The 72,089-nt window shown below is 39.1% G+C and overlaps 1 protein-coding gene across 1 annotated transcript; it reads left to right on the plus strand.

Moving 5' to 3' along the window:
• Positions 1–24,474: 24,474 nt before the first annotated feature.
• On the plus strand, positions 24,475–34,575 carry LOC136750604 (carbohydrate sulfotransferase 1). Its single transcript, XM_066705732.1, has 3 exons — positions 24,475–24,538; positions 28,130–28,313; positions 33,137–34,575. The coding sequence occupies exons 2-3, from the start codon at positions 28,175–28,177 to the stop codon at positions 34,255–34,257; spliced, it is 1,260 nt and encodes a 419-aa protein (XP_066561829.1). The 5' UTR covers positions 24,475–24,538; positions 28,130–28,174; the 3' UTR covers positions 34,258–34,575.
• Positions 34,576–72,089: the final 37,514 nt, after the last annotated feature.

Consider the following 72,089-nt stretch of genomic DNA (forward strand, 5'->3'; position numbering starts at 1 on the left):
AGAGCTTCTGTGTTTGTGAATAAAAAACAGAAATTGCATTTTTCGGCTGGCTGGTAGTACAAATAGTACCATCCACCCACTGATTCGCTACAGTTGTGTGCTGTTATGCTATTTTAATTTTATTTTAATTAGCCATGCTCTTTTGTTCCGTCCACGCCACAGAAGTCCGTCAGCACCTCGGTTCATCTCGGCTTTCACACAACTACTAGTTGTTTAATATTATTATTATTCCGGCTAGTGTGCTGTGTTGGTTTTTTGTCCACAGGACTTTTTCCTCCACAGCGAGAGTGCACGCAGCGGCAGTAATAGCTGAGGCTGGCCCCCCAGCCTAAGCCTCGGTCTGTTGTAACAGACCTCGCCCATGAGATGAGCTCCTCCACCGGCTTGCACCTGCACTACAGCCCGCACCTGCGGCTGTAGGAGGTCTCGTTCTTCCAGTTTACTGGATTGAGCTCTGCTGTGCTCACTCATCCATGCAGTGGTTCTGGTGTGTTAAGCCCCGCTTCGGCTGGTGGCTTTTCTAACGTTAGCCCTCCAGATTCCCCCTCCCGGCACACGTGGTGCGACTAGGCTTGTACAGCCCATGCGACGCTTGCAGTGTGCAGTGCTTTGTTAGGCGCACTTCAACGGTGCTTGGTGTTACACCTCGGGACCTCCCGTGTTGTTGCCACAAAAGAAAAGGCACAACATGGTAGAAGTGTTACCTGGTTTTCCGACCCAGTGCCCCAGTGCAGTAACTTGTGTGTAGTGCCCCTCCCCCACTGTGTTGTGTTGCGTTGCCGCTGGAGACGCGCTTACAGTGGCAAGTCCCGCTAGGCGCTCCTCTGTTGCAAGTGCACCTCGGCTGCTGGTGTACCTTCGGTACCCGCGCTGACCAGAGCACTCGCTGCGCGCTCACATCACTGACCGGATGGAGAGACCCCGTTCCTCCTCCTCCTGCTCCAGCCGCTGTGCCACATGTGGCCACCACACGTTACCTGTTTGAGGTGGTGACGTGATCTGCCCCCTCTGTTCGGGACTGGACCAGGGGGGCGGAGCAACTGTGCCCTTCCCCCGCTCAGGCGCGTGTGTGCAGGGTCCCAGTTATGTCCTGGAAGCCAGCGTCGCTGCCGCATCGTCAGGCTGTCCTCTCCATGTGAGGGCGGGTCTTCAGTGAATCCTGCTTTCCACCTAGCCCCTAGCCCATCTGTCTCCTCTGTCAGGCCAGTGATTGCTGGGGTGTCCCCGGGCCCCCTCCCCCTCCTCTTCCTCACCGTCAGTCTCATCTCCACTGAGACGCCAGTGCAGGGGCTGGAGCTCTGCAAACAGGGGGCGAGATGCTGCCATCCTGGCTCTCAACACCAGGATGGACCAGTTCTGCGCCCTGCTTGCTGCGCAGGTGACCCGAGCGTCCCCCCTCCTTCCACCCCTACCCCACCTCCTCAACCTGCCATTCCAGCGGCAGTGTCTATGAAGTCTGAGGTGAGCCTGTCTGTCCACTCTGCGGAGGAGGACAGTCAGCAGGCAACCTGGGGAGATGACATCATCTCCCTCAGCCCTCATGGGGGGTCTGATTTGGAGGCGGATCTGGGGGAGGATGTGGCTTCCCCCAATCCTCCCCCCACAGGTGAGGATCTTGTCCCTGCTTCGGCAGGCTGTCAGGCTACGTTCTGGGCAGTCGCCCAACGGGCTGTGGAGTCCCTCCAGATTCTCTGGCCAGCGGACCCCGCCCCCCCACCCTCCAGGTTTGATTGAGGGGAGCGGCCCCCGCCCAATCTCGGGCAGGCGAGGTCTACGCCAGTACCCAGGGTGCGCGGGAAGCGGGGCTGGTGGATTTCCCCAAGGTGGATTCCATAATCTCAGCATTGGTGTCCTTGCCCCCCTCTCTGAGATGCCAAGGGACCTGTCCTGTCCTAACAGGGTGACAGAGGCAATGCTCCACCGAGAATATGAGACTGGAGCCCAGGCAGCCTGCCTCCACAATACGGACTCCCTGCTGGCCCTCTACATTGCCCAGCTGGTGGAGGCCCCGGATACGGGGTCTCCTCCCTTGTGACGGTTTGGTTATACTGTAACCCCTCCGTCCGTCTGTCCCTCTTATGGGAGGAGCAGTGATTTTGGGTTTGGTTTGTGTTTCATTTTAAAAACAAAGATAGAGAACAACACTACGAGCGACACAGCCTAGAAAGGAATGTGGAAAGGACTTTTGTGCTAAAGCTGTATAGATGACTTTTATATACGCTACCATGAGAAAATGTTTCCAAGTGCAACAATAAAATAAATATTTGCTATCTATTATTATTATTGTTATTATTGTAATCATCATCAAGATATGTGCTAGTAGATGTATTTTAAATGGCACAACTTGACTCCCTTAACTTATTACTCTTACTACAATAATAATAACTACAGATTTGTAGCTGCAATCTACACTTTTTGCTGTATTATTTTTAATGTACTTAGCAGACGTCCTTAACCAGGGCAAGTTACAGTTGAAACTAAATACACACGTTTCACGATTAATCATCCAGTAACAGCAGCTACAATATAGCAGGTTATAATTGAACTAAAGTGTGCACATCTCAGTCATGGTGTTTATGGACGCATTTATTAAACAGTGCTTAAGCTTTGAGAGGGAAACCCAGATCTGCTGTATTTATTTATGCATTAATTTAACTTGTAAATGGGCACACGTTAACTGAATCGTGTTCGCCTTCATACTGATGGTCTCTGCGGGGCTGTTATACAACAGACTGCACACCATTCACAGGTCAACAGCCTGAAACACCGTCCAGTTGTTCGTACAATATGAATAATATCGGCTGGTACCGATCCGTTCATAAAATATTAATAACATCGGCTGCTACGATCCGATTATTATCCTTCAGTTTATTTTTGAACTAGTCACGGCACTGCACCGCGTCCTGTGAAATCCGTGTTCGCCAAGTTTTTAATACACTCAGATATTAACTGTAAGCAGTTATTATTTCTGTATGTGGATTTCACTCCATGCTGCTAATGTAACAGGGCTCATTCGGTCTATAATGAGCACGTTGCAATCCCCTCAGTAAAAGCAGTACAGTGTTAGGCCTCCCGCTGTGGGAGACCCGGTCTTTTGGCGTAGAGGGCTTAACACTGTACTGCGCTGGACCCGCTGCGGTGCGGAGCTCGAATTCCGGGCGGGCAGCTCTGACCTGCATCGGCTACACTAATACAACTAATTTTTCGTGATCCCACACAATGTATCTGATCTCTTCCCTGTCTGTCTGCAAGTCCAGTTCACATCTCTCTTCTGAAAGAGAAGTATTTCCTCAGTGGGTGACGGACGCTTACGGCTTTCTGAAGCTTCCACAGCTCATATACACTCACCTAAAGGATTATTAGGAGCACCATACTAATACTGTGTTTGACCCCCTTTCGCCTTCAGAACTGCCTTAATTCTACGTAGCATTGATTCAACAAGGTGCTGAAAGCATTCTTTAGAAATGTTGGCCCATATTGATAGGATAGCATCTTGCAGTTGATGGAGATTTGTGGGATGCACATCCAGGGCACGAAGCTCCCGTTCCACCACATCCCAAAGATGCTCTATTGGGTTGAGATCTGGTGACTGTGGGGGCCAGTTTAGTACAGTGAACTCATTGTCATGTTCAAGAAACCAATTTGAAATGATTCGACCTTTGTGACATGGTGCATTATCCTGCTGGAAGTAGCCATCAGAGGATGGGTACATGGTGGTCATAAAGGGATGGACATGGTCAGAAACAATGCTCAGGTAGGCCGTGGCATTTAAACGATGCCCAGTTGGCACTAAGGGGCCTAAAGTGTGCCAAGAAAACATCCCCCACACCATTACACCACCACCACCAGCCTGCACAGTGGTAACAAGGCATGATGGATCCATGTTCTCATTCTGTTTACGCCAAATTCTGACTCTACCATCTGAATGTCTCAACAGAAATCGAGACTCATCAGACCAGGCAACATTTTTCCAGTCTTCAACTGTCCAATTTTGGTGAGCTTGTGCAAATTGTAGCCTCTTTTTCCTATTTGTAGTGGAGATGAGTGGTACCCGGTGGGGTCTTCTGCTGTTGTAGCCCATCCGCCTCAAGGTTGTACGTGTTGTGGCTTCACAAATGCTTTTCTGCATACCTCGGTTGTAACGAGTGGTTATTTCAGTCAAAGTTGCTCTTCTATCAGCTTGAATCAGTCGGCCCATTCTCCTCTGACCTCTAGCATCAACAAGTCATTTTCGCCCACAGGACTGCCGCATACTGGATGTTTTTCCCTTTTCACACCATTCTTTGTAAACCCTAGAAATGGTTGTGCATGAAAATCCCAGTAACTGAGCAGATTGTGAAATACTCAGACCGGCCCGTCTGGCACCAACAACCATGCCACGCTCAAAATTGCTTAAATCACCTTTCTTTCCCATTCAGACATTCAGTTTGGAGTTCAGGAGATTGTCTTGACCAGGACCACACCCCTAAATGCATTGAAGCAACATTTTTGTGATTGGTTGGTTAGATAATTGCATTAATGAGAAATTGAACAGGTGTTCCTAATAATCCTTTAGGTGAGTGTATATTCAGTAAGTGGGTTTGGCTTTAGCTCCTCTGATATGTACTGTATATAGCAAAAGCCTGAATTCTCTTATGGACCCATAGATGGGACTAGTTGAGGGGAGTGTCCTATATAAGAAGAGTTTTGAGTCGGTAAAACTCCATTGTATTAAATTAATTGTGAACTGCAAAGACAGAAGTTGATATAAGCAGCAGTAATACTTGGGCAAGCAGAGAAATTGAATATTGATAGCCAATATTGTTAATATTGTAATTTTGGGTGACCAAGAGAGTTTTATATTTTGTTTATTATTTATGTATTTATTTAATTTGTGAATAATAATTGCCTCTTGCTTAGTCTTAATTTCACAGAACTGAGTTTATAGTTTCTACTAAACAAATAAGAACACACACACACACACACACACACACACACACACACACACACACACACACACACACACACTCACACTATAAACCGTGTTGCCATAGTAAACATGACTGGTTTTCAGTTTATTAATACATTTTGAGAAACACATTAAAATGATTTAACACTGTGTAATGTAAACAGCATTCCCACTGTTCAGCCCTGAAGCATTTGCTTTTGCAGAGTTACAGCCTCACTGTCCTTGAATATTTTAGTTCTATCATACTAGCCAGGAGCGATATTTCCTAATGGGGAATGGTACCCCACCGAGTCCTGTGAAATTCTAGCCCTCAGAACCACTCTTTGTACACAGTGATATTTATTGGTTATTTATCAGCTGCAGGAAAGCTGTAAATGGGTTTATTGCACTTCCCAGACTGCCCTCACTTTTGAACATCTTTTTGTTTCTGCCCATTTTACTTCAGAAAAATCAGAATCTTCTTGAACCCAACTTGAAGGTGACCCATATTTGAGGACCTTTTATCTCTTACATCATCACACTTCAATGTGACAATAACCATAATAATAACTTATCTGATCATTTATAGCGCAATTTAAATGTGACCTGAATATGGTACAGTGGGCATATTCAATAGCCAGCAACCTGATTCGGAATGGAATCATCTGGTTGAGTTATGCCCTGGACTACACTCTGTAATAGCTATGTGGGTTGTTTTTATTTGATGGTTTTGCTTCAAGTGGTGAGTAAATATATCAGTCCCGTTTACTCTTAAAGGTGTTCCCATACTTATTCTTTGGGGCTTATGTTGAGGCTCCTAGGAAAGCATGGAAAACCATAATTGTTCCTTCCTTGCATCCAGGCAGTTGTTTTTGAGGCATCTTGCAGTGTATCTATACCTGTTGACCTTAATAAGTTTAAGGTACAATTGTTGTGAACAACAAATGTTCAGAGTAATCATTTCCCCAGTTTTTGATAGACTAAGAATATATAATTCTACAATTACTATGGTTCAGAAATGTTTAATTAATTCTGGCAGGCCAGTGTGCCAAAACTAAAAATATAATTAAATTAAGCAACATCATGCAGGTACATCATATAGTTTTCTTATCCTCTGATTGTCCAGAAGGTGGCGATACTACTTTTACTATGGCTTTTCTATACTGGATTCTCAAAGTAAAATTCAGGTCTGTGTATGAACAAGCTAAGAAGACTGCTTTTCTAAAGAAACAGTGAATGTGAATAGATATGCTGTATTTGAGAGTGATAAATAGATAAATAAATTACCATTGGAAGTCACTCTATGATAGACAAAGACAAACATTTAAAAAATAAGAAGCATTTTTTTTTCTTTCTGTATTAAAAACGCCATTAAATATTAATACAGAACTGTTTATATAATACAGTCTCTTCATTCATAAATATTTAGCTATTCTTTCTGGAAAAAAAACACTTCAAAACAATTTCATATGCAAATTCAATTGACATGATTTATTTCCATAAGTACATTTACATTATAAAATAAACAAAAACAAGGAACAAAACAAGCCAACTCCTAGGAAACAACCTCTGTGTGTGAATAGTTCATGATCCCATTTCTAAAAGCCGTGTTGATTGTAAGTAGCTTTGTGACAAAATGTTTTCTTCAAGAAAAAAAAAATTCTGAATACAGTTGGAATTCAACTATCATTCTAAAAATAAAATAAAAACATTAAGAAATTACAAATGTAAAATTTGCATAATTTACTGACACCAGGATAAATCATTAGTTTCAAAGCAGTATATTAAAACATTTAGCTATCAGAATTGTAATGTGCACATATGTTTGAATTATGATCATATAACTGCAAAATTATCAAACCCAGTACAGCAAGGGAAGCTCACATAAATTACACAAGAATGTGTACAAATACAGCAATTAACTAAAATGCAGAAGTAAATTAGTTGCATGTAATAACAACAGGTTTGTTTTCAAAATGTTTCTGCAGTTTTGTTCAGTTTTGTTTCCCTACAAATGACAAAGGCAGTTTGAGAAAAAGTATGTATATCAATCGGGAGTATCTCAGACTAACCTCTGTATGCTAGTATTTCCATCTTCACATGCGTTATGCTGATTTAGTATGCTGATGCAACAAATGTTGGAATGTTAATGTGAGAAGGTGATTAAGGTGAAGTTGGTAAGGTTGGTTTAGTGTGTGTGGCTTAATGTCGAGGAAGTGAAAATATGCAAAACAGTGTCTATAAAATATATCATGTTGGTTAATTTTAAGGGACCTCAGGCACTAGTTGAATTAATTAAGAATGATAATAAAACTATATATATATATATATATATATATATATATATATATAGTATAATATAGTTTTATTATCATTCTTAAGTATAAATATATACACACACACACACACACACACACACATAGTACTTAAGCTTAAAGCCATTAAAATCCTTTAGAAGGTTGTCTACCCCCAAGTTGAATTACTGTTATGGATCTTTCAAGTATAAAGTCATGGGTTCAAATTCACTGCAAGCTGTTAAAGAAATAAAGAAAACATTATATTTCAGGAGTAATGGTTCCCAAGATGGGAAAAGCAGCGTTGCCAGTCTGACTGCAGAATGCAGTTCACAATGTTAGTTATTAACCTAGCTGTACCAAATAACTTTACTCTTAAAAACCTTAAATTACTCATCAAGTATGGAAACTGTGTATCTGTGTATGTGCATTGGAAGGGGGTTTACAAAGGAGGCGCATATGTACTAAAATTGATATTCCAGATTGCCACATAATTACTTTAAGTCAAACATATTGAGGGGTATTTGCTTCAAATGACAATAAATAAACTGACCTGTTTGTGACAGCAAAAGCAGATGGTAAACAAGTAAATATGAGATTATGACTCATCAACATGTAAATTACTCCACAAGGCAAACCTCAAGTCAGACATCTTGGCAGAGTCTTTTCCCCTTGCACTTGTCTCGAAATAGGAAGCCTGGGAATGACAGTGCTTTGAGCCGGGCTTCCGTTCACGTTTCTCTGTTTGCATAGGAAGGTAGAAGCCCTTTGATGTATTTTTAAATGCATCCTGCTATCTTCTCCATTTCAGAACAAGCACAAACACCACAGGTTGACTACATTCATGCATACTTGGATGTTGCTTGTTTGCATTTGCTTCAACCAGCTGTGCTAAGTCTTAAAAAAGGTAAAAATAAATGATTAAGGAAAAACTTGCAATATATTGGTGAAGTTATATAGGCTTAATTCCTTTATTACCCAATCTTAGTGCCAATATTAGTGGTTATCTAGACTGAGAACCTGCATACCTGTGCAAATGTTGAAATTGCTCAATAATTGCCTGAAGCCCTGTACAGTAATATACTCTTCCAAATACAGAGTACCAACCAAGGTAAGCATCACAGTGCCTAAATCCAGAATTCAAGGATATGTTTGTATCATTTATTGTGCCAATCTTTTTCTTGATATTTTTCTTGTTCTCCACAGCATACCTCCCAAATTGTTCAATATTTGTTCTCCATCTGGACATTGTTTCTATCATGACTTACACCATGAAATACGTTTCCAATTATTGGCTCTAAATCCATCAATAATGGATGCATTGAGAAACACCTTTCCACGATAAACCCCCCACTTTTGACTAGACTAGTATAATGTAGTGTAAAAGAGAAGGTAATTATGACAGGACAATAGCGACTCAGCACACGAGACTGCTGCTCTGAGTTCAACAAACATTTTCAGTAATGGTGGAACAATCTCATACTTCCATGGTCCTTCGCTCTACACTTTGATTAAATGTTTGTCTCAGTGCTGAAATCTGGCAGAGAATAACCAACCAAAACTCAGAGGACCTCTAACATTGCCTACGAATACAGAACACTGGTTATACAGGGAAGAAAGACTGACCTTGCTGTCTGTATTCTTCAAATTTTCATTTGATTTCCATTTAAATTTGTGACTTTGGCTGTGGGTATCCAGAGAGCACCTGGCTTGCCAACATATTGCTGCTCTTTACATATGTGAGTGACTTGTAAGGACATATGGTGCGATGTCCTTGCTTTTCATCTGCTGTTGCCCTAGAGGAAAAACTGCCATCCTTGCTGACAGACAGAGATGACCCATGCATTCCTCAGGTGAAGTGCACCTTTTCTATTTTTGTTATATGTTTGCATTTTTTATAAATAATTTACCAGGACAGGGTGTGAGCAATGAAAATGGTCATGTTATGTAATACACAATTAAATATTGTTTGTTTTTGAGTAGTGCTCCCCCCATTACACTCTTTGTCTTACATTTTTTATCTAAGTATTGTTTTGAGAATGAATTCAATTTGGGACATTCCATCTCCAGAGAACCAACCAATGTAATGCTTCCAACATATTGCCTCCAGCCCGAGACATTCCCTCTTGTAGTAAGTAAGCTTAAATCATGGTTTAATTTACCCTTCAATTGGAGAAGGGCAAAAAGCGTGTTTAAATAAATCTATTGTGGGAGATGAGATTATGTAATATATACAGTGAGGGAAAAAAGTATTTGATCCCCTGCTGATTTTCTACGTTTGCCCACTGACAAAGAAATGATCAGTCTATAATTTTAATGGTAGGTGTATTTTAAAAGTGAGAGACAGAATAACAACAAAAAAATCCAGAAAAACGGATTTAAAAAAAGTTATAAATTGATTTGCATGTTAATGAGGGAAATAAGTATTTGATCCCCTATCAATCAGCAAGGTTTCTGGCTCCCAGGTGTCTTTTATACAGGTAACGAGCTGAGATTAGGAGCACTCTCTTAAAGGGAGTGCTCCTAATCTCAGCTCATTACCTGTATAAAAGACACCTGTCCACAGAAGCAATCAATCAATCAGATTCCAAACTCTCCACCATGGCCAAGACCAAAGAGCTGTCCAAGGATGTCAGGGACAAGATTGTAGACCTACACAAGGCTGGAATGGGCTACAAGACCATCGCCAAGCAGCTTGGTGAGAAGGTGACAACAGTTGGTGCGATTATTCGCAAATGGAAGAAACACAAAATAACTGTCAGTCTCCCTTGGTCTGGGGTTCCATGCAAGATCTCACCTCGTGGAGTTTCAATGATCATGAGAACGGTTAGGAATCAGCCCAGAACTACACGGGAGGATCTTGTTAATGATCTCAAGGCAGCTGGGACCATAGTCACCAAGAAAACAATTGGTAACACAATATGCCGTGAAGGACTGAAATCCTGCAGCACCCGCAAGGTCCCCCTGCTCAAGAAAGCACATGTACAGGCCCGTCTGAAGGTTGCCAACATCTGAAAGATTCAGAGGAGAACTGGGTGAAAGTGTTGTGGTCAGATGAGACCAAAATCAAGCTCTTTGGCATCAACTCAACTCGTCATGTTTGGAGGAGGAGGAATGACCCCAAGAACACCATCCACACCGTCAAACATGGAAGTGGAAACATTATGCTTTGGAGGTGTTTTTCTGCTAAGGGGACAGGACAACTGCACCGCATCAAAGGGACGATGGATGGGGCCATGTACCGTCAAATCTTGGGTGAGAACCTCCTTCCCTCAGCCAGGGCATTGAAAATGGGTCATGGATGGGTATTCCAGCATGACAATGACCCAAAACACAGCCAAGGCAACAAAGGAGTGGCTCAAGAAGAAGCACATTAAGGTCCTGGAGTGGCCTAGCCAGTCTCCAGACCTTAATCCCATAGAAAATCTGTGGAGGTAGCTGAAGGTTCGAGTTGCCAAACGTCAGCCTCGAAACCTTAATGACTTGGAGAGGATCTGCAAAGAGGAGTGGGACAAAATCCCTCCTGAGATGTGTGTAAACCTGGTGGCCAACTACAAGAAACGTCTGACCTTTGTGATTGCCAACAAGGGTTTTGCCACCAAGTACTAAGTCGAAGGGGTCAAATACTTATTTCCCTCAATAACATGCAAATCAATGTATAACTTTTTTGAAATGCGTTTTTCTGGATTTTTTTGTTGTTATTCTGTGTCTCACTGTTAAAATACACCTACCATTAAAATTATAGACTGATCATTTCTTTGTCAGTGGGCAAACGTAGAAAATCAGCAGGGGATCAAATACTTTTTTCCCTCACTGTATATATATATATATATATATGTGTGTGTGTGTGTGTGTGTGTGTGTGTACAAACCCTTTCAGAGTTTCTTTGGAGAAGTACATTCATCCAATTTCTATCTTATCAATGTCTGCATCTGCATTAAAATAATTACTACTGAAATGGAAATGTGTAGTAGGCCATTTGTTTGGAAGTTATTATTATGCAGATATTCGTTATGCTCTTCAGTTGGAAATATGCAATAGTATTGACTGAAAACAGATCTCATGGAACCAATTAGCGATGTACTGTACATTTGGCTACATCAAGAGTATTTTCAGCTTTTGCATTTCATGGGAATTAAAGTTGAAGATGAACCCATGTGAACTGCATGTAAGATGTTTTTTCTTTGGACAAAAATCCAAAAGTACAGAGAATCTTGCAGGATCCGAATTTTCATCTCTCTGTATTGCGGAATTTGATTTAGTCTAGACGTGTTTAATATCCTTTACTGTGGGGAAATCAAAGTATGTGTCAGACAGAACTAGAGCAAAATGTAAAAGAAGCTCATGTTTGTCGCTTACTCAACGCTCTCATTTCATGTCTGAAGTTATCAGAGATTCACTGCTTCAGGGGGCTCACTGATAATTAGTTACCCAAGAATCGTATAATTAAAGCCATTATTGTTTTAACTTAAATTCACATTCAAGCCTGAAGTGCCATAAAGTCATTTAAAAATTAAACTTGTAGATATATCCTGGAGACTTTAGTCATGCAGACTGGTAAGCAAAACACAGCAACTGTGCTGTGGTTCACACATGTGCTTGCAGACTACATGACTCTTAAGGATATCTCTGTGGACCACACAATAAACAGTATAATTTAACAAGGCACAACAGTCTGAACCCTAAGCCTAACCTTAATGTAATTCAAAATATTACTCAGAAACAACCTAAAAGTATCCATAACACCACTCCTATCTCTAATAATAATAATCACATATTATCCTGCACTCTTGTCCAGACCTTCACCCTATACCATAACCTGAAGGGTTTGCTTTGACACAGGGTTAGGATTCAGGTTGATGGAAGATAATTGTGTGTATGAAAGCAGCATTTGCAGAGTATTTTTTGAGCTCTTCGTGAATGCTTTAAGCAGCTGATTTAGTCAATGGTTTCAAACTTTAATATATGACATATCATTGCGTCATTCGTATGTTACTGCAGTGTGGCATAGAATTACACCTGATGATCTCTCTCTCACTGTTGTTATATATATATATATATATATATATATATATATATATACATATATATATTCATCTTAGCAGCACCTAGTTGAACAATGCCTTTAAGGAATGCCTTTGTTAGAATACCAATGAGCAATGTGTATAATCCTGTCTATCCATCTATCTATCCATCTATCTATCTCTCGATCTATCTGTCTATCTATCTAATGCATAATGAGGATATATAATGGTTGTCATTTTCTAATCTTTTATGCTTCAGTGTTTTTCTCAAAGGTCAGGTCTTATTGAATCCATGTGGTTGCTTTTTTATGAAAGCTGAAGGCTTTGCTTGAAATGGAAGCTGTATAAATGCAATAACCATTAACACCGTCATTTTAAAGACTCCCCTTTCTTGTACAGTGAGAGAAAAGAAAATAAGACCTGGTTTAAAACAACCTCCTACTCATAGAATGTATTTCAGATGTGTGTCCATTAACTAATTTTTAGAGAAGCAAACCTGTATTAACTACTTCAGCAATTTCATCTGCTGTGGCTTAAGCTCTTTCCCTTCAGATGGGAGGTTGAAAGCATGTCAGGTTGCAGGTGTTTCTGACCTGTAATTGTATTTATGCATTGCAAATCCATTTTGGAAATGATGCACTGAAAAATGCTGTGGAAGCCATGCTATGGATACATACCAAATGTCGCATTTTCCGAGTGGTCTGTTCCACTATAAAATAAAGGGTTTTCAAATAGTACAGATATTGACAAAGGCAAATTGAAGAATGGTATGAAAAAACAGGTTCCATTTAATTGTAGCATGGCATTTTTCATACAGGGTAGAAAACATGATTGGAGATGATTTGGAGATGGATATAATGTAATATTGTTATAGAATCAGTTCCTTTTTTCTTTCTAAAAAGTCCAGGAAACTTCACAGAACCTTTCAGAATTTTACAGTGACAAAACTAAAATATATAGTATATACAGACTTTCATAAAATATATAAAAACATTCTCATTAATGAAGAACTTAATTTTCTCTGACTATGTGTGTTTTACATCTTCCACCCCTCGAGGGGCTATGCTTGAGAGAAATTGAAACGTTCCCTGCTTTCCATGATCAATAGACACGTATTGCCAGTTTTATTAAACTTATATCCCCAGTGACAAAAGTGCTCTTCAGTGAGGACAGTTAATTGACAAAGTGGTTTTTAAGGCAAGACGTATAATAGCAGTTAAAATTATAAGCCACTCTAACACCTGTTCAGAGAAAAGTGCAAGACATGCATTTCCATTGATCCTACTGCAAAATAAATCAATACAGAGCAGCTAAAAACACAGTTTGTGAAAAAGAATTGTGCAATTACATTGAGAAAATATCAATATTATTAGTTACTTACAGCAATGTGGCTTGTGATGACTTCATAACATAAAACAAGCAGGTGCACATGCAAGTGAACATTTTGCAGAAAGGTGTATACTGAATTTGGGGCCACACGAGGTTTCATGACCATACACAATTGTGTTAATTGTTTTAATAATTATTATAATGATGATTATTATTATTGGGAGGTATTGGTTGTAAATTAACAACTATTAATTAAATCTGCTAACCTGCTTATATCTCATCATCAATCTTTGTTGATCCACTATATAAATATATATATAAATGTATTTTTTTCATATATATCAACTTACTTTATTTTCCTATTGTAATTAAAAGAAATTGAATATTTTGTAAACACTTACCCACTATATTTTCCTCATCTGAGCTACAATCTAAAGCACATCAACTGTGGCAGGAATGCATGTGGGATAGTACTTTATTGTATGTGGGTAAAGGTGCTATATGTTTCTTGGGGATGTGATGTTGCTTAGTTACTCAGAATATCAATAATGTCTTTCAGTGGCAGAGACCTGGAAGATACAGTGTTTTATTTCGTAAGCAGGTTGAACCATTCACCATTTCTCCAAATTACTTATTCAGGTCATCTCAACTCAGTGCTGAGCAAGGCACATCAGCGTAGTCGCTATATTGTGGCCAATGTTTTTAATCCATATGTTTGTCTGGTTCCTGTCATGTGCAGAGCTAACACTGCTTCGCACTTGACAGTCATCTGAGCTTTAGAAGAGTGTTGGTTTACTTATGGAGATGGACACGGGCCAAAGCAGGGTCAATAGGTTGGAGAAATTATATCATTGCGTGATGAATGGTCTTTGGGGAAAAGCTTTCACAATGAGCATTTTATTTTGGCTCACACAATAATGGCAGATTGGTATGTAGAACCAAGACTGGATAACTCAGAATTTGAAATAGGATTTGTTTTCACTGACTCCTAGGAAGACAATATTTTGGTATTTGTCCAATATTTCATTATTTTTATAGCATAACTGTTTTACCAATGTGTAGAAGAAATGATCAGCTTAACTGTAAAGACCAAAAGACAAGGAGGAACCTGAGTATGGCTTATTTTTTAATACCTCCTAAAATCCAAAGACTACAAATAAAAATCCAGTTCAGGTGTTATGATCACAAAACCACTGAACACACCCCCTTAACAAAGCGGCTGTGAATTCATGGAAATAGATGTTTTTCCACAGGGATTGAACAATGTTCAGGCAGAGTGGTGTGAAAAAGCCAGACGTTTACTGTGGCCAAATGAATTGCTGATGGAAAAAGAGATTCCAGTTAATTTGTTTTTAATTAAAAATTAATTTAAAATTACAATTAAAAATAAAAACATAGAGAGAGAGAGGAAACAACACATGAAACCTGACAAAAACAGCAGAATAACCTCCACCAGAATTACATATATCTACCAATCTGGAACCATATACGATTCCAGCAAAAAATGCCTCATGAAAGACCGGAATACTAATTGAAAGCTTATCTTTCCTAGGCACTATCCGTCATAATTACAATCAGATCTGTGAGACATCTTGCCTTGCACAGAGAGCCATTCTTTATGCTCTATTTGATTACATAAAATATAGAATTAGCCATTTTTTTCTGATAGCTGGAGGATTTATCCTGGTGTTGTTTCTTTGAGCTGCTCATCACATTGATTTGTTGAGCCCATTACTCTTGCAGCATAATAGCATCAGGGATGTATCTTTAGCTGGAGGAGCTGGCGAGGGGGCAGCAGGCAGTGTTAATGGGGCCAATTACAAACTATGAAGCTCTGAGCTGATGGGATCACTGGCAGGGGAACTGAGGATGTGAAATGGCTCTAATGATGTTAGAGAGACAGGCAGATGGATCGCGAGAAAGTCAAACCCAAAGACAGCGTGGTGTAGCTAGTGAAAAAGCTGCCTGAGTATGGAGACCCGAGACAAGAAATAGATTGTGCTTTTTGTTTGAGCACTTGGAAAATGTGTTCAGGTGGATTTTCCGGGATTTTTCCTAGTTAAGAAGTTTGCAGTACAGTGCTTTAATATGACTTTTGGCGTGTTTGATCCAGGCCTATGGTACGTCATATACAGAGAGAAAAGGACTGTACAGTTAGGGAAAAAAGTATTTGTTCCCCTGCTGATTTTGTACGTTTGCCCACTGACAAAGAAATTATCAGTCTATAATTTTAATGGTAGGTGTATTTTAACAGTGAGAGACGGAATAACAACAAAAAAATCCAGAAAAACGCATTTAAAAAAAGTTATACATTGATTTGCATGTTAATGAGGGAAGTAAGTATTTGATCCCCTATCAATCAGCAAGATGTCTGGCTCCCAGGTGTCTTTTATACAGGTAATGAGCTGAGATTAGGAGTACTCTCTTAAAGGGAGTGCTCCTAAGCTCAGCTCGTTACCTGTATAAAAGACACCTGTCCACAGAAGCAATCAATCAATCAGATTCCAAACTCTCCACCATGGCCAAGACCAAAGAGCTGTCCAAGGATGTCAGGGACAAGATTGTAGACCTACACAAGGCTGGAATGGGCTGCAAGACCATCGCCAAGCAGCTTGGTGAGAAGGTGACAACAGTTGGTGCGATTATTCGCAAATGGAAGAAACACAAAATAACTGTCAGTCTCCCTCGGTCTGGGGCTCCATGCAAGATCTCACCTCGTGGAGTTTCAATGATCATGAGAACGGTGAGGAATCAGCCCAGAACTACATGGGAGGATCTTGTTAATGATCTCAAGGCAGCTGGGACCATAGTCACCAAGAAAACAATTGGTAACGCACTATGCCGTGAAGGACTGAAATCCTGCAGCGCCCGCAAGGTCCCCCTGCTCAAGAAAGCACATGTACAGGCACGTCTGAAGGTTGCCAATGAACATCTGAATGATTCAGAGGAGAACTGGATGAAAGTGTTGTACATGGGAGGCAACCTTCAGACGGGCCTGTACATGTGCTTTCTTGAGCAGGGGGACCTTGCAGGCGCTGCAGGATTTAAATCCTCACGGCGTAGTGCGTTACCAATTGTTTTCTTGGGGACTATGGTCCCAGCTGCCTTGAGATCATTAACAAGATCCTCCCGTGTAGTTCTGGGCTGATTCCTCACCGTTCTCATGATCATTGAAACTCCACGAGGTGAGATCTTGCATGGAGCCCCAGACCGAGGGAGACTGACAGTTATTTTGTGTTTCTTCCATTTGCGAATAATCGCACCAACTGTTGTCACCTTCTCACCAAGCTGCTTGGCAATGGTCTTGTAGCCCATTCCAGCCTTGTGTAGGTCTACAATCTTGTCCCTGACATCCTTGGACAGCTCTTTGGTCTTGGCCATGGTGGAGAGTTTGGAATCTGATTGATTGATTGCTTCTGTGGACAGGTGTCTTTTATACAGGTAACGAGCTGAGATTAGGAGCACTCCCTTTAAGAGAGTGCTCCTAATCTCATCTTGTTACCTGTATAAAAGACACCTGGGAGCCAGAAATCTTGCTGATTGATAGGGGATCAAATAATTATTTCCCTCATTAACATGCAAATCAATTTATAACTTTTTTGAAATGCGTTTCTCTGGATTTTTTTGTTGTTATTCCGTCTCTCAGTGTTAAAATACACCTACCATTAAAATTATAGACTGATCATTTCTTTATCAGTGGACAAACGTACAAAATCAGCAGGGGATCAAATACTTTTTCCCCTCACTGTATTTGTTAACTGCTGACAAGCAGTAGTAATATATCAGCCTTTGAGCTCAAGATGTGAGTTTTGGAATTGGTATGACAATTCAGGCCCCTTACTTCAAAGATTTAAGACAGATTTGGCTTTGATTAAATTGAGATTTCCTCAGGAGACTATAGTAAACATTCAGTAAACAATTAAATCTAGTATGTAGTTATTTAACCTTTGTCACTGTCTGTATATTAGCATACTGTTTTTTTGTCTGCTAAGTGCAATTAGGATTGCAAAATTTGATCTACAGTCTCTGATAAGCATCACAATTGCTGCCCAGTCTGATGTAATACAGTCTTGATCACTAATAATGTTAAAGGGGAAATTCGTACCAACACTTGTATGTTTTAGGCAGCTGTGAAAAAATGCTGTAAAGTTAGAATGCTTTAAAAAATTGATATGTTAATAGATTATATTTATCAATTAACTAAATGCAAAGTGAGTGAACAGAAGAAAAATCTACATCAAATCAATATTTGGTGTGACCACCCTTTGCCTTCAGAGCACCTGCTGCCATTTTTCTGCAACCCAGTTCCTGTGTTTTCATGCATAGTTGAGTCGCTTGGCCTTGTTTCCACATCAGAGGTATAGCTTTTTGGCCGCAAGTCTTCCATGAAGGCCACTTCTGACCACACTCCTCCGGACAGTAGATGGGTGTACCAGGGTTCCACTGCTTTCTGCCAGTTCTGAGCGGATGGCACTGCTGGACATCTTCCGATTGAGAAGGGAAGTAAGCATGATGTGTCTTTCATCTGCTGCAGTAAGTTTCCTTGGCCGACCACTGTGTCTTCGGTCCTCAATGTTGCCCGTTTCTTTGTGCTTCTTCAAAAGAGCTAGGACAGCACATCTGGAAGCCCCTGTCTGCCTTGAAATGTCTGCTTTGCTGATGCAGTATAACTACTTTGTGTCTTGTTGCTGTGCTCAGTCTTGCCATGGTGTATGACTTTGGACAGTAAACTGTCTTCAGCAACCTCACCTTGTTAACTAAGTTTGGCTGTTCCTCACCCAGTTTTATTCCTCCTACACTGCTGTTTCTGTTTCAGTTAATGATTGTGTTTCAACCTACATATTGAATTGATGATCATTAGCACCTGTTTGGTATAATTGTTTAATCATATACCTGACTATATGCCAGTGTCACAGGGAGGTGACAGGGGGGTAATTGCTTATGCATTTATTTTATTATATAGTGTTATTGTTATATGGTGTTGGGTATTGTTTTTTATATATAGGTGATTGGTGTTATTGGGATTTTGGGGGGGATGGTAGCCCTCTCCAAAGGCCCTGCTGTGGACGGACTAGGATACGCTGGTTTTGGCCCCAGATCTCCATAAGGTAGACATTCCTCTACTGTGCAGGGTGCATTGGAACATGTGTCGGGACAAGACTAAAAAGGAATGGGATATTAAATGCACTTGCTCTTTGTATTTTGTCTTCGCTGGTGTGTGGTATGAAAATGTATGTACCTCCCTTGCTCTGCTATTAGTATAGATGTTGATTATGGAAGTGTGTTTGGAGAGCATGTATAAAATTATATTTTGTTTTACCTTGAGTCCTTCCTGTGGTTGCTCCAGGATCAAATAACCTGCGTAGGGGGAAATGGTGAGTTGGTAATGAGGCTCCCCAACCTCGTCAATTAACTGGGGTAGTGTGGTTGGAGGTTTAGTGACATGGGGTGGACATGGTGGGGTTTCTTTCTAACCCCCCCCCGGGAGCCCCCCGTCACACCTACAATATCTCTGACTTTGTGCAAGTGTACCTAGAAGAATTGATGCTGTTTTGAATGCAAAAGGTGGTCATACCAAATATGGATTTGATTTAGATTTTTTTTGTGTTCACTCACTTTGCATTTAGTTAATTGATTAATATAATCTATTACCATGTCTATTTTTGAAAAAAAAACTGCATTTTTACCTCCCTAAAACTTTTGCATAGTACTGTGCATATATACTTTTTTCCACCAAGCTTTAAAAAATTGTATTGTTATTTTTTTTAAAGGGATCAGATTAAATCAAATCTTTGACCTACAAAGTCTTGATTTTTAACCACTTTCAGACAGAGAGCATGTTTTGCATGAATAACTATAACTGTTTGGATACAGTATAAACATAACCCCTAAAGGGTGAAATTTGATCAGCAACCTCACAGCTTGTTATGATTGGTCAGTCGGTAGAAAAATAACAAAAGGACCATTAGCTGCAGAATTGACTGAGCTAAATAATTAATGCATTGAATATGTTCCTAATAATTCCTAGTTTATTTGGCTGATGCTTTAAAAATACTATTACTGCTACTAAAACTACCAATAAAGCAATTTACATGGGTTTGAACTTATACAGCTGCATTTTAACTAATGGAATCTTTGTGGAGTGTCCTTACTGAAGCCTTTGCTTCAGAAACACAGATATCTGCTTTCAATCCGTGCTGCAAAAGGCTATGAGCTGTCTTCAACCGAGTAGGACCCATTGATTGACATCCACTTTATTAAAATATTTTGCCAACTTCAATACACTTATTCAGGTAACTTATAATATTTAACATTTTTCAGTGCAAATTACAGTTCTAATACTTGATGGTGGCTTTTTGCTAGACAGGAGACTCTTCTGTCTGCTTAGTTCAGACAATGTGAAGCTGTGTTTTTAATGTGCAGCTGGCTGAGAGGAGGAATTTGTTATTTGGACTGTCCTTAGGTGTCTAAATTAAATAAATGAACATAAAAACTAGGTCATCATTTATAGAAGATATTAGTATCTTCATCATTTCTAAATGGTCAAGATTCCCAATTCACCACCCCTTCCTATGTGAGAATTCTTATGCCACTGCAGTAATTTAAAAACAAAAACTGTAATGGTAAGCATTATGGAAGTACCTGCTCCAATTTTAAGGGGGTGGCAGGACATGCAGTAAAACAAAAATCCAAGTTGTAGAGTGTTTATCTGAGCAGAGGGAAAGTGTTTTTGCCTCCACAGTGAATAAAAATGATAGAACTAGTTTGTAGGTTTATTAGAACACAAGAATTTCAATGCTGATTTATTACATTATTTTAGCATTGGCGGTACTTTTTTAAAATTCCAAATAGATAAACTCCAGCTAATTATTCCAGTAACTATGTTTAAGTGAAATACTACTATTACGTCTACTGCTGCTCTTAAACAGTTACAGCTTTTAAAACTGCTAATAATACAGATGTATTTTCATATAACAGTATAAAATAGTACATTTTATATCCTGCCACTGAGCAAATAGCTTTGAAAAGCACACAGTAACTTAATTATCTTGAATATTTTGAATAGCTCAATATAATATATGTTTTAATCAGATTAATATAAAACAAATTTTCCATTTATGACACCCTCTTCCCCCCCACCCTCAGCACTAATGACCTTGATGTGAAATAACCCACAGTGAGTTTAATTTACCCTAATCTCACTGGCCGAATGTGGTCAAGCTCATTGGGTAGCTGATTGGATGGTTTAAAAACAGTGCCTGACTAAAATGTATAGGTAGCGGTGCATATCTAATAGAAAGGGGTAAACATAGTAACAATAAACATTTTTTTACATCTTTTACAGCTTTGAAAACGTCCTCTTCAATTTCAGTTTATCTATGCTTAAACAGTTTCAGCATGGTTCATGTGAAAGTGAGTTTCTTTGAACACATTGTGTCTCTGAAAAGTTGTATTTGTGCTGAAACACTGTTTTTTTTTCCTTCTTCAGGATTCCAGCAAGGAAAAGTCCCCATGGGATTTAAATAATCATCATTCCACTGGAAACTACATGAGCTTATATGTACAAGTAATAGCCTACATTTTTTTGATTGTTTGTTCTTTTGTTTCTGTTTTGATTGCAGGAATTTCTTTGGCGGAGGGACGATCTAAACAATCTGCAGACAATATAACATCAATTTAATCCCAGTAAAAGTTTGCTGTACAATGCAGCAGATGTTATTTTCAAATAGTTTTCAATAATACTAATAATACAAAAAAAGAAACATAGTATTCATGAATATTAAGCTCTAAAAAAGTAATAGGAGCTGGTAATGAAATGCCTTTCCTGAAATACATTTGAAATTCTTTATTTTTTTATAATTTACAAGTGTGTGTGTGCGTGCATATGCACGTGTGGGTGTGGGTGTGGGTGTGTGTGCATGTGTGTGTATGCCTGTTAACTTTCCTGAGCCAATGTCAACAAATAGAAATATCTCACAATTTTCTCAAGTATTGTTTTAGTTGGTAAATGCTATTTTGTCTTATGGAACCATCTGGCATCTTCGATACTCTTAGTTATGTTACGTATGAAGTCTGCACATCTTTTTATACTCATGTATGTGTGTGTATCTATATCTTATTTGTTTATTTATTTATTCAATTTAGAATGATTTCTAACCCTTCTTCTCAATTTTTAATTTCCAATTTAAACTTCCCAACTTCTTTTGGCAGAAGGAGATTGAAGATAGACTATTGTTGGCTGGCAGGGTTCACCTAGTGAATCAAAGCCGTGGATGTCACTGATGTATGGAGACCCGCAGGACTGAGCCCAGCTCAACTGATTACTACCTGATCTTGTCAGGTGCAAACCCACCTCAGGGGTCCACAGTCCACAGTCCACAGTCCACAGGGCGTCTGATAGCAATCTTGCAATCATAGGTAAAATTCACACCTTTGCCCTGCCTGAACTGTCAACATGTGTGGCAGCCAGTGGACTTGAAATATTAGGTGATATACCTCAAAGTTCTTGTCCATTATTTAATGGAGGTCATTTGGTCAACTAGCCTGCCCCTTTCCATTATTTTATTTTTATTAGTCATTAAAAAAAGAAAAATGTGCACATTATCTGAAAATTTTGCACATAAACTGAATCATTTACATAGTTGCAGTTTGCAGTATAGTCTTTGTCAACAAGTCTGGTAATAGATTTTCATGTATTACTCCACACACTGAAAAAAATCAAATTTCTCATCAGTCCCAAGTAAATATTTTCCATTTCCACCAACAGCATCTAATTATTGATGTCACCTGAAATGGACTGTGCTTCCTTTGTCAGAATGCATGTGGATGAAATTAGATTATTCCTATGCATATTGCACAGCAGGATAGTTCTGTTTAAATGAAGACTTTAGACCAACTCAGGTGTGACCAAATACAGAGGGAACTGGTATTTTCTCTCGAGAGTATGTTCTGTGGCTGTGGAGATTTTGCAAAGCTTAATCGCTTTCCAGTTCACTCACCATTTCTACTTAAAATGAAGCATGCGTTTTCCTACATTTGCTACTTTGCGACGTGAGCTGATTATTTTACTTAGCAGAGGCAGACGTTAACAACACCACCAGATAAGGTTTGGTGTATCCTATACACCTGTATCCTCTTCCAAAAGGCTATATGTACCGTTATAATCAACGAAAGTGAAAACCCAATAATTAGGCTACTATATAGAGCATCCCACTGAACAACCAAAATAAAATGTGTGTTAATTGCTCCTTTTGCTTTTTTGTTGTTGTTCTCCAGTTAAAAAATGGACATTGCATTTCCATGAAAAACACAAGCAACAAACAAACACAACCTACAAAGTATTTGAATACTTTTGAGAGATATCTTTCCTGATCCTAAGGCTACACTTCAGTCCTCCCCGTGCTAGGTGGCAATGTAATCTACTTAATTAAACCACTTATTGATTAATAATCTCCCAATCAATGCTGTAACATGCATATAAAGGTAAGATACTAATAATGCAAGTTTGTTCACAAACAACACTTTAATTGTCACTTTTATCACAGTTTTATGAAAGAAAATATGCCATGCATATTTTCATATTACATTTAAGCATTGTGAGTTGATTAAACTTGCCTTATCTCAGAGACATTGTTCTGTACAAACATAAGCACTTCTTTCAGAATTTCCAGAATTGGTATCTTGGCAAAAATATTTTAGTCTTTCATGCAAAACTGGGAAATAAATCTCTTGTTCTCTATCTGTGTGTGTGTTTTATTTTTCTGTTGATAAATGTCACTCTAGCCTTGACTTTTGCTGATAAATTACAAGTTGTGCAAAATAAATTCTACCCATCCCTGTGAAATGCTTTATAATTGAGAGTCACTTGATTCAATGTTTAGGCATCTCAGTTTATCTGAACTCATCAATTTATTCAATTACCATTTATACTAATTGTAATTTATTTTTATTTTTATAATTAGTCAAATCGCAATTGGTTAATTTTTATATTTTGAGTTAAATTACTATACATTAGGAGGCTGTAGTGACATCTAATGCATAACAGTTGAATTGCATTCTGATTTTTTGTTTTTGTGGACAACAGGTATTTGTCCAGGTTTGTTATTGATGTATTACTTTTAATAATAATGTGCAGAACACTTACCGTGTTCACTTGCACCTGTTTCTTATTCTCTAACTCTTTTACTGAAGTTGCAAGTAAACATCATGAGCTACTAGCTAGTCACAATTTAACACTTTTCAAGAGTTAGTGACAAAAGGTCAGTGTGTCTGATCATACTTACATACTCCTTTACAGAGTATTTTGTAGTGTTGCCTGAATTAATTATCAAGATTAATAATTTTGTTATGTTCACATGTATATACATGACCATCTGGCGAATGATTTCGTTCTTCCACTTTCACACACACACACACACACACACACACACACACACATATATATTTATATATATATATATATATATATATATATATATATATATATATTATATATATATATATATTTGTGTTTTTCAAATTCACTGTTAAAGGGGCAATGCCATTGTTAATATCATACATGGGAGTACACTCAAAGTTCAATTACTTTACGTCAAAGACTGGGTATCAGCACATTTGTTTGTCTTTGCAGTTTGAACCTATAATGATTAGGACCGAAAACAGGAACGATGCGTTTGCATTATTTACTGTTATAGCCTCCCTGGCACACATTAAATGTACAGCTGTGTGTAAGCTGCCGGTTCCTGCACTGGCAGTCAGTCCTGGCTTACTCTCCTCCCGGTCCTTGTGAGAGGACTCCCCTGTTGCTATTGGGTTGCTGCTGCTCCTCCGCTATTGGACACTTCTCACTGTCTTCTGCACGGAGGAGTATTTAAACAAGTACATAGCCGAGGCAGGAAGATGTGGATTAACTGGGGGTCTGCAGGCACATGGTAGATTGTGGATGATTTCAAACCAAGAGCCGGGTAAGATATGCATGTGTTTCGTCTCTCTCTGAAAATGTGGATAATGCGCAGAGTAAGATCAAATAACTAAACACACTGCTTCAAAACTCGAAGAACACCCTGAACAGCAATAGGTTTTTATTATTCGTGCGCATGCTTTAAGGCTTTAAAGTTAAATAAATAAATTCAAAAATATGTCATTTAATCATAATAAAGTCTGAATACGCGAAGTATTTATAAAGTTTATACAGGACTCAATTAAACAAGAAAACAGTGTTTAGACAGATCTGCGTTTTGTTAAATGAAAAGTACTTATTTTATACTTTACGTTGGTCAAACTGCATTTGACTGACCTTTATTTTTCCCACGGTGGAAGCAGATTTCAACAATAAGCTACAGCTAACCAATGTGTTGGCTGTTGGCGTATAATAATAATAATAATAATAATAATAATAAATATAATGAGACGCTAATAATCTTTAATATATAGTATTAACGCAGATTCTATGCTGTGCTTGTCGGTCGTGTAGGAAAACAACTGAACTTTGGTGCTTGAGAAACCTCGAATCGGAGGGGTATTTGTCTTGCTTATGAATGGATAGATAAAAAGCAATATACCGAGATAGTTTTCCTTTTCATCCTCTTCTTAACTTATATATATGGTATAATGACTAATTAAAGGCAATTTAATTGACATTAAACGAATGCGATTGCACGTTTGGTTACATATTTGTAATATTAGCATCAGTTTCACAGTGATCTTTTCCCAGGCTGAAATGAACGCGTATACTAATGGTTTGATTGCATTCTTATAATATTTGTATGCGTTGGTTATTTACAATTGACATATTTAAACACTTTAGTGTTTACGCATTATAATTACTTTACACTTAGAAGTGAATAGGTCCCACACAAGTAGAAATATTGAAAACATATAGTTTTAAAAGTGTGCTGCCTGTTGCTAGGATACGAGTTACATGAGATTTTTTAATTTATTTTCAGTGCAGGGCACATACGTGTCTTATTTTCATATTTAAATGTTCATTATCATAAATAATCAAACCCTGCCCATGCAGATTTGTAAATAGATATTTAAATAAGCATCATTACTCAATCTCAGTCATGAGTATCAAGAATAAATACAAACACATGACACAGGTACATACAGTTAGAAACCAGTAAATGGGTTTCCTTTTCTTTTGAATACAGATATTTGTTGTTTATGTAAAACCAAGCAAAATTTGTTGATTATTTCCACTGTTTGGTTTCTCCCACGAGATGTCTGCTACAGTAAGTTTGAGTGAGATGTGAATTCATTTTTCAGCACTAAAGAAGAGTCTTCAGAAAATATCCTATTTCCTGCAGGATAGTATTTAAATAAGAATGACCAGAGGGGCAGTAGCCAAGCAATACGACATAAGAGTCCTATCAATTGAATGTCAGAGGAGTATGTTCATACCTGGAAGTGAGCTGAAATATCTGATTTCCCTACACATGCAATACAGTACCTGGGGTTCCTGGGGGTACTGTGCAATTACATTTTAGTGGACTTTAACAGAGGAGGTTGCAGATCCAGCTATGTGGCTCAATGTAGTGGCAGAGGCATATGGTCTGCCTGTGATTTCTAGGTCACTGGTTCAGTTCCAGCAGAGAATAGTGTTGATTTTAACCCAAGGCGCCTGGGAAACATTTGGAAATGAGCTGTGTGTTCGTTTTTTAAAATGTTTTTTTTCTACCCTAGATGGTTTCCTTATGGATAAACCGCCTAAACAAAGCTGCATTATATACTGCATTACTGTTCACCCATATCCTCTCAGTGCAGCCACAGCGATCTTCCAGAATAAATGAACCCCAAACCTGCCGGAGAACATTTTCCTGAAGAAAGATTGATGGCTGGACAATGGCCATTATGAGGGTCTAATGTATTTATTTACTTGGAGGTTAGAAAAGTCGAAGAGAGACATGCTACGTTCCCAAAGCCCTGCCTGGGTATTAACACAGGTAAAGAGTTTGACCTTCCCAATGTTTGCAGAGTTGCTCCTTCCTCCTCCATCACCACTCTAGCAGTTGCTTCAGATTGCCTTGTCTCAATAGGCCAGTCTGTCATGCCTCAAAATGGGCTTAATACATTACAAACATGGTGATTAACTAAAAGGCCTCCTATTGTATTTTAGTGCAACTGAATTATTTAATTAATGTATTTGTCTTAAAAAAAAAAAAAAAAATAATAATAATATATATATATATATATATATATATATATATAAAAAGTATAATAAACTCTTTAATTGTGACTCATAGAAGTAAGTGATAGAAGGAAGAGATTTTAAAAGTACCTTATGGACACTAAGCAGATGTTAAGTTCTAAAGATTTTTTTTTCATGATATCCTTACAGCCACTCAGTTTAGTAGACAGGTAGAGGTTTAAAGAGTACTTTCCCATCTTTAGTGCTTTAATCTGTAAACGTGTCATATTTTGCCTCAGCAAGAAAGAAAATGCTGTATTTTCAAGTTCTAATACAGACTGGAAATAAAAACAAACGTAGTTCGCACCCACACATTAGATCAACAGCTGCTTTCAGGGAGACAACTACAAATGAGCACACATTTTTTGCACTGATTTGAAAACCAGATGAATTGCCATGGTGCTGGAACTTTTCTATTTAATTTTTGTTTTGCAATATATTCTTCATCGTGGTGGTTTTACTCAAATGTTAACACTTATTATCAAGTGTGATTGTTATTTGAACAATTATGAGATTTCTAATAATAATATAATATTTATAATATCAAATGTTAAGTAATATTACTGTATGATACATATACAAAAGATACAGATGAATTACATTCAAGCACACCAGATTTACGGTAACTTATTGCTTGCATTTGTTTCACACTGAAAACATTATCTGTCATGATTAGCATTTTTCAGTGATTTTCATTGGTCATTGACTTTGTTATGATGACTTACCTGCAGTTTTTTTTTTATGCCCATGCACACATCGATCGGTTTTGGAAATAGAAAAGCTTGGATCTTTACTTGGACGAGGTTCTATTTTTAAGAACATAAAGATCACACATCACAGCTAATTCCAGCTGCCTGCCAATGTGCAAATTAAAAACGCAACAAGACAAGACCTAGAGGATTGATATGTGGTTTTAATTTTGGCAGCAGTCCTTGGTTACAATGAGTATACACCTGTTCTCTTTTCAAGCTGTTTACATCTATAAACATGTTGTACAAATAGATTATAGTAACTTATATAAAGAGATAATGAGCCAGCGGCCATATCATTTTAGATCCCAAACTGAAGGAGAGGAAATACCTCTGAAATCCCACCCCAGATTATAATTTTTGGATCAAATGTTTTCATCAGATATCACACTGAGAAGCTCTGTGTTGCATACATTATTGATTTAAGACATGTCAGCTTTGTGAAAGAAGACTATATATTTATATTCTAATTAAATCTAAACTATGATGAAGAGACCCATTCAAAAAGAAAAGAAAAAGAAAGTCCTGTGATACAATGGTATCCATGCTATTGTGTTTTTGTTGGTTGGCTCATGTATTACCTACAGTTTATCCCTGTCCTTTCTGTTCTCTTCCAGAGTGAAGAATGTAGGCTGCCAGGGGGCTCCAATGTGGCTGAGAGGATGGAGTGCTCCTGGAAGACAGTGCTGCTGCTGGTGTGCGCCTCACTGGGGATCCAGTACACTGCCATTCGCTCTCTCAGAGATTCTTTCAGCTCCCCCTGCCAAGGCAGTCATCACTGCCAGCACAGAGAACTAAAAGGTAAAGAAGCAGGGAGGGACAACAGCCTGCTGGCCTGCAGTTTGGAGTGATGCTGGACTCAGTGTGGGCACCATTATGTAGTTTCAGAGTCTGTCTCCCTTAACTTAGCTCAGTGTGCACACATCTGTGGCCCCAGAGGGCCCGCATCTCTAAAATATTCTGTAGCTTACCAAAAGGGGTTACCATTCTTAGGACAATGATTGGTTGCATTAGGTACTAGGAACTCGGGTTGGACTGAAAGTCTGAAGCCCTGGAGTTATGCATCAAAGCCTTAACATTAATATTATTTTTCTCCATAAGAAGGTCTGTACACATGTGTACTTTGTATACTACATATACAGTATAGCATCTTTTTTACATTAAATCTGAGTCTGTGCAAACCAGTCTGCCACCCGTGGGAGTGTTGTAGAAACTGGTCAAATCTCATGGGGTGGGTTCTTTTCTCAGTTTCCCTGAAGTTGCTATATTATTTAATTTAGATATTTTAATGCAGCCACATAATCATAGATGAGATGTCATGACTATGTATTTCAGTGCTCTCTGTATTTAAAAAAAAAAGTATTATTCTGCAAGTGAAGTGTAGGCAGAGAAAACGCCACTCGCCTCCTTGTGAAAATAACTATCCGCCTTCTTCTACATAGGAAGTTTTAAGAGCTGTAAGCAACCAGCGTAAGAACAAAGAAGCTGGCTCAAAAGGCCATTAATCTCTTATGACTGATTGTAAACACAGACCTTAATTTCAAATACAATTTAAAATATAGTGTTAAGGGACAGCCTCAATGTGATTTTTGCACTACTCTCATATAGGTTTTATAAACTTGTTAGAAAATTGCAAAGAAAATACCTCAGCATGTAAAGATTTTATTTTATTTTTGATTTTTATTTGTATATTTTGTTGAAAATCACTAAACAACAACATAATGTAAATTAAAAACACTGATGTTCACGTTTCTTCAGTACAGACCATGAAGGACCATGTCTGTTTATTGAAAGTTAACTAATTGATAATTAATAATGATATATAGTACTCTAATAAGAGGGTAATTAAATATGTAAAAATCTGATATATTTTAAAAGGCAATTAACATTATGTCATCGGCATCTGAGTAAAAACAACATTGTATTTAAATAAAGTTTGCTATATGTTAATGCAAACAAATCATTTGGAAGATGTAATAAGATGCAGGGGAACATTTGCATGGTATTTTCAGAAATATCATGTGAGACCTTAGTTTGGTGCTGTGTTTCAAGCCATATTCAGTTGTTTTATTAATATATTCCAGCAGAGGGCCAAAATAATTGTTTATTCAGCCATAACATGTAGGCTACAATAGGAAATAGCTAGATTCAAGGACTCAGGTTTGGCAGGAGGTAACCTTAGACAAAAAACTAAACAAATAATAGACACACACTTCTCATTCCATGTAGACTCAAACAATTACCCACAGCTGTCTGTTTTATATTTTTTAAATAAAACATCAAGTAAATCAAGATCTCTCCTTCAGAACAATTGTGCTTGCATTTTCATGTAAATTATTACAAAACATTGATTTAGATGATGCTTGATGATGAAGTCAAGGTAACACTGGTAACATTTTTCAACTTGTAAATACCTTTAGAAAACACTTGTTTCTGCATGTTGCATCATTGGTTGCTGGTGATATTGTTGCATGGAAGTCACTTTGTGTGTTGTAGGCGTTAATGTACAATTCCACTGGGCTTCAGAAGTGGTTTCAATCTTGTCGGCATTACTGTGACTGACACAGACAGTTAATTAAATGATCGCCAGGTCCCACAAAAGAAAGATCAGTGAGATTAAAATGTAAAATCAGACTAATTTGTATTAGTATATCTGGATTCATCAATAAAAAAATTGCATGTCAATTAGCAAACAGGGAAGAACTCATTTGATGTCACTTCCACACTTTTAGAGGACTGTGGGAGCCATTTGTCATTTAACTGTAAATTGTCCTAAATTCAGTAACAGGTTTTTATTCGGTAAACAGCTATAAACAACAGGGCTTTTGAATTTGACAAGTGACATGTTCAGTTTTATAGGCTGGCTTGTTATGTCTGATTTTATAACTATCAAACCCTGGCAGTACTTTCTCATCACCTGGGGTCTTTGTTCTAAAGAAGAAACAACAAGCGAACAAAGCAACAGGGAAAATAAGTTTCCTGAGAGAATCTAAAGTTATATGTTAAATGGGTGGTGGTGGCCGGGTGAAAGCCATTTCTAAAATGTTTGGATATACACTACTATTGTAACACTGAACAGAGAAAGCAAAACTGAAACAGAAAAGCAAACATTGTGTGTAATATTATATATAACATATTAACAATTCAAACTGACAGGTGAGCAGTGGTTGGTCTTCGCCTGTGCCATACTGTTATATGTAGAGTGTCAGGACTCGGTGGAGATGCTATGTGCATTGTTCATGCCTGGGTACCCTGGAGTCAAATCATTGGGCCTGGTCGGCAGCTTCGGTACAAAGATCAAGCAAAAAAGTATGTTCCTTCCTTTATCATTTCACCGCTTTCAATTGAGAAAGATGTACATTAGTAAAATACCTGTCTGAGTTTAACTGTCTGTGCTGATGCTTGCATGCTGTGGTGGAAATTCCCACAGTTTAAAATTTACTTCTAATTGTCAAATGGTCTGTCTATTCCACAAATTGATCTGCATTTGATCAATACCCAGGAAAGGGAAATATATATATATATATATATATATATATATATATATATATATATATATATATATATATATAACCACAGCAAGGCAAACAAATGCATAAAATAAAGAACATGCCTGGACTTTTCAGAAACATGCCTGAAAATGCGATGAAGAAATATATTTGCTTCTACTCATCGTCTACGCTGTACTGCTTTGAATGATGTGATTTCTGCCATAAAAAGCTACTGTTTATAACTTAATGTTATTCTCTGTCATATGTTCCTATTTTTTATATGCAGTGATGGTGCAACCACCTGTAATGTTGCATAATTGTAGTGCACTGCTTAATAAAACATGTAAGTCACCTTGGATAAAGGCATCTACTAAATGCCTTAATCATCATCATCATTCTCAAACAAAGTCTTTTCCTCATTATGTCTATTCTAAATACCATTAAGAACAGAAAAATGGAGACGCTGGATTCCTGCTTGTCATAGAAGGTTCTTTGTAAAGATTGTTCAAATCGATGGGAAGATAAAATACTTGTTCTTGAGAGCAATTGCTGATAATAAATATGTGTACGTGCCAATAGTACAGACAGCACCATGAACTGCTTGAAAGTTGCACAAATTCACATCTTTACATTTTTATTTTATTTTTTTAATTATGTTTCTTGTTTTTGCAGCTTAGCTTATGCCACCGGTTAGTTCATGGCCAGATAAGAAATTTGAGCAATTCATGGAAATAAATGCTTATATATTTCAGGACATTCGATTCAATAAGATCTCCATCTACTGGTTTTCCTGGGTTAATTGTGGCTATGATACAGTCTGCGTCTTGGTGTTGTTGTGAAAATTTTGATGTTGGACTACTCTGTTGATATCATTCGGTGCTATTTTTACTCGAGGGTTTTATTATCTTCTGAGCTGAGCTTCACAGGGCTGCTTTTGGCAGATGTGCTTTACTGATTTTGGTAGTGTGGGCATAACCCCTTGTAGCTGCAGCTGTGCAATGCTCTTCCCAAGGCAGTTCTTTTCTATTACTCATCTTAGGAGTTTTAATGTCATCAGTCTCTTTCCAATCAGACAGTCCTGTATCTTGAAATGTGTTCCCTTTGATGTTATTTCAGATAGAGGGGGGAAAAAGCGACTGGAAGTTTGTTGTTAGCAAGCTAACACAAGGACGCTGCATCTTGGAAGCAAACACAAAGCGATGTGGCAGGGAAAGCATAAGAGCTGATCACAACAGTGGAAACATTGGATCAGAGCTTAGGAAACCAGGGGACTCAAAGATTATATATTACCAAACAGAGACACAAATAAAATGTTTGAAGTTGACTTTGTGAACCCGAAGTAATTAATCCCAATTAATATGTGTTAATCATTTGTGATAAGACAAGGCCTATCAATATTATTTTAATTTTTTTTGGCATACACGGCACAGTGCTTATATCATACAGTTATCTCCTGAACCTGTAGTTAAGCCAGAAGCTGTCTTCCTGAATATATTTTTATTTTCATAACAATTTAAGTGCAACAATCAGAATTTTTTTAATCCAGCTAATGTAGATTTAACAAGTATATGACATTCATTAGTACACTTTGAAATGCACTGCACTTTCTCAACACAAATACAGTGTCACAACACAGAAAAGCTGTATCTCCCAGGGTACATAATTACAAATGTTAATATTTTTCCCAATCAGAAATGATTATATTCACTGTAACTCTTTGAGAAATCTGCTTCCATAATGATCTCACTACAGCTATTTTTATATGCTCTACTACAGCATGAGTAAACACCCTTTCTGGTTCTGTTCACATTCACAACAATCCTATTTCTCTAGCTGTGATTCTTTGCTGGGGGAAACAAATTAAAAACTATCTTTCAAAACCTGGAAGGCTGTATAACTATCCAATTGCAATTCCTGGACGGGATTTCATCACAGGGCAACTTTTTTAAATTAAAATAAATTAAACCAATAATGGAAAGAAAAAAACAATACATTTGAATCATTGTGTTAAGCATATGTGGTTATATGAGTTCCATAACTTATTAGCTTGTAAATAATAGTAATAATAGTTTTGTAAATAATATACCTTTTGTTAATATATCTCACCTGACTACTCTGTCTTCTTCCCTACAGAGTACACGTGGAGATCCCTCTGCGATGATGGATTGTCATTTGGTCCCTTCAACTCTCAGAACAGGAAACACATAATTCTTTTTGCTACCACTAGAAGTGGCTCATCCTTCACTGGACAGCTGTTTAACCAACATCCTGACATATTTTATCTCTTCGAACCCCTCTACCATGTCCAGCAGGCATTCACCAACTCCAGCACGAGGCTTCGGAAAATACTGGACCGCAGAGCCCTGCTTGGGGCATACAGGGACCTCTTGCAGAACCTGTACAATTGTGACTTCTATTTCTTGGAGAATTACATCAAACCGGAGCCCAAGGACCATGTCACCAGCTCCTTCTTCCGGAGGGGATCCAACAGTGCCTTATGCTCTCCCCCGGTGTGCGAGGAAAGCCGTGACGCACAGGATTCCGATGAGTTCTGGTGCTCGAAAAAGTGCCGGACCCTGAACCTCACTCTGGCGTCTAAGGCCTGCCAGGACAGAGGCTACATGGCCATCAAAACCGTTCGCATCCCTGAGATCAAAGACCTGAGGATATTGTCAGAAGATCCTAGACTAAACCTGAAGATCGTACACTTGGTGAGGGACCCTCGCGGGATTCTAGCATCAAGGATGGTCGCTTTCATGGATCAGTTCCGAGCCTGGAAAATATGGAACGCCACTGGCAGAAGGCCCCACTATGTGGATCTCGCCCAGATTACCCGGACTTGCCAGGATCTGTCTGACTCGGCCGAAACGGGCTTTCAAAAACCGTCGTGGCTGAAAGGGAAGTACTTGCTAGTTAGGTATGAGGACTTAGCTAGGAACCCAGAGGACAAGGCCAAAGACATTTACAAGTTTATTGGCCTTGAAATGGATGAAAAGGTCCGCACATGGATAATACACAACACCAACAGAAGCGCGGCTCAAGAAGGGAATTACAAATTTTCAACAACCAGAAACTCTAAAGCCACTGCTGAAAGCTGGAGATTAAACCTAGCTTTTGACATTGTCCAGACAGTCCAAAGTCTTTGTAATAATACATTATCTTTACTAGGGTACAAGATTGTGAATTCTGTGACTGAGCTGAGGAATATGTCCAACAGTTTAGTTGAGCCCAGAACCTTTTTGCCATTTTCATGAGTTTTTTTTTTTACTATCATATTGTGCTATGTAAAGACATGTCAGACCTCTTCAGTACTGCCCTTCAATCCAAAATATTGTATTTTTGTTGTCTGAGTGGTTTATTGATCAAAAGACCTGTCAAACTGTGCATTTTTAAATAATTACATTCTAGTTAGTTAGCTATTGAAAGAAGCATACTTTTCAATATCAAACTAATCCTAAAGCTTTCACTTGTGTGAAACTCAGGTGACTGGATCCTTCCATCAATCCATACAACCATATAGCCATACTCATCAGTATCAGGGGTGCAAGCAGCAGGAAAAAATAAAAAGCAAATTGGGGAGGGGGGGTTGGGGTTACTGATGGGGTAGTAGTAGTAATAATCATAATAATAATAATAATAATAATTATTATTATTATAATAGTATTTAATGAATTCTGTCATTTGGGAATGATAATATTGATCACGAAAACAGTAATCATATAGGCCAATAATAAGAATTGAGATCACTTACTCATAAATCAAGTCGGGAGATCATCTCATCTCTTTCATTGGATGGAGTGATCATGTGACCAACGCTTAGTAGGTTGACATTAGTAATATGGAAGTGTTTTACAACACACACATCCAACTTTATTAAAAGCCGTAGGCTGCTTTATAACAATCAAAGTATTTGGCAAAATGTGTTTTACTGCATTTATGCTGGGACATTTTTATTTTGTTAGTTTGGGGATGGGGTCTATAGCACACTCACCCAAAACCCCCCTTGTTGCACCCCTGATGAGTATACAACATTATTATCACCATTATTTATATTACAATTATTTTACTTTTAGAGTGCATTTTCAGTTGTGGCTTTGCTTCAATTGGCCTTATACTTGTGTCTAATCACAATAATACTTATTTTAATTTAAAATCAATCTATCAATAAATGCAGTCAGTACTTTTCTTGAAGCCATCTCAGACACTTGTATTAAATATGATCACTTTCCAAAAAATTGGTTATTATCATTTTGTACATCAGCTTTTTTATTAATTTAATAATTGTGTAATATTGAACATAATAGATAACTTGTGAGGGCAGTGAAGTGATGAAGACTTGGTCATCTTTGTGGCCATTTGTATCTCAGCGTCTTATTTCCAAGACTCTTCATATTCGTATGCGCTAACATCTCTGCCTTTAAAGTGATCTGTTCTGATGGTATATCATTTTCCAAAATGATTGTGCCCATGCTTCATAAACTGACATGGCCATTCATCTGACTTGTCTATCTCCAGGTAGCCTTTACGTGAGGTGGTGAGGTAGCCTTTATCTACAGTTGAAAATCTGGAAAGAAAATGACTTAAAGAAGAGCCTGTATAATGTTTTTTTAATATTGGTATTTTTTATATTGCCTTTTTCTTTTTTTTTACCTTTAGTGCAGTAGCCATACCACCCAGTATTCTCATGGGTCTGCATCCAAAAATATTCAAGGTGTGTTCACCTGGCATGAATGAATGTTTCTTTAGAAGTTTTTGTATCTGTTGACTGTAGTTTGCACTCAGTTATGCAAAACTGACTGTTTCTGGGCATTTCCCTATAAGAATGCCCTTCTATATCAAGCATAATCATTGATACATGGTCACAATTGATCTCCTTTTAATAGTTATTTTAATTCCCTTATCATACACACCTCTTCTTCTCTTTTCACCATTTGCATCTAAAAGAACCAGCAACTCATTGCCCAGGTTTTGGCATATCTTGTCTCAAAAAGCAAAAAAATCATCAAATTTCTGACTGAGTGGGCAAGTGACACTTCATTATAAATGGTAATAGAAACTAAATTTAAAACATTCACTGTAATATTTCATTTTCAGGGAGGTTATAAAACATTGACATAATGTCTCAAATGGGTTAATGATAGTTTTCCTTTTCTTAGTAGGCATAGCACTAACATTGTCTGTCTATGCTACATTATTTTTTTACCATCAGTATTTACACAATTTATTTGTGTTTTTTTGGTAGATTTTTGACAGGCCCTTCATATTCTCATACACCAACAGCAATGCCTTTCAGGTGATCTGTTCTGATTACCTGTTCATGTTGCAAAATGATTGTGCTCATGCTTCATAAACTGACATGGCCATTCATCTGAGTTTTCTATATCTAGTGCGAGGTAGCCTTTATCTACAGTAAAAAATCTGGAAAAAACAAACAACAAAAAAGACTTTAAAAATTGAGAAGTCTGGAGAATGATAACTTGTGAATGCTACCCCGGTTATCTGAAAAAGAGAATGCTATCCAAAGGTTGCAAGGTAGTGCGGGAGTCTTTTGACTTCCAGCAAAAAGAGGAGGAGCTACTCAACGCAGAATCATTTATACAAGCGGGAACATGAAGAGGCTGCTTGTGTGACACATGGAGTGGCCAATAGGCAGCTTTGGTTGACAATATATTTGGTGAGGGTCCATGGTGTCAGGCTAAGCCCATCCCCCTTTGGGTGACATTTTTTACTTGAAAGATAACCTTTTTTAATGTTTTGGTATTTAAGCTATACCATCCACTCCTAATCATGATGCCTTCTGCTTATTTCTTGGCTGGCTCAGAGGACCCCATTAGAGTGCTGGCATGGGCTGCGGAGTCCATAGAAAATCATCTTGGATAAGGCACCGTTACCAATGTGCTTGAATGTAGTGTGAGTCAAATTCACTTGAAATGAAATGTTTCTAGACTCCTTCCCTGCTCTGGCCTTGAGGATTAATTAGCAGGTTATCTGTAACTGATGAAGAAGACTTTTGTTTTTCTCTAGGATGGGCAAAGGGATATCAGAAGGCAGCAAACTTGTATTAAATGCGATGCAAATTGGTAGAGTGCACCTGGCAGTAAGCTGCAGTGAAATGTACGCAATGGCAATGTCAAAATCAAGGCCTTTCAGAGAACCGATTCTGTACTCAGGAGTTGTAGTCTCTACTCCCTGAACAAATGTGATTGTATTTTATTTTTATCTCCTGTAACCAAGGACATAGTCTGCTGTAGTCCAAGAAAAACAAAAAACACATACATACAATTCTTGGGAGTAGTGAAAGCAATTCTAAAACAATAAAAGGGGAACAGACATTAAAAATGTGAGTTTAACAACCCCTATGAAGTATGTCTAGGAAATGGTGACTTTGTACATCTAAGGTGTTTGTATGTTTCCCGTCTTTTAAATTGTTTACACACTGTCTTAACATACCTATACTATAATATGACTGCATGCAAAGGAAGGTTGAGGAAAGGAACGTGTGTCTGTTCCATATAAATTAGGGTCCTTTTTTCTCAATACAATCAGATCAAACCCATACTGGGCTTTAATATTTACAGTGAGGGAAAAAAGTATTTGATCCCCTGCTGATTGTGTACGTTTGCCCACTGACAAAGAAATGATCAGTCTATAATTTTAATGGTAGGTGTATTTTAACAGTGAGAGACAGAAAAACAAAAAAAAAAACAGAAAAATGCATTTCAAGAAAGTTATAAATTGATTTGCATGTTAATGAGGGAAGTAAGTATTTGATCCCCTATCAATCAGCAAGATGTCTGGCTCCCAGGTGTCTTTTATACAGGTAACGAGCTGAGATTAGGAGCACTCTCTTAAAGGGAGTGCTCCTAATCTGAGCTCGTTACCTGTATAAAAGACACCTGTCCACAGAAGCAATCAATCAATCAGATTCCAAACTCTCCACCATGGCCAAGACCAAAGAGCTGTCCAAGGATGTCAGGGACAAGATTGTAGACCTACACAAGGCTGGAATGGGCTACAAGACCATCGCCAAGCAGCTTGGTGAGAAGGTGACAACAGTTGGTGCGATTATTCGCAAATGGAAGAAACACAAAATAACTGTCAGTCTCCCTCGGTCTGGGGCTCCATGCAAGATCTCACCTCGTGGAGTTTCAATGATCATGAGAACGGTGAGGAATCAGCCCAGAACTACACGGGAGGATCTTGTTAATGAGGCAGCTGTGACTATAGTCACCAAGAAAAAAATTGTTAACACACTACGCCGTGATGGACTGAAATCCTGCTGCGCCCGCAAGGTCCCCCTGCTCAAGAAAGCACATGTACAGGCCCGTCTGAAGTTTGCCAATGAACATCTGAATGATTCAGAGGAGAACTGGGTGAAAGTGTTGTGGTCAGATGAGACCAAAATTGAGCTCTTTGGCATCAACTCAACTCGCCGTGTTTGGAGGAGGAGGAATGCTGCCTATGACCCCAAGAACACCATCCCCACCGTCAAACATGGAGGTGGAAACATTATGCTTTGGGGGTGTTTTTCTGCTAAGGGGACAGGACAACTGCACCGCATCAAAGGGACGATGGACGGGGCCATGTACCGTCAAATCTTGGGTTTTGCCACCAAGTACTAAGTCGAAGGGGTCAAATACTTATTTCCCTCATTAACATGCAAATCAATTTATAACTTTTTTGAAATGCGTTTTTCTGGATTTTTTTGTTGTTATTCTGTCTCTCACTGTTAAAATACACCTACCATTAAAATTATAGACTGATCATTTCTTTGTCAGTGGGCAAACATACAAAATCCGTAGGGGATCAAATGCTTTTTTCCCTCACTGTATATGTGTATATACAGACATGCTCAAATTTGTTGGTACCCCTCCACAAAAAATGAAGAATATGCAATTTCCTCTGAAATAAATTGAAACTGACAAAAGTAATTGGCATCGACCATTGTTTATTCCATATTTAATAGAAATCAGACTTTGCTTTTGATTTTGTTTTTTAACATAATATGTAAATAATAAAACAAATGAAAATGGCATGGACAAAAATGATGGGACCCTCAACCTAATATTTTGTTGCACAACCTTTAGAGGCAATCACAGCAATCAAATGTTTTCTGTAGCTCTCAATGAGACGTCTGCACCTGTTAACAGGTAGTTTGGCCCACCCTTCCTGAGCAAACTGCTCCAGCTGTCTCAGGTTTGATGATTTCATAGTCTTGAGATTTCATTGTGCCCTGCACAGATTCAAGGCACCCTGTGCCAGGCGCAGCAAAGCAGCCCCCCAAAAAATTGAGCCTCCTCCATGTTTCATTGTAGGTATGGTGTTCTTTTCTTTGAAAGCTTAATTTTTTCATCTGTGAATATAGAGCTTATGTGACTTGCCAAAAAGCTCCTGTTTTGATTCATCTGTCCAAAGGACATTCTCCCAGAAGGATTGTGGTTTGTCAATATGCATTTTAGCAATTTGTTTTTCTTTCAAAAGTGGAGTCCTCCTGGGTCTTCTTCCATGGAGGCCACTTTCGCTCAAAAAGCGATGGATGGTGCGATCAGAAAATGACGTACCTTCACCTTGGAGTTCAGCTTGTATCTCTTTGGCAGTTATCCTTGGTTCTTTTTCTGCCATTTGCACTATCCTTCTGTTCAATCTGGGGTTGATTTTCCTCTTGTGGCCGCGCCCAGGGAGGTTGACTACAGTTCCATGGACCTTGAACTTCTTAATATTATTTGCGACTGTTGTCACAGGAACATCAAGCCGCTATGAGATGGTCTTGTAGCATTTACCATTACCATGCTTGTCTATTATTTTCTTTCTGAACCCCTCAGACAACTCTCTCCTTTGCTTTCTCTGGTCCATGTTCAGTGTGGTGCACACAATGATACCAAATGGCACAGTGACAACTTTCCTCCATTTAAATAGGCTGAATGACTGATTACAAGATTGGAGACATGTGGGATACTAATGAAATAAACTAATTAGTTTGGAATATCACTATAATCCAATTATTTATTATATTTTCTGAGGGGTACCAACAAATGTGTCCAGGCCATTTTAGAGGCTTTGTAGAATGATCAATAATTCACCTCTTTTCACAGCTTCTTTGCTTTATTCTATGACATACCAAAGGCATGCAAGTATACATGATGCAATAGCTTTTAATTTCATCACTTTTCAGGAGGAATGAAGCATTATTTAAATGAGCTGTAAGTACCAACAAATTTGAGCACATCTGTATATTTGTCAGGTCAGCTTCATTGTTATTCTGAAGGAAAGACATCTCTTGTTGGTATTGGAAAACAGGTTCAAAACTGGTTGGTTTGTCAGTTCATGAGTTCTCCTTTAAAACAAACAGCTTATTCACTATTCACAATGTTTCTCTTATCTCTGACTGAATCGAGGAGAAATAAATGTATTGGAAATACAGCTTCCTTATTTTTAGATTATATCACAATATAAAGACATTATCTTATTCTTATGTATTATATATGGATTTTATTTATGTATTTTTTTATTCATTAATTCAGTCATTGACATAAGCCTGCATATAGGAAGGGTTATGCATATTTGAATTTGTAATTCAAGGTTTCCTCCAATAAGTAAAAAAATAAGGCATTTTTAATAGTCATTAACAAATCCTTTAATCATGACCTTCTAGACAATTCTAACCACTGGCAAAACAAGGCATTGTAGTAGGGAAAATAAGATTATGCTTATTTAAGACTTCTGTTGAAGCATTCAGATTTCAGCTTGGTATCTGCATAAGTCTTACCTATTGTGGTATGATGTTTACTTGAGTGTGGCTGTGTTTTTTCCCCCATGCAAAGAAATTAGATGCCCTCATCCAAGGTAATTTTAACATATTTATGCCACCATCCAAAACACAGAAACTAACCAATTGCAACCTGAAGGACAATTCACCACAGGCTTGTTGTATGCACCCTGTTTTCTTTAAACCAGTTAAAGGGAAGACATCGAAAAACTGGAAGGCGTTTTAGAGGAAACTAATGATTACAATATTCCTTAAACACCATCCAATATCTGGTACAATGTGTAATGCAAGGCATGTTTGTTTTCAAATTTGTCATAAAATGTAATTATAGAATATATATATATATATATATACACTCACCTAAAGGATTATTAGGAACACCATACTAATACTGTGTTTGACCCCCTTTCGCCTTCAGAACTGCCTTAATTCTACGTGGCATTGATTCAACAAGGTGCTTAAAGCATTCTTTAGAAATGTTGGCCCATATTGATAGGATAGCATCTTGCAGTTGATGGAGATTTGTGGGATGCACATCCAGGGCACGAAGCTCCCGTTCCACCACATCCCAAAGATGCTCTATTGGGTTGAGATCTGGTGACTGTGGGGGCCAGTTTAGTACAGTGAACTCATTGTCATGTTCAAGAAACCAATTTGAAATGATTCGACCTTTGTGACATGGTGCATTATCCTGCTGGAAGCAGCCATCAGAGGATGGGTACATGGTGGTCATAAAGGGATGGACATGGTCAGAAACAATGCTCAGGTAGGCCGTGGCATTTAAACGATGCCCAATTGGCACTAAGGGGCCTATAGTGTGCCAAGAAAACATCCCCCACACCATTACACCACCACCACCAGCCTGCACAGTGGTATCAAGGCATGATGGATCCATGTTCTCATTCTGTTTACGCCAAATTCTGACTCTACCATCTGAATGTCTCAACAGAAATCGAGACTCATCAGACCAGGCAACATTTTTCCAGTCTTCAACTGTCCAATTTTGGTGAGCTTGTGCAAATTGTAGCCTCTTTTTCCTATTTGTAGTGGAGATGAGTGGTACCCGGTGGGGTCTTCTGCTGTTGAAGCCCATCCGCCTCAAGGTTGTACGTGTTGTGGCTTCACAAATGCTTTGCTGCATACCTCGGTTGTAACGAGTGGTTATTTCAGTCAAAGTTGCTCTTCTATCAGCTTGAATCAGTCGGCCCATTCTCCTCTGACCTCCAGCATCAACAAGGCATTTTCGCCCACAGGACTGCCGCATACTGGATGTTTTTCCCTTTTCACACCATTCTTTGTAAACCCTAGAAATGGTTGTGCGTGAAAATCCCAGTAACTGAGCAGATTGTGAAATACTCAGAACGGCCCGTCTGGCACCAACAACCATGCCACGCTCAAAATTGCTTAAATCACCTTTCTTTCCCATTCAGACATTCAGTTTGGAGTTCAGGAGATTGTCTTGACCAGGACAACACCCCTAAATGCATTGAAGCAACTGCCATGTGATTGGTTGGTTAGATAATTGCATTAATGAGAAATTGAACAGGTGTTCCTAATAATCCTTTAGGTGAGTGTATATATATATATATTTTTTTTTTTTAGGTTGATGTGATGATTTGTTTTGTCTTAATTTTATACTGTATATAGGTGTCTATAAATATTAACGGCTAAAGTATTTGTATATAAAATATTTTAATAAACCTATTTACAGTAAAGCTGATGTCACTTGGTGCCTTTGCTATTCTTTGCTACTTCTTCTTCTTAGTACTCTTACTGCCCTGTAAAAAGATGATTAATCTGCAATTGTACAAATGGACTCCAAAGGTAGGACAATTAACATCTTACACCACTTCTTCCCGTACTGTCACTTTTCATAAAAAAGGTGTTCAGTATTTTTTTTTTAGAACCTGCAGTGCAGTCCAAATTATTCCTCCAAATGTGCTTGTGTTGGCATGTTTTATGATGAGAATGAGCTGCAAGCGTTTATTTGGGTCTGCCAAGTACAGATATTCCAGGAGCCAATATGACTCCTGCGAGCATTGATTGATTGAAGAGTTTATAAGAGCAATCTATTTGTAATCGTGGATTATTTTTACCCCTGCATGTGTGTTTTGCTATCTACCCTCTAGTGTGCTTCTGGTTTGTTTTTTAATATAACAGTGAACCTTCACAACTGGGAACTAAACAAACAGAAACAATAAAATAAATTGTGTTTCTGTTTCAGTGCTTGGGATTTGTCATATATGAATAATTAAGAGAGAGAGAGAGAGACAGAGAGAGAGAGAGAGAGAGAGAGAGAGAGAGAGAGAAACTCACTCACTTATTGCCAAACTTATTTGATCTCCCTAAATAACCTATCTCTGATGTGATCTAAACCTTATTAGGTCTGCTCATCTCCTTGAATCTTCACAGACTGCCAGAAATTCACACTGACTGATTCTACTGGAATTGCTTTTAAAATAAGGCACAAGTAAAGAAAATTAATTGCCTCTGAAATGGACACACACCCAGTTGCTTTAGGTCATCATCTCAGTTAAAGATTTTGATTTTGACCCAACTGAGGAACGAAACAATTCAAGATTCATGACTCAGTTAAGAAAGTTAGTCAGTGGTATCATCATTCTTGTGTGCCAGCATCAGCACATTTTTACATCACGCCTTGTCTTGCCACAGTGTGCCATAGGATCAAGCAAAACACGATTGCCCCAACTACTATGGCAAGCCAAATTGTCATTTAGAGATATTGTCATATCTTGTCATTAGAGAGATTGTCATATCTTGAGATATCTCAAATGTAATTTAAGATATCTTGAATTACATTTAAGATATCTGAAATTGAATGTGAGATATCTCAGATTAATTCTATTTGAAGATATCTCAAATTACATTTGAGATATCTTAAATTAAATTTGAGATATCTCAAATTCAATTTGAGATATCTCAAATTGACTTCCTATGCTGTTTGAGATATCTCAAATTCAATTCAAGATATCTCAAATAAAACAGTAATTTTAGGATATCTCAAAATGACTTCCTGTGAAAATGCTGTATGTTTTGTATGGACTTCCTGTCTATTTTAAAATATCTGAAATAGAACAGGAAGTCAATTTGAGATTGAGATATCATGAAATGGAGTTAGTTTGAGATATCTGCAATTCAATTTAAGATTTCTTAAATTGTGTTTTGAGATATATCTAAATGACAATTTGGCTTGCCATACAACTACATCTTACTTCAATTCAAGGCACAGAGATAAAATCATGAGTGTAAATTGTGCTTTTGATTCACTTTCTAAGATGACTGGTTCATCCTTCTGTACGGATATGAAATAGGTAGCCAGAGTAAATGAGAAATAGTGATAATAGAAAAAAAGGCACCAGTAACACACATCTTAAGGAGTCAGTTTCTTTTGTGAGACTCCATTTGCCTTTCTATTCTACTTACAGAGACCATTTCTCCAGTTCTAGCCAGCTGCTGACTTCAGTAATATTTTCTTGCAACAGAAGAATTTTATGGAATAACCTCAAAAAAACAAAAAATAGGATTGAAGAAGGAAAAAAAAGTGTGTGTGACATATATATAAAAAATATATAAATATTAAACTGCCCCTTTCCTTAAAAACATCTGCAAGGCTATACAAACTGCCAATAAAGCAAAGTTTATGACACCATTGAAAAACAGGTTTTATTTATGTTTCTATTTTGCTTTGATGTAAAAAGCTGGAAGAAACCTGACTCAGCCTCAGTGTAATCTGCCGGTGTTTTTACAGTCAACGTGTTTATTTTGCTATTTATTTAACTTCAATGATAAATTTGTGTGGAGCAGCTGGTGGGGTGTAATAATGCACATGTCGCAGCCTTCTAATGCTATCAAATTGTAAAATAATAGAAGCCCAGCATGTGATTTATGGAAAGAAACTGTAGCCTGGCACTTAGCAAGCAACAGGATATTTTTAAATTCTCATATAAAGTATACTATATTATACCTAAACACGGGACAACTGGCAACTATAAAATGTATTTGTGCTTTATCTCAGCCTACATCATTAAAGCACGACGGATGCTTCTGCATTGTACCACCGAAGCATGGTGTCAGTGAAAATCCTTGATATTGAATGCCATTTGAAGAGGAGAGATTTTATTCCCTTATAGGCGACCTAATAAAAAATAAATATGTTCCGCTTTTGCTTTAACCTGCATGATTCTGTCAGGAGAGTTTTGTGGCCCTACCATCTCTCCTTTCCAAACACAGCTCTGTCAGATTTAAGTTTGTAGCTCTCTTTTCAACTGATCAGTTAAGCTCATTTTGCCATATGTCTCAAAGGGAAAAAAAGAAGGGGTGGAGGTGTGGGGTAGTCTGACTGTTAGCAACTTAATGATCTAAGTTTCTCCTTGATCCTTGATCCTTGATCTCCTGCACTCCATTTCAATTGAATCCCTCTGGCCTTTGCTTCCATGTAGGGCTCACAGTAAACTGTGCATTGACGTTGTTGATCCCTTGAAGAATTTTGAACACGACAAGCTAAGCTCACTGAAGTCTTCTTTGTCTAAAAAGGTCATTAAAACCAAATGCAAAAAATGATATCAAACTGGTATCAGTCATTCCTGGTATCATAGTGACTTTACTCTTCTCTGGGCTTTCAGTGGGTCCATAAAACAAACACATGAAATCCGTTTAAAAGAATATTCATTTATAATAAATACAACATTAGATAAGTGTGCTAAATGTAGACAAAAAATCACATAATGACTGTAGATCATTTAATGTATTAATCTGTGTTTTGTTTATTCTCAAAACTCTGTAATCGAAGCCTGTCACAATCTCTACAGGAGTCTGAGCTGTACTCCATAAGGCATAGGGGGACTGGCCATCGGGCAATTCTGGCAAATGCTCCCCCTTCCCCAGGATCATACTTCGTGAGCACCACCACGGACCGCACTTCGCCAGTACCGCCCCCCCAGGACCGCACTTCACCAGCAGCCACTCCAGGGCAATTTTTTGGTCCCAGTCTGCCCCTGCCATAAGGGGTAGGGAACACACAGACTTTGCTTAATTTTGTTAATTAGCACAGTGCAGTCAAGTTAGCAATGTGATTAGAAAATTGTGTTTGATCCTTACTGACTGTTGAATAATTAGAGGAAGTGTTAAGGTAATAGCACAGTATTTTCCCTGATTACACCAAATGTAATGTGTAATTAAAGTACAAATGCACACAATTGCATGAGCTGTGCCAGTTCTGCGTGTCAGCAGTTTTATTACCATTGTTGGATGCAAAATGATACATTATATAATTACACATTATGCAATTAAACAGTTTTACCTGTATTAGGTTCATTTTTTTGTAGGAATAATAGCAGCCTTCTTGATTTTTTTTAATGTATTTATGTAGAGTATAGCAGAGGTCATTTAAAGAGCATTTGTAAAATAGACATACATTTCCAGTTTACTCGATCCATGCATGTTTCAAAAGCAGAACCATATCTTCGATTAATTTGCAAGACATTTTTGTAATTGACGTCTGGGCTTATCTCAGAGTGTGGCTATGGAGAGAGGCTCAGTCACATGACAGATACTACATTGTGGTGTATAGTATTGCACTGGGCATCAAAACAATATTTTTGCCACACCTTAAATAAAATTGGAAGGGAGCAAATGAAGATTGACACCCTAAACCAATAGATGAAGACACACAGAGAATGAAACCCAGTGGAGCTTGTGAAGAAACCTTTGATGGCATAAAACCAATGATTGCATTTAGGACTTATCTGTTTTGTAGGTATCATGGGGATATGCCCACCACAGACTTTTCATAAGCACTTTGAGTTAAAGGGGTTTTCAGTATTCCAAGAACAATCCATTGAAATCCCTCTTCGTCACTGAAATCAAGCTAGATGACTTGAGTCGCACTTTATAATAGGCATAGTGTGACACAAAGAGGGAGATAACAGAGCCTTGGAATTGGAGACAGATGCAACATGCTGTCTCTCCCTACCTCACCGTGCTTGCCACATTGTCAATCAGACTAATTACTCTGTGTACACATCAGTCTAGCAGTATCAAATTTATATTAATGTGCTTAATGGGTTAAAGATTCCTCTCCACTTTTATCAGTAGTGAAGAAGGAAGCATAAATTAACATTATTAGAGTAATTAAATGCTTAATTGATCCCATCCAGTATGCCTCATTTAGTGCAAATCTGATTTCAAGGGGGCATATGGCGATTGCTAAATTGCTGAGATAATGCAAGAGGTAATTAACCATATTACAATTTAAAGTAATAGGTATCATAAAATTAAATTTTGAACACAGTCTATATTTTATAAAGAAGGTAACTATTTATAGCTTAATGGCCTCAGCAAAAATGAATTGCCTATTTTTCAAAGCTAACAAAGTGGATCTAAGCCATAATTTAAATGACATGGGATGTAGTCCATTCTCCACACTTTTCCTTGTAGAAATTCATATTCAACAGAGTGGACCCAGGCTGAGCTTTATTTTCTTGCTGTACAGGGGATTTGCAGAAGGAGCCCTACAATTAGCATTTCCTTGATCCTTTACTTTATGCTGCACCTCTTTTCTAGTAAACTTCCACAATCTACCCGTCAAAAATCAGACTCCATAAATCGAATTCAAGCCATTTATTTTCATAAGCAAGCAAACAGGAGGTGCCTGTTTGATACAAATGTGGTTTCTCTGTACCTGACATGCTGCAATCTTGAGTGCCAACAAAACAGGCAACACAACAGCAGCCTGCAATACAGTGAGCACAGTAGCTCTGTTTTTCCGCAGCTCCATTTGCAGGACCGAATGTAAATTAATTGAGGAATTTTGCTTCTGGTGATGCTTCTGCTGGGAGTTTGTGAAACGTTAACCTTGTTTGCTTCAGTTCAGGTCACAGCCTCTTCCTCCTTCTCCCAGAAGTGAACTGTAACCATAGCAATGGAGGTCTCTTTAATTTCAGAAGGACCCGGAAAGTGATATTTCAATTTTCAGATTATCTGTATTTTCACAGGTAACTTGATAGCTGCCACAGAGAATTTATCACAAAGGATGAGTCCAGGAATTGGCTGATGCTCCGGATGGAATATTTTGCTGCAGAGTAATTCATAAAACATAGGATTAATCTTCCATGCAGCTAAAAACAAAGATAGCCACCCACATACTCATGGTCTCACACACTCACACACACTAGCACACACACACACACATTAATGCAAATCACACACACACACATACACAAGTTGAATTCCTAGTTCAGAAAAAAAAACTAATAAAATGTGTTGAACCCTCGTACACTCATTCAGAACAACATTTCTACTGCCCGCAACACTTGGTCAACAATCCAAGATTTTGGGTCATAACCAATACCATCAATTTATCCATTTAACACAAGTTTCCAGTTTCACAGACACTTGTCTTGCACTACCCCACGTTAGTTGAGGTAGGGTCGCCCAGAATATGAGGGCAAATTGAGATCTGGTTGAACAGCTGACAGAGTTGGAAACAAATGCAACGCATCTACAAGAACAGTACACACTGTTTTCAAGACATCACACCTCCAAATAAATGCTGTTAAAAGAAAAAGCAGACATGTCTGAGCCTGAAACAAATCACACCAGAGTCTATCTATGAAAGACTCTAAGATGTGTTGGCACTGGCAGAAGGCTCTGGTGTTGTGTGGATTTTGAAGTGGTGAGAGATGAACCTGGCTGGATTATGTGCAGAAGTGGATTTCAGCATCAGAGATTTAAAAGAGCATTCAATCAGGGTGGTTTTCGAATGCAGAACCCTGATCCTAACAGTACCTGAACGAGTCTTGAGCAGATTGCATTAATTTATTTGCAAGGATCCTGTCCTACACACCAGGTAATCCCATGCCTGAATGGTTTTTCGAAAACACCACGCAGTTAGCCTCTGTGTTTGTTTAAACTAATTCAATGTACCATCCTGGTTTGCTTGGGGAGTAAGAGTGTTCCCTGTGGTCTGCATATGTATTTTGAAGAGGCGAAAACAAAGACTCCTGCATCATCCGTTTCTGTTGAAAGAGACCTGCTGCATCCAAGGTTTGAACACACGTTGACACCTATTGCCACGAATCACATGTGGATACCTGTTGGAGAAGAGATTCTGCTACACCCTTTTAAGCTCTGAAGAGTCAAAAATGGTTTATATCAACCCTACCTGTACAAAAAAAGCAGCTCACACTTCCATTTACAGCCAAATGTAGACAAACGTTTTCACAATCTTTGTGCAATCTGTTTGATATGTTTTACAAGGAAGTACTGTCATAAAATCAAATGCTCCTGTTTTAAACCTCCATATACTGATACAAATAAATTGTTATTTTTACCGTCGGCACTTAATTAATTTGTTATGTCTGGATTGAAATTGTCAACCTGTTGCAGATTTTGCTAAGGCCTTTTGGCTGGAGCACCATATCTGGCTGCTGCAGTAGAAACTTCTGCCAGACAGTTACTTTGCTTTTAAGACCCAGGTTTTAATGCTTAGTAACAATACTAAAATACCATCTTTTTGTAGGGCAGTTGGTGTAAGTCTCATTAATGGAAGTGTCACTTAGATAGTTTAAATAAAGCTGAAGAAAACATTCTATCACACATTCAAATTGTTTTTTTAATTGTATTTTGTTTACTAATTATGTGATGAGAACATTTGATCATGTCAATCAATCATTTGTTAAGCTTCTAATTCAGTTTCCCTTTCTCCTTGACATGGATTTTGACACTTGTCCTTTTGCTTAACAAACTGTAATCACTACCACCTAATGCCAGAGAATAATAACCCAAGATAAATACAAATAGACTCTATGACAACATTTTGTTTACTGTTTCAGGGATATTTTGGAGACTTGAAGTGCTCATAACTTTGTTGGTGTCAAACCCTCACAGTGTCTGTCAGAGATCTAATGAATTGTAAAGGCGGGTAGCAACTAATTTACATGCGTCAGAGGAGCAGGAGAACATGCTGACTTGATAGAGGGAGATGGGAAGAGCTCTTGAGATTGATTACATGCGTTTCAGTCTCTCAGCCCCAACAAGACAAGATTCTCATTTATAGTACTTGATATCTCAACACTCTGTTGTACTACATGGCTCCGAGCAAAAAAAAAAAGAAAAGAAAAAAAAGGTCAGTAGATTGCTTTGCAACAATCTTCCCTGCTAGGCTTTTGCCAGCAATCAAAGTGAGTCCAAAAAACAGTAAAAACTTCTATCAAAGGCTTACATAATATATATTTTTTAATCTCTTTCAAGTTCCACACAGAATGTAAAGATTTTCCCAGCTTACTTTTTTTTACTTTCTTTTAAATCTTTTATTACAAAGGTATTCTGATACTGATTCTGAACATGAGCATTCATTACATTTCCATTTTATTGGTGGTTATTAACTAGGTGGACATTTGCAAGGTGAATTTCAACTATATATTTTTTCACAATGCGCAATATTATTCACTTGTTACACAACCAGTCTGAAACTGCTTAAGATAAAAAAAAAACAGTTGCAGTGCTTTCTCTGTCTTGGTCAGTAAACCGCCCCTTCGCTTTTTATTCTTCAAAATCTGAATGTCCACAAAGTTAAACCCCTTTTTAACTATTACGGAAATACCTTGCCTAAGAACACAGACACACATGCACACACGTTTTCTATTATCTTCACTATAAATGACAAAATATGTGGGTTACCAGTGCTGCAGTAATTGCTCAATGCATTTTCATACTAAACAAAAGAAGCTGTGGTTAATGTAGTTAGTAGATTATATTAATCCTTTGTAATTCTAGTGAATGATAACATGTGAACAAATGACCTTGATATAAAATGTAATTTTTGTGAAGGTCTCTGCATAGATTTTCTTAATGTCTAGTCTTGACTAAACATGTAAATAAACATATTCAGTTCATATTGTTCAGACTGGATTTGTAGTTACTGGAGTGTCTGTACTTAAAATACATGAGCCATCTGCTTTAACCCCATTGTTTCACCATAAACCTCAATGGCGCTAAGGACAAACCCACTTGTTGAATATTTATGAGCTCTGAAAGCTTCTATTATCGAAATTATTTAAACACAGTGAAAGCCCAAATAGAAAAGAACATCCCATAAAATTATATTAAAGAGAAACAATACTATTAATCTATATACATATTTCTAGAACTTGGTCACTTTTAAAACTAGCAATACACATATACACCACAATATGAGAACACTTCCTATTGTCCTTGAGTGTGATATGCAGTTTAGTCTTTTTTTTTTTTTTTTTTGCTTTTACTGTGTTACTGCATGCCCCCTTTGGAACCATTCTGGTGAGACATTAAACAGGTGATTAATGCTCTGCAAGGAGGGCCGGGTCCTATATGTATACATAAGTCAATCCAGTTCAATCCCATTGGTGTATACAGTAAAGCAAAATCCTGTGTCCAGATATTGATCAGCTGCAGGACAGAGAACATGCTCTGCAGCTAAGAGAGCCCATAGCAGTGAGCATAGCAGGCAGTTACTGTGTTAAGCTTTATTATTGTGTTAATTTTAGGCATGCATTTGCATCTCTCCTTCATTATTATTTTTATTATTATTTGTATTTCTTGGCAGACGCCCTTATCCACTTACAACATAAGTGTGATACAAAGTGCAAGAATACAGTTAACTACAAGGCATCAAACATTACAAATTCAAATTTACATTATACAAAGCAATTCAAAATATAATACATTTTACAACTTCCAATTTACACAGGTAAGTACAGTAAGAGGTCATGCATCCTGGAAAGTAAAAGCTAAGTGCTGTCAAGATGTAAGGTCACAGTCAATGGCTACGGGAAAGGGAGCAAGGGGGAAATCAATCAATAATACAAGTACTAATAACGTAAGAAGCATGATAAAATGCTGTGAAGTGCTATCTTACGGGGATTAAAAGGAATAATATTAAAATAAAGTACTGTCTGTAAAGATGTGTCTTGAGTAAGTGGAGGAGGGAGGAGGAGGGAGGAGATGAAGGGGAGTAGATCAGGAGCAGTCGCTTGGAGGAGGCGAGAAGGGAGAGGGTCCAGTGCACACGTTGTAGGTTTGTGACGTAGGAGGAGAGAGGAAACTTCAGAGTCTGAGAGAGGTGAATGTTAAGTTGTTCCACTGATGAGTGAAGTGAAGTGAAGTATATATATATATATATATATATATATATATATATATATATATATATATATACACCGATCAGCCATAACATTATGACCACTGACAGGTGAAGTGAATGACACTAATAATCTCGTTATCATGGCACCTGTCAGTGGGTGGGATATATTAGGCAGCAAGTGATTTTGTCCTCAAAGCTGATGTGTTAGAAGCAGGAAAAATGGGCAAGCGTAAGGATCTGAGCGACTCTGATAAGGGCCAAACTGTGATGGCTAGACGACTGGGTCAGAGCATCTCCAAAACTGCAGCTCTTGTGGGGTGTTCCTGGTCTGCAGTGGTCAGTACCTATCAAAAGTGGTCCAAGGAATTAAAAGCGGTGAACCGGTGACAGGGTCATGGGCGGCCAAGGCTCACTGATGCACGTGGGGAGCAAAGGCTGGCCCGTGTGGTCCGATCCAACAGACGAGCTACTGTAGCTCAAATTGCTGAAAAAGTGAATGCTGGTTCTGATAGAAAGGTGTCAAGAACACACAGTGCATCGCAGTTTGTTGCGTATGGGGCTGCGTAGCTGCAGACCAGTCAGGGTGCCCATGCTGACCCCTGTCCACTGCCGAAAGTGCCTACAATGGGCACGTGAGCATCAGAACTGGACCATGGAGCAATGGAAGAAGGTGGCCTGGTCTGATGAATCACGAGTTCAAGGTGTTGGCCTCCAAATTCCTCAGATCTCAATCCAATCGAGCATCTGTGGGATGTGCTGGCCAAACAAGTCTGATCCATGGAGGCCCCACCACGCAACTTATAAGACTTAAAGTATCTGCTGCTAACCTCTTGGTGCCAGATACCACAGCACACCTTCAGAAGTCTAGTGGAGTCCATGACCTACACAATATTAGGCAGGTGGTCATGATGCTATGGCTGATCGGTGTATATAAATGTCTGCAGGAGATTTAAAGTAAAAAAAAATCAATTTTCTCACTTTCTCAAAGTCGGGAATGAAAGTAAGGCCAGGGAATATTGTACTGAACTCAAAGCAGAGCATCTCAGAGAGACAGAGAGAGAGGGCTGAATCAAGACTATGCCGTTGCGAACTAATTCAGGGATTTTTCAGAAATCAGCATGCACCCTTGTAATCAATATCTGCAGTATCAAGGAACAGAATTAGTATCAATGATGGACACATTTCCCTCTTCTCCGTGACGATATTGGATCAATAAATTTACTTATTCCTAACAAGATAGAGAAAGCACTGTTTTAATACATGATTAGAATATTAATGATGCTTTTTTCTAACTGTAATACAATAGTTGCAAATGTTATTTGATTATCTTTCTATGTACTGGTAAGAAAATAACAATAGCCAGTAAATGTAAAATAATTAAGTGCAAAATGAAAACCACTGAAAATTAGATGCTGATTAGAAGCTACATAAATGTGGATTGTTGTGTGTCTTGTGAAATAAAATAACACAAACCTTCGTATGGTAGTTATAATCAGATGTGTAAATTAATATGAAAAATATAACCAATCAAGTGCAAATTATTTAACACACGAGAAAATGGCACAGGTATATTAATATCTGATATGTTTGCTATTGTATTAATCTGTGATAGGAAAGAATATATATTTGGTGAAGTATTTTTGAGTGAATATTTGTTTCTTTCAACCTGGTCCACAATGTGACAATCTTTTTGTAGTTGTGTTGAAATACTTGCACACACTGATGTTTTATTGGTAAATATACAAACTGTTTAAAAAAAACACTGTTGGCTCTCGGAACTACTTTTGTCCCAGCAAGAACCTGGTCATAGTGAAGTTTGTAACTGTAAATCAGTCAAGATGCCAAAGTGGGATGGAATGCAAAAGCAACTGAAAATTCGAATTAAAAACACTGGTGGGGGGAGGGTTCATCTTGAAATTATCTGTTGTTGGCATCCAATCACTGGACTTGCCTGGGATGTAAAACTGCTCATGATGTGTTCAAGGTCAAGTGTTTCAAACAAATGCTGCTTTGAATGAAGCTCTGGTTGATTATTGTTGTCTTGCTTGACGAGACTCATTGGCATTGCCCACTAAGATGTCAACCGGCACAACCACTGAAAGGTCACTTGAGCTGACCTTCATGTTCCCTTTTTTTTCAAAGGTTCATCAGCAGCAGCTTGTTCAGTCCGGCTGCGCAAAAGTACTTTGATGTGACGCTGGAGGACACTCACACGCTCAGATCACAGGTACACATCTCTTGAGTGCTGCCTTTGTGTTCCTGGCCCTAGAGACAATTCAATCCCATGTGATAGCACATTTATTGAATTTATGTAATCTCTCTTTTTTTTCACATTACCATTGGAAAATCAGAAAGTCATCAATTTCATTTCTGCTATGGGTGGTTTCATCATTCAGTAAACCTTGCATCTTAATTGATTGTGAGGCTGTGTCGTATTATTTTCCATAGCTGCTCTGATTGCAGAGTGAAAGAATTGTATAACCTGAACATTTGGGGGTAGTCCAGTGGACCAGTGGATAATTACAGTGATAATATCGTTGATCACACAGTTTGCTGTTGCCTTGCCGCTTGGATTTAGAGATTGTGTTAAACAGAAAAGTAGTGGAAAAGTAGCATCTGTATATACCCAACCTGTGAGGGACATGTCAATCAATGCATGTGAATTGTACTCCAGTTTTCACTGTCAAGTATTTGCACCAGTGTGGCTGTGGTTAGTGTGCTTGTACTTACCAGACAGCATAAAGAATCTCCAGTATTGACTCCAATGCCCAGTAATACGTCACTGTCCAATCAGGTTTGCTGAAGCCTGCCCTGCCGGTTGTGCTCAGAACAGCACAACTACATCCCTGCCAAGCATCCTTAGTGCTCATTATCCTCAGCAAGTGGAGGCTTCCCATTGCAGCTGCCTTTGATGCCACCCTGTTCATAAAAGATTCATGGGATGCTCATAACTCCCTGCTGGGATGTGGTTGGGGGGCTGTGAGGGGATAGGAAAGCTTTTTCTCCATCTCTGTCAACATTTTAATAGACCTGGAGAAGGGCTTTTTTTTTTTTTTGCTTTTTTTTTCACAGATCAAGGTGAACCAGAACTGTCAGCAATTCCTCCATGAATTCCATATGCTCCCATCTTCAGAGGCAAGCAAACTCATAAATAATTTACGGGCAAAAATAGCAAAAGAGACTCTATCCCCATTACAATACAATGGAGCGATGTTTTTGGCCATGCAGACCAGCTCCGCTAGTAGTTGCCCCTAAATGGCTTATTGATAACGGAGCTACTGTTTTTGCATTGTTTACAACAAGAGAATGAGTTTTTATATGCTGAAATCACATTACTGGGTTCTGTTTGTTTCTTCGTCTGTGTGTTTTAACACAGAAACATAATATTTCAGCCCTTTGTTGGAATAAGGAAATAATTTGGAACTCTTATATATATATAAATCTCACGACATGGTGCTAAACTCACCATGGAGCTTTTTGGCAAGTCACATCATAATGATAGAAAAAGATGTCATAGCAACAGGGCTTATACCAGGTTTGTGAAGGTCTGCTGGATTTTGTTCTTTTGTTGGTGCTGGATAATGATGTGCAAAAAACAATTCCACACTTTTCCTCAAGCAAGAATAACACATGTAATGGTTATGATCTTGCCCAGGCATCTTTACTGAAGCATCATGCACCCCTGATTCTTTTCATTCATTCTTTGTAAGTCTAACGTGTTGTATCTGGGCCATCATGGCTATCTTTAAAGCTGTGAGTGTTTCCACTGTCTGATGTAAATTTTTTGAAAGTTCTCACCACTCTTTCCCTCAGCTGTACTGCCTGTAATTACCTAAGAGAAAGTTTTGTTCCCAGAGCGTTAATGAAATGCATTCTTCCAAACCCAAATAAACACACAGATGGCAGTACAAATTTATTACAAACAAGAAGTAAACCAAAGTAAAATACATAAATAAAACAAAGTAAAGAGATGGTCAGATGTTATGTAACTAATTTATATAACCGTCTGTTTGAAAAATGTTATGGAGAATCTGTAATAATGTTGCCACAGAACCTACATATAATATAATAATAAATATTCTACAAGCCACGTTGATACATTTGTAAGCCAATAGCAAAATGACTTGCACTCCATCAGCATCATGTGAAAAATCATATATTAAAGCACATCATTCAACTCTCAGTAAAACATTAATATCAGTAATACGTGAAAGCATCCTCTTGTTTGTATGTAAATACACAGATCATCCATAACATTATGACCACCTGCCTAATATTGTGTAGGTCCCCCTTTTGCCGCCAAAACAGCCCTGACCCGTCGAGGCATGGACTCCACTAGACCTCTGAAGGTGTGCTGTGGTATCTGGCACCAAGACGTTAGCAGCAGATCCTTTAAATCCTGTAAGTTGTGAGGTGGGGCCTCCATGGATCAGACTTGTTTGGCCAGCACATCCCACAGATGCTCGATTAAATTGAGAACTGGGGAATTTGGAGGCCAAGTCAACACCTTGAACTCGTGATTCATCAGACCAGGCCACCTTCTTCCATTGCTCCGTGGTCCAGTTCTGATGCTCACGTGCCCATTGTAGGCGCTTTCGGCAGTGGACAGGGGTCAGCATGGGCACCCTGACTGGTCTGCAGCTACGCAGCCCCATACGCAACAAACTGCGATGCACTGTGTGTTCTTGACACCTTTCTATCAGAACCAGCATTCACTTTTTCAGCAATTTGAGCTACAGTAGCTCGTCTGTTGGATCAGGCCAGCCTTTGCTCCCCACGTGTATCAATGAGCCTTGGTCACCCATGACCCAGTTGCCGGTTCACCGTTTTTCCTTCCTTGGACCACTTTTGATAGGTACTGACCACTGCAGACCGGGAACACCCCACAAGAGCTACAGTTTTGGAGATTAAATTTGTTGGTACCCCTCCACAGAAAACGAAGAATGCACAATTTCCTCTGCAATAACTTGAAACTGACAAAAGTAATTGGCAGCCACGATTGTTTATTCCATATTTAATAGAAATCAGACTTTGCTTTTGATTTTGTTTTTCAACATGATAATAATAAATAATAAAATAATAAAACAAATGAAAATGACACGGACAAAAATGATGGGACCCTCAACCTAATATTTGGTTGCACAAACACAGCAATCAAACATTTTCTGTAGCTCTCAATGAGACTTCTGAACCTGTTAACAGGTAGTTTGGCTCCCTCTTCCTGAGCAAACTGCTCCAGCTGTCTGATGGGTGCCTTCTCCAGACTGCAAGTTTCAGCTCTTTCCATAGATGTTCGATAGGATTCAGATCAGGACTCATAGAAGACCACTTCAGAACAGTCCAATGTTTGTTCTTATCCATTCTTGGGTGCATTTAGCTGTGTGTTTTGGGTCATTATCCTGTTGGAGGACCCAAGACCTGCAACTGAGACAAAGCTTTCTGACACTGGGCAGTACGTTTTGCTCCAGAATGCTTGATAGTCTTGAGATCTTGAGATTTCATTGTGCCCTGCACAGATTCAAGGCACCCTGTGCCAGATGCAGCAAAGCAGCCCAAAAACATAACTGAGCCTCCTCCATGTTTCACTGTAGGTATGGTGTTCTTTTCTTTGAAAGCTTCATTTTTTTGTCTGTGAACATGGAGCTGATGTGACTTGCCAAAAAGCTCCAGTTTTGACTCATCTGTCCTAAGGACATTCTTCCAGAAGGATTGTGGTTTGTCAATATGCATTTTAGCAATTTGTTTATGTTTTTCTTTCAAAAGTCTTCTTCCATGGAGGCCACTTTCGCGACGGATGGTGTGATCAGAAAATGACGTACCTTCACCTTGGAGTTCAGCTTGTATCTCTTTGGCAGTTATTCTTGGTTCTTTTTCTGCCATTTGCACTATCCTTCTGTCCAATCTGGGGTCGATTTTCCTCTTTTGGCCGCGCCCAGGGAGGTTGGCTACAATTCCATGGACCTTGAACTTTTTAATAATATTTGCAACTGTTGTCAGAGGAATCAAGCTGCTTGGAGATGGTCTTGTAGCCTTTATCTTTAATATGCTTGTCTATATTCTTTCTGATCTTCTCAGACATCTCTCTCCTCTGCTTTCTCTGGTCCATGTTCAGTGTGGTGCACACAATGATACCAAACGGCACAGTGACTACTTTCCTCCATTTAAATAGGCTGAATGACTGATTGCAAGATTGGAGACATGTGGGATACTACTTAAAGAAACTAATTAGTTTGGATTATCACTATAATCCAATTATTTATTATCTTTTCTAAGGGGTACCAACAAATGTGTCCAGGCCATTTTAAAATATCTTCGTAGAATGAGCAATAATTCATCTCTTTTCACAGCTTCTTTGCTTTATTCTATGACATACCAATGGCATGCAAGTAAACATGATGCAATACCTTTTAATTTCATCACTTTTCAGGAGGAATGAAGCATTATTTCAATGAGCTATAAAGGGTACTAACAAATTTGATCACGTCTGTACGTGTGTGTGTGGTGTATCCAGGGCTATCAGACCACCAGGTTCACTCAAACATATCCCGCTAAGATCACTGTGGGAACTGCCTGCAACCGAAAGGAAAACTACACATATAAGATGATTTAACTGAAGAAATGTTCTTTATGTACAGCCGGTACAGTTTCCATGTGGAAGACTGATGACTAAATGCAGTTAAAACTGTGCATCTCTCCTTTCCCTTCAAATTCATTCTCTCTGAAATCTTGAAAGACCTTTTTCTGCACGTCTGACACAGATTTACTCCCTGAGAACTAGAGTACCTGTGGAAGACTTCCCTTTAAACTCAAATGATATATTGATTTCAGATTTGCCTATCTCTGCATTTTCTTCCCAGCTCTTTATGTCTCACACTCTGGTTGTTCCCATATGACGTGCTTATTGACACTTATAAATGATGAGTTTTTGAAATGCAGATCAGTCCATTTATCTCTGTCAGAATAATTGAATTCCATAAATATAATCACAGAGTCTGTTGTGATGAGACTTTATGATTTGCTCTTGCACCCTGCTTCAGAATACACCAAAGGCAATTTTAGTAGATTAACAAGTATGACAACGCATGGTCAGAATGTACAATAATGTTTAAAAGTAAAAGATATTTGTGCAGAACACTTACATGTCTGGGAGTTAATCAATCAAGGAGTAGTGACGGTTGAGCCCAAAGAATAATGAATGAGGCTTGCATTTGTCTGCACTTTGTCATTTTTAAGACAGCAACACAAAATCAAATGGGTAGAAGCACAGACACCCTACTCTCTAGATTAATTGACTGATGCATTAATAATGGATGTTCTCTTTCAAGAGGGTTGTCTAAATGCAGGGAAAACAAATGGAAGCAATGTATGATTCTGAACCTGTTAGTTAATAGCCCCACATTTCCCAGATGATGGTGAAACAGTGGAAGCCCAGGCAAAAATGCAGAGACAGGTATGACAGTTGGGTAGATTGGAGTTTTAGATGATTTGGCATTTGGAAGAACCTCCTTGGTCTATATGAGATTTTACATAATGTGACATTGTGACATTTGTAAAATCTGTGCACCGTGCGAAAGAAAATGAATGAAAATCAGGCTTGTACATTCTCTGTTTAGCTATACAATAATGTGTGCCATGGTTGTCAAAGGCAATGTGAATCTGTCTGCATTGATAACCAGCCTCATAGCCAACATCCAGTGAGACACCTGCGTACAACATCACTAAGGAACTGGTCAAAACTTCACCCCCAGAAACATCACCAAACCACCAATCTGGGAAAGAATAATTCCCAAATATTATATTACAATTTCATGAATTTATTATGAAAGCCTATTTTAGAAATCCAACTCGAACTCCATCAGAGACAAGATGCAATTGTCATCAGACAGCAATGCTGACCTGTAAATGTGTACTCACATCTGTATTCTGTTTAAGTTCCAGTAGTTCACTTGTCTTCTATGCATGGGGAGATGGGGGCACTCCAAACTGATTTAATGAAGAGGGTTACTACTTGAGATATTTTACTTTTCCATATTCTTTTTTTTTTCCTCTTGAAATCCCAAAGCCCTATGATCACAATTGAAGTGCATACACAAATAAAAATGTGTTTCTAAAATAAATATATTATTCTAATCGTCATCATCAAAATACATGCATCAAAATGATGAATTTGTAATCTTTAATAATGTATCTCTGTATAGTGGCCTTTCCATACAAAAATGTTTGATTTTTGTACAGAATAGTCTAAACTAGCAAATCCAGAATATGTATGATTTAAAGCAAATAATGTGTGTGGAGTTTAAATGATCAGCATAAAGAGCCAATTGGTGCATGCAAGAGTTTGTAAGCATTTTTTTTTAAACAAACTTAAATTATACACTAAAAAACATTAAACATTTTGAAACCTTTGAAGACCTTCTTTATAACTGAGATAATCTTTCAGCAAGTCTCCCTGATTCCCCACATAGAAATGCAGGAAAATGTTGTTCAAAAGAGAAAACTTTCACAACAAATGGCATACTTTAAGTACATTATGTGATCATATGGAACTTCTTACAGTAACAATATTTAAGACATATTTTAATCCCATTTATTCTAACCTTCCGTAATACCCACTATATCCAGGAGATAAAAGGCATTCTGTACAAGAAAGATCAAGTACTAGACATGTTCTAAATATAAATGCAAATGAGTAGTAATTAAAAACCCAAGAAGCCAAGGAGATGGAAATTTAAACATTAAATGGAAACCCAATAAAGGCAACATTAGTGCACAATTTTGCTTAGACTGTTTAGACATGACAAACATATATCTTAAACCATAGAAAAAATCTTCTGAAATAGAAGCAGGACAATACATACATCTCAAAAATATGATATGCATGAGTTTCAGGGCCCAGTTCAGCTTTTACACACACAGATACGGTTTTATGGTTATAATTAAATTGCGACACATCTAACCTCTGAAGTTAATTGAGTGTAACCCATATGTTTTGTGTATTCAAATTTTGGGGTCAAAATCACACACCTTCTCTAGTGCTTAACATAGCACAAAAAACTACAAATGTGCTTCAATTGTACATGAGCAATGATGTTCAAATCCATGATTCAGGAACCGCTATGCATAAAGTTAAACTGAGTAATCATTGGTCAAATTTACACTCGTAAATAGCCCAAGCAGCGATGTATGTAATTTTTTTAACTTGATCTAAATGCACGCACACATATTTTGATGAAGAATGACTTGCCTGAGATGTATTTACCATCGAAGCATCGAATACATTAATTAAAATGATCTGATGACCAACTTGTTTTTTTAAAATGAAGGCCAACATTTGATTTTGAGGTCACAGGAGACATTACTATTGTTAGTTAAGAAAATGCACTGTATGATAAATGAATCTTTAGCTCAAGATGACCAATGTATGTAGTAAATACATCCAAAGCATATTATGGAAAGAAGATGTCTTCTAGGTTTATTTCCTTAACTTTGTCTTCATAAAACAATGAATCAGAAGAAACAGCCAGGACTCATTAAAGGATGGTCTTACAGGCACATATAAGTGGAGCAGAACTGTAACAATTCCCCAAGCTTCCTGTTTACAGAGATAACGCTTTCTGAAATATATTTAGTTTAGTTTAATTGCTGTGATTATCCACACTCTTCCCCAGAGTTTCCTATGCTAATATTTGTTTTACAATTAGCTGAAACAGAAATTTGTCTTAGTTACTTGTAAAAACAGTAGGAGTATAGGTGATACTGTGCTGTTTTGTGCAATGAACTGGGTTGTTTTTAAGGAGGGGAGAGGATGCAGGAAATAAGGATAGTTTCCATCTTGCTTCAATGTTGACTGACGCTGCCCTGAAGTGCCTCCGTCTTCAGAGATTCGACACCTCAGGAATGAGAAAATGCATATGCAAGATGTAAAATATATACTTCAATGTGAATCACTCATGCCCCTTGTGATTTTCCGATACTTTTTATTCTTTACAGTGAAGTGAAACAATAGCTCTTTTCTTTCCCCTGCAGCATTCACATAACCCCATTGAAAACCTCAGTAGCTTGGCGGTTGAATATTTCCTGCTTCACTGCACACCCAAGGTTTGTCATCAATTTGTTTTCATGGAACACCTTGTTGTGGGTTATTGGCTACGTGTTCAGTGTTATGAATAATATGACTGCTGACCAAAAAGGAAAAAAAAGAAAAGAAAAAAGAAGGATATATAATTTAGTTTCCCCTGCATTTGGAGCCTTGTATCTTGGAAACTAAGCAAACACATTTCTGGTTTTCTTAATGAAGATGTCTACAATCAAGAATGATCTCACTTTGCATTCCCTTCTTCCGCTGTTAATTAATCCTAAAATGCAATGTATGCCGCTGTAAGACTGGCTATGCCTGGTTTCCTGATTGTAATTTCCACACAACATAACTGAAAAGGTTAAGCAAGACCTATTAGACACAGCAGGCACATAATTAAAAGCAAGATGCCTGGTAAATAATAGAGGTTTGACTTTTTTCTTTTTTTTAACATTTGTTCAATTGTATGGTGTCTTTTACAATGTATGTGTGATGGTGCCACTGAGGTACGTGCACACTGAATCACTAATTTCACTATGACACCCAGATATTTTATTTACAGTGAGATGGGGCTCACAAATCCCCCTTCTCCCTGTGCAGGTTCGGAAGACTCTCCAGGAATGCACCATGGACAACTGAGCACAGGTAAATGGGTTTATTTACACAATCAACTACAGCAATAGGGGTGCAGCAGGGCAGGATGTCTGCTGCACACAATCAAGGGCTAAAGCTACAAAGTTATAGTTAAAATCGCCTTTAATAACATGGGGCAATAAATTAAACCTACAAAAAATGCTTTCTAACCCCCTTTTACAGCTTGTCTCTCTCCCCAGGCTGACCCATTCCAGGCTCCAGACCTCCGTGGCTTCAAAGGGACCTCGTCTCTGCCAGCACTGTAAGGTAGGTAAAATAGCAGCAATGAATGTAAAGACTGTATAACCGTTTGTGATGTTCTCTTCTCTTGCAGGTGCGACTGGTGAGCAGGTCATGGTGGGAGATTTAAACAGCCGTTTATATAGTGGATCCTTTCTTCCTCACTGTATCGATCAAAGTTCCTTTAATACTTGTCTTGTCTTGTCTTGCTGGACTTCCTCACAGCTTCAGCCTGCCTTGTGATTTGCACTAGTCTCTAGTCTCCTTCCCCAGTTCGCTCACACCGCTCACTCCCATCTGCTGCCCTGCACCTGTGCTTGTGTTCCCGAAAGATTTCCCAGAAAGTGTTCCATGGATTTCAGGCAGACTTTAAACACCGGGTGAGTTTTAGTCTTGTAGTGAGAAGTGATTGGAAAAGTGTGCTGGTTGGGCGAGAGGAGGACGCTCATTTAGTCCAGGCAGGTGTGCCTTGTTTAGTGCTGAAATGAACTCATGCAAGTAATTGAAAACACGCACGTGAAGAATTAAACAATTAGTGAATTAAGCCAACTGGTAAAGCAACAATAAGTGATTTAAACAAGTGAATATTAAAGAAACACACAATAATAAATAAATCAATGAAGTGAAAACAAAATGAGCTCAGCAAGCACCTCTCGTGACACTCCCCCCCACTAAATCTGTAGTTCTCCCGACTACCAGCCTTCACATGCAAAATTTGTTTCTCACTCACTCCTGGTATCGTAGTGGTCTCTACCCCTGGGTCTCTCTCTGTGACTGTTGTAAGGGTTCTACCGGGCTACTAAGGGATCTGGCACTCCTCCATTCCCTGGGACCACAGCCGTCTCAGGTCTTAGCCCAAGGATCACTCACATGGAGAGGGTGAAGAAACCCTCTTAAAAGGATGAAATGGCAGAGCAGGAGTTGTGGTGCAAATGGAAAATATGTCTTTATTGCAGGCCGGCGCGGAAGAACAACAGAGTTAACTCGAGGCAGTCTTGTGTTCAAACAGCTTTCTTACAGGTCTCTTCCGGGATGTGCATCTTATACAGTTCTATACAAAAGGTGCATAATGTCCAATCAGTGTCCCACATGTGCACGTGGATTGGCTTAGCCCTAGCCTCTCTACTTCCTCTTCCTCTATGGAGGGTAGGGTTACCAAGCAGCAGGGGTGACGTCACCGTTTCCTCCACAAAGCATTCTGGGGTGCACAAAGGACTGTAGGGGGAGAGAGTGGGTCAACATGTATTGCACCTGGAACCAGACAAGGAGAGAAAAGTGGCTGTGCAGGGGGAGGGGAGAGAGAGAGAAACAAAACTGTACAACACAATATTTTACATATTACATGAAAAGAAATATATATAAATATACAGTACTGTGCAAAAGTTTTAGGCAAGTGTGAAAAAATGCTGTAAAGTAAGAATGCTTTCAAAAAATAGACATGTTAATAGATTATATTTATCAATTAACTAAATGCAAAGTGAGTGAACAGAAGAAAAATCTACATCAAATCCATATTTGGTGTGACCACCCTTTGCCTTCAAAACAGCATCAATTCTTCTAGGTACACTTGCACAATCATTAACTGAAACAGAAACAGCTGTGTAGGAGGAATAAAACTGGGTGAGGAACAGCTAAACTCAGCTAACAAGGTGGGGTTGCAGAAGACAGTTTACTGTCAAAAGTCAAACACCATGGCAAGACTGAGCACAGCAACAAGAAACAAGGTAGTTATACTGCATCAGCAAGGTCTCTCCCAGGCAGAAATTTCAAGCCAGACAGGAGTTTCCAGATGTGCTGTCCAAGCTCTTTTGAAGAAGCACAAAGAAACAGGCAACGTTGAGGACCGTAGATGCAGTCGTCGGCCAAGGAAACTTACTACAGCAGATGAAAGATGCTTACTTCCCTTCGCAATCAGAAGATATCCAGGAGTGCCATCAGCTCAGAATTGGCAGAAAACAGCGGGACCCTGGTTCACCCATCTACTGTCCGCAGAAGTCTGGTCAGAAGTGGCCTTCATGGAAGACTTGCGGCCAAAAAGCCATACCTCTGATGTGGCAACAAGGCCAATCGACTCAACGATGCACGAAAACACAGGAACTGGGGTGCAGAAAAATGGCAGCAGGTGCTCTGGACTGATGAGTCAATTTGAAATTTGGCTGTAGCAGACGGCAGTTTGTTCACTGAAGGGCTGGAGAGCGGTACACGAATAAGTGTCTACGGGCAACAGTGAAGCATGGCAGAGGTTCCTTGCAAGTTTGGGCTGCATTTCTGCAAATGAAGTTTGGGATTTGGTCTCCTCAATGCTGAGAAGTACAGGCAGATACTTATCCATCATGCAATACCATCAGGGAGGCATCTGATTGGACCCAAATTTATTCTGCAGCATGACAATGACCCCAAACATACAGTGAAAGTCATTAAGAACTATCTTCAGTGTAAAGAAGAACAAGGAGTCCTGGAATTGATGGTATGGCCTACACAGAGCCCTGATCTCAACATCATCGAGTCTGTCTGGGATTACATGAAGAGAGAGAAGCAACTGAGGGTGCCTAAATCCACAGAAGAACTGTGGTTAGTTCTCCAAGATGTTTGGGCCAACCTACCTGCCGAGTTCCTTCAAAAACTGTGTGCAAGTGTACCTAGAAGAATTGATGCTGTTTTGAAGGCTGTGATGTCAGGCGATGTAAAGGAGAGGTGAAATTATACTGGGTATAAATCAAGACTTCACAAATGGTGAGAGAAACAAATGGGGTATATATCTGTGGATCAGAGGGAGGCAGGAGATGGAGAGGGGAGTGTAGACCAGTGAGAGAAGAGGGCAGATGGGCACATGGTGGCTAGGAATGTTGATTGGATGATCACCAAGGGAAGTCAGAAGCTGGGTTAGTGTTCAGAGGATGATGACCTCTGGTGGCTGACTGGGGAATTGTGGGGGGGAGATGTCACAAAGGCAAAGGGTGGTCACACCAACTATTGATTTGATTTAGATTTTTCTTCTATTCACTCACTTTGCATTTTGTTAATTGATAAATATAATCAATTAACATGTCTATTTTTCAAAGCATTCTTACTTTACAGCATTTGTTCACACCTGCCTAAAACTTTTGCACAGTACTGTATATAAATATATTTATGCAGAGCTGATATGTCTTTTATTGTATTTACATTTCTGACAAGACCTCGGGTCATTCAGTCCCTCCTGTCAGTCCTCCAAGAGCAAGTGGTAGAGGAACTGCAGAAAAGGGTAAAGGAAAATATGACCCTATGCAAGAAGTTAGAATCTAATTTGTGCAGATGGCGGTATGTGCGTATTCATCCCCATGTGCAGACACCATTCTGAGATATTGTACTCAGTGCTGTCATTCCATGGATGACCCACGATGGGCTGTGGCATCCGAATGGTATTAATGGTGAAGTGCCGGTAGGGAATATACTTTTGTTAGTATAATCTTAAAGGTAGTCGATGCTCTCCTCATGCAGACTTCTCGACTTGAGGGGGACAGACTGGGAGGCAGACAGTGGAGGTAGACAGGTAGACAGTGAGGGACTTTGTAGCATGAATTATTACACATTTCAGGCATATCAGCAAAGCATAGATTATTATTATTATTATTATTATTATTATTATTATTATTATTATTATTATTATTATTAAAATTTACAAAATCCCTTGAAACTACACCTATCCCCAATGTTCCATTATCCCTTTTAAACACCCAAACACCGCCCAACCCTCAGCAGTGTGAGGAGAAGAAGAAATCTCATGATGGTTTAAATCTGGGGAGACAAAAATTTGTTATTTGATGTATTTCAGGTTGTTATTTATCAGAATCATTTTTTTAGTTTTTCAAAAATGTTTACTTGAGACCAATGCTTCCATCTGGATCCCCCCTCTTGCCCATCGATACAAACAGACGAGTCTGTTGTGAGGAGCCAGGCCATTTGGGTCTGAGGCCTGGTCTAGTAGGAATTATTTTTACCATTACTTTGGAGTCTATAGGAGCTGTGTAGGAGTCCTGTGACTCGAGATCTTGCATGTTTTGGAACTCTTGTGTGTGGGAGTGCAAGGACTGTAGCTGTTTACAGAGATGCTGCACATATTGTTTCAGATAATCTTTAAAGGAGCACTAGAGCCAATGGGTCCCCAGAGGTCAGACGGGAGATGCATTGCCCTGCCTGTCATGAGCTCGTAAGGGGAAAGTTGGGTGCCCTTATTTACAGAGACTCTGAGTTTAAAGATAACGGCAGGGAGGGCCACAGTCCAGCCCTTACCTTTTGTGAGCAGAGCCTTTGCTAAGCTTTATTTTATAGTGCGTTTTGTTCTTTCCACCAGGGCAGAGCTCTGAGGGTGGTAGGGGATGTGAAACCTCTTTTTCACACCAAGGAGCTGACAAGCCCGTTTCATAATTTTACCAATGAAATGTGTGCCCTGGTCGGAGTCCATCTGTTGTGGGACACCCCAGCGTGGAATCACCTCGGCCACAAGAATGCGGGCAGCAGTGGTTGCAGAGCAGTCCCTTCTGCAGTGTTCATTTTCGGCAGCTTACTCTTTTGACTAAAATGCTTGTGAGTTTAATTTTAGTCCATATATATACATTTGTTTGTTTTATTATTATCACCATTATGCATTATGTTTGATGCCAGATGTATACATCAATTAGTGGATAGCTGCAAAACATAAACATATTGATTGACTTAATTTGAAATGTATTTGAAATCAAGTCACAAACAGCTATTGTACACTTCATGGTCACAAATTACTGTAATTCACATTATTTTCAGTTTGAAGTCTCTCTTGAAAATGTGTTGAAATACTTTAAAATGATATGCGGTTTATTTGTCAAATCATACTTCAATTTTGTCCCAGAAATCTAGGTTACCATGGTTTGATTCAGGGAAATCAGAGAGAATCGCGTGTTTCTCTCTGGGGTCAACAGTCTATGGACGGAAGTGTTTTAATGTTATTACCCTGCCATTTTTCTGGCTCCCTATGTGTTGTTCATGTGTGGATGCCTCGATCGGAGCCATCTTAACAGTCTCTGTTTCTCTTACATCATTTAAATTGAGGTAAAGTTTTCCTTTGCCTGGATTGTATGGCCGAGGCGATGTAGCAACACCAAATCCACATCCACCATAATGTTCGCGTTCATATCCCAGGCTTTCTGGTTTAAATCGTCCCAATCAATAGTTTACCTTTCAAAAACTCTAAGGCCTCTTGACTCGGGGGAGTCCAGACAATTGCGGCATTCTTCTTCACCTGGGCAGCGCCTACCAGCAGTTTATGTAAGGGAGCGGCTATTTTCATAAAGGCAGGGATAAAGCGATGATAATAGCCAACGAATCCCTGGAAAGACCTCACCTGCCTTATTGTCGTGGGCACAGCCCAACCTTCCACTGCCGTTACTTTCTCCGGATCTGGGGCCACACTGTCCCTGCTCACTCAGTGGCCCAGATAGCCTACTTCCTTCTGTAGAAAGAGGCACTTCTGAGATTGCAGTTTTAGTCCATAGTGGCCCAAGGTCACAAATACCTACTCAAGATGCTGTAGACGGACTTCAAAGCCTGGGGAGTAGACATTAATATCGTCAAGATATATTAGTAGAGACTTGTTTACCTGCTCCCCCAGGCAATGCTGCATTAACCATTGAAAAGTCGCTGGAGTGTTGCATAATCCAAAAGGCATCCTCTCGAACTCATAGAGTCCCAGCAGTGTGGTGAAGGCGGTCTTTTCGCGGTCACTGGGGTTAGCTTCCAACTGCCAATAGCCACTGGCGAGGTCCAAGGTCGAATACCACTTGGCGCCGATCAGGATGATCAAGGACTCTTCAATACGGGGTAGGGATTATGAGTCCTTGTGTGTAACGGAGTTTAGCCTCTGATAGTCCACGCAAAATCTCCAAGATGCATCCTTTTTCTTTACAAGGACGACCGGCTACTGTTCTCCCAAATCATGCCCTCCATCTGCTGGAGAAGCACCCGCAGTTCTTGGTACAATGAAGGAGGCACCGGGGCGATATCGTTCGTGAGGGTGGAGCTGCTCCGGTGGGGATGTGATGGTAGATGGCATTGGTTCAACCGAAATCCTCTTAATGGATCGCGAATGCATGTTGCCATCGATGTCATAGGGCTTTCAATTGCTGCTGTTGCTTCGTTGTCAAGCCTTCCATCGAGGGCATCCATTCCACAATAGGGTCAGTAGTGGTAACTTGGATGGGCCCCACGCTCAATTCCACCACGTCAGGTTGGCAGTATTGGAGAGAAACCTCTCGTTCAGTCCAGATCTCTCCTTCAACTATCCGGGTCACCATTGCGAGGGTACGCTGCAGGGGGACATCTACAGAATATGGGTGGAGGTTGACGAATTTAACCCTTTGCAGTCCTATGTCGGACTGGATCCAACATTGTAAAAATGCAGTTGTGGTCCTGTGGTCTTTAAAGGCGTCTTTTGAATTGAAAAAGACGATTCTATTCCGGAAAAAGCCGAGCACAGCCTTCGGCAGCCATTGAAACATCGCAATAAGTTGGAAAAATTATGGGCTAAGCCCCCCCTGTGTGAGTCTGGAGTCAGGATGTGATAGAGAGAGTGATGCAGGCTCTCACTGCAGGCTAGACATCGCCGCATCAGCATCACGGAATCAGAAAACAGCACGCACATCTGCACAACCGTTACAGAAGTTAAAATAAGTAAATAGTTATTTAGATGGAAGCAGAAATGATACTATATTCTTATGCAAACCTGCAACAGAAAGCCTCTTACACCCAGATGAATGCTTCAAGAAGTATCATACATGGCAACAACACATATAGACCATTGAGCACTGCAACAAAATTGCACATTATTTATTGCTTCCAGGTGATTGTTTTTGCATATTTTTGTGCATTTTACATATTTCTCTTTATCTCTTGTTTTCAAACCTCACCACATGTAAATATTGATGTAAAACTATTTTTAAATGTTTTTTTTCTTTTTTTGCTGGTTACCTTTGTTAGAGGTATGTAGCTTTTCTAAAGTTCTAAAGTTAATTTATTGCCAGAAAACCATCTTTTTTTTAACCGTTTTGCACTTTAATTCATTTGCGCCTGGAATAATAGTAAAACAATTACTAATAACAGGCTTGTTTTTCTAAATGTTGGCACTATTTTCAAATTTGAGGGTGTTCTTTGGAATAATAATGCTTTGTGCACTGTTTTTTGCCAAAAAAGTGAAGTTATTTAAATTTGAACAACACATGTTATTTTCTTCACAAAATTAAATTGGACCTGAGCAGCCTGACATCTGCAAAATAATTGGACAGCACGCATAGGTCGCTGCGATGAGGAAACTCCTGCACTCGGGCCTAGAACACCATCTCACTATGGGGAGGAATCTGTATTGCTGGCTGCCGGGCCAAGCGTGCTGTCCTATGATCCACCGTCTGTTCTGTATGCATGCATCCCATGCATCGGTATCCCCAGCTGCCCCCAGGAATTTAGCCCCACAGGTATTTTGACCTTCAAATAATTATTTCCAAATAGCCCAAGAATCCCTCTAGTAGCACTTAACTTGTTATCAGAAACAATGACCACGCATTTCTGGGGTATCGTTACACCCCCGATCTCGAACTCCAACAAGATGTAGCCTATTTGAACCTCTATCCCTGGGTATTCCCCAACCAAATCGGGCCACCTCCGTAGGTGTTTAAAGCCTGCTCACTCATGCATCCCTGAGGACATTACAACCTAACATGTTCTCTGTCTCCACACTGCACACAGATAGGCTGGCCTTGGTCATCCCACCTGAGCTCCATTCGTGGCCGGTACCTGCCTCCTGTCACTGGGCTTCAGCGGACTTCTTGGCTCCATCGGCATGCCCCCAACAAGGGCTCAGAATGCCATTGCAGTTCCTCCCGCAGTACTTGCCCAAGCTCTGGTACCCATTTCCTTAGTTCAGCTTGAAGCTCTGTCCGCAACATGGCTTTCCAATCAGGTGAGTCGGCAGGGTTTTCTTCTCAGGGGCAGCCGAGGTAACTAGGCACGCCATGGCCTCCTTCTCTCTGTTCCATCACTCTGCCTCCAAGGCCCGGGCCTCCTTCAGTACCTGGGAAACAGGCACCACTAAATCTGGGGACCCTTGGTGCCCCCAAGAACCAGGGCATGGCAATTGCCCCTACTACTGGGGGTACCCGAGGACCTTGCCCATGCATGGTGCATACAATGAGATCCTGCCAACACTACTCCAAATGTGACAGTGCCACTGGGGTAAGTGCACACCAAATCACTAATTTCACTATGCAGGTCGGCAGGACGGGTCCCCTCCCGCAGCTCTTCTACTCCTTGACTCTTCCTCGGGACATGGCCAGCTTCCACAACAGGAGAGAGGGGGCTTAGAGAAAGCGCCTGCACAACACAGATAAGTGACTTGTACTTTCACACAGCAGGCGGCTTGCAACACACGTCCCTTTCTCACCCCTTTCACAGCGTGTCTCTCTCCCCAGGCTCAAGACCTCTGTGGCTTCAAAGGGACCTCATCTCCGCCAGCTGTAAGGTAGGTAAAATAGCAGCCATGAATGTGAAGACTGTATAACCGTTTGTGATGTTCTCTTCTCTTGCAGGTGAGACTGACTGGTGAGCAGGGCGTGGCGGGGGATTTTTTCTTCCTCACTGTATCGATCAAAGTTCCTTTAATACTTTGCTTTTTGGCTTGCTGGACTTCCTCACAGCTTCATCAGCCTGCCTTGCGATCTGTGCGGTCTCTAGTCTCCTTCCCCAGTTCGCTCACACCACTCCCTGCACCTGTGCTTGTGTTCCCGAATGCGCTCCCCTCCATGGATTTCAGGCAGTCTTTATACACCGGGAGAGTTTTAGTCTTGGAGTGAGAGGTGATTGGAAAAGTGTGCTGGTTGGGCGAGGGGAGGACGCTCATTTAGTCCGGGCAGGTGTGCCTTGTTTAGTGCTGAAATGAACTCATGCAAGTAATTGAAAACACGCATGTGAAGAATTTAACAATTAGTGAATTAAACCAACCGGTAAAGCAACAATAAGTGATTTAAACAAGTGAATAATAAAGAAACACACAATAATAAATAAATCAATGAAGTGAAAACAAATAAAGAAATTAAATGAGCAGAGCAAGCACCTCTCATAACCTTAACCTAAATGTGCACTCTACATTGCATGTCTTCATCAACTGGTACACTTGCTTGACAAAAGTCCAAGACTCAGACAGAAATAAAAGCGAGGAAGATGTGCAGAG

Source organism: Amia ocellicauda, chromosome 5, assembly GCF_036373705.1.
Source record: "Amia ocellicauda isolate fAmiCal2 chromosome 5, fAmiCal2.hap1, whole genome shotgun sequence".
Lineage (NCBI taxonomy): Eukaryota > Metazoa > Chordata > Actinopteri > Amiiformes > Amiidae > Amia > Amia ocellicauda.

Excerpts from the sequence above, each read along its gene's own strand:
- LOC136750604 (XM_066705732.1), top strand. The coding sequence starts at position 28,175 with ATGGAGTGCTCCTGGAAGACAGTGCTGCTGCTGGTGTGCGCCTCACTG. Across the intron at positions 28,314-33,136 it reads CCAGCACAGAGAACTAAAAG|AGTACACGTGGAGATCCCTC; the intron begins GTAAAGAAGCAG and ends TCTTCCCTACAG.